General features: G+C 38.9%; 2 protein-coding genes and 1 long non-coding RNA gene across 6 annotated transcripts; all 3 read left to right on the forward strand.

Annotated features, from left to right (window-relative positions):
* The first annotated feature begins 7,386 nt into the window (after nt 1-7,386).
* On the forward strand, nt 7,387-10,884 carry LOC148645284 (myeloid-associated differentiation marker homolog). Its single transcript, XM_088612685.1, has one exon. It carries the CDS (start codon nt 7,630-7,632, stop codon nt 8,479-8,481), a length of 852 nt encoding a protein of 283 aa, XP_088468811.1. The 5' UTR covers nt 7,387-7,629; the 3' UTR covers nt 8,482-10,884.
* Nucleotides 10,885-29,620: 18,736 nt separating this feature from the next.
* On the forward strand, nt 29,621-49,346 carry LOC148645285 (somatostatin receptor type 5-like). 2 transcript variants are annotated; one of them, XM_088612269.1, is made up of 3 exons: nt 29,621-30,155; nt 40,609-41,747; nt 46,312-49,346. In XM_088612269.1, exons 2-3 carry the CDS (start codon nt 40,656-40,658, stop codon nt 46,393-46,395), a joined length of 1,176 nt encoding a protein of 391 aa, XP_088468395.1. In that variant the 5' UTR covers nt 29,621-30,155; nt 40,609-40,655; the 3' UTR covers nt 46,396-49,346. The 2 variants fall into 2 exon arrangements, with proteins under 2 accessions (XP_088468395.1, XP_088468396.1); XM_088612270.1 differs by lacking the exon at nt 29,621-30,155 and adding an exon at nt 30,381-30,511.
* Nucleotides 49,347-54,087: 4,741 nt separating this feature from the next.
* On the forward strand, nt 54,088-58,636 carry LOC148645286 (uncharacterized). 3 transcript variants are annotated; one of them, XR_015928466.1, is made up of 4 exons: nt 54,088-54,399; nt 55,158-56,565; nt 57,012-57,205; nt 58,081-58,636. It is a non-coding gene; the product is annotated as an uncharacterized LOC148645286 (long non-coding RNA). The 3 variants fall into 3 exon arrangements; XR_015928468.1 differs by having other exon boundaries at nt 57,060-57,205; XR_015928467.1 differs by having other exon boundaries at nt 54,088-54,346.
* Nucleotides 58,637-72,089: the final 13,453 nt, after the last annotated feature.

Raw genomic sequence — 72,089 nt, forward strand, 5'->3', positions numbered from 1 at the left:
AGGTATTTCAAATTTCTTCTATAAACGATCCCTTAGAATTCCAGAGGTTTTCCTTATTATTTGTTTCAGTTGCAATTTGGCTCTCCAGCTAAGGAGATGAAAGGTACAATTTACACGAAAAGCAAACATAAAAGAAAATAGATCAAAGCCAAATACAGTCTAATTTTAAATTGTTCAGAATCGGTGTTCCCTAACCAGACAGCAGCATTCAGCATCTCAGAAAGTGCAAAATACTATTATCCTAAAAGCAACCTGCTGTTCCATTATCCTTATTATACCCCAAAACAAATCAGTCTTCTTAATACCATTGATGTGTGCCAGTATCAATGAGGTACTTTCCTGTGGCTGTTTCCATTCTATAAGTACTTTTCTTTATAAAGAACAGAAGAAAGGCTGTAAATTAGAGGGTATTTGGCCCATTTGGTTCATTGGTTGAACAGTCTTCTGAATGAGCAACTACCTGACCTAGATAAGTATTGAATACAATAAAACCGTGGAAGAGAATAGCTCTACCAATGTCTTTTGTTCACCAGCCTTCTCCCTGTGATTGAGTGCATTGTTTTAGTTCTCTTCCATTGGTACTCTCTCATTCAAAAAAACATGAAGACTCGCATTTTGTCAAATCTCCTCGAAACCGTTTGCTTTCACACTCCCAAAGGTTTTATCTTTACTAATTGTTATACCTGACAAGCTGACTCCGAAAGAGGGAGGAAAAAAAACACTTCAAATTAAGCAAATCACTAAAAAAAAACTGACACTGAAAAGTACAAATAAGACAAAAGGGATTTGCTCATTGTTGTGTGAACATGGTATACTGTACAAGACAATGCAAAGCATTAATCCTCAATAAATTATTCATTTTATTTTCGCTCCTCCCCCTCAGAATTGAGGAAACTGTGCTGCCAGCTCAATTCTGGAATGACCATGTGACAGCAAGCAGGCAGCTGTAGCCGAACTGTGCTTCCTCTCATGAATGCAGCACTTAAGTTAATTTAAAAGACAAATACAAATGTACACTCTTTTGAAATACAGCCACCAAAGAAATAGTGTACTTGTGTAAGCATATGTCAATTTGTTGTTAATAGGTGTGTGACAGGCAGGGATATTTGGCTGTTGTAGAAGAACACAAGTAGCTGCACGATGGCGTGATGGTGAGCGTTGCTGTCTCCAGTGTTGGGGCCCTGGGTTCAGCTCTGGCCCCGTAGTCCTGTCTGGCTGGAGTTTGTACTGTATGTCCTCCCCTTGTCCCGCATGGCTTTCCTCCAGGCGCTCAAGATTCCCACATTCTGGACATAGTGGTAAGGTCAAGTGGCTTCTGGGGAAATCAGCCTGGGTGTGAGTGTGACCGTGTCTCTGTCTGGGCCTGTCCTGCGATGGACTGGCGTCCCGTCCAGGGTGTATCCCGCCTTGCACCAGTTGCTTATCAGGATCCCCAGCCGCCCAGTGTTGGAAAAGCAGTTAGAAAACGGACGAATGGATAAGAAAACAAAAAACGTAAAGAAGCTCTAGCTCATTTTGGCTATATGACGTACTTAATTACGTTAATTACGTATTTAATCTGAGGTAAACATTGCGCCGTTTCTTGAAAGAAGCCGGTAAATTGGCTTCAACAACAGGGCTGGGGAGTAACAAGCTTCCTCTCCCAGGTTAAACACAAAGCAAAAGCCCCCTTCGCTCTCATCCACTTGCACCCTGACGTTGGATGTTTTTAAGTAATGGAATTTGATAAGATGTAAAGCCTCCTTGTGACTTCAGCTTTAAAGGCCTTAACAGCCATTACCAGTTTGGTTTGGAGTCTTCATACACCTAGTTCATGAGTATTTGCAGACTTCCTTGCATGAATGCAAATACATTCAATAACATCGAACCAAAAACGAGTGCTTTAAGCTGCGGTTTCTACTGTGATATGTAGTGATTCATAATTATTTTTCATCTGCCGTATGTACCTCTCAAGGTTGAAGATCTTGCCTCCGTTTGATCTTTGTGTTATCATTTCTCAACCTTGAGTTGTGCTTTGAAATCAAAGAAAGGCTCATGCAGTATTAATGTGGATATGAGTAACACATAACACCAGACATTTGTTTTTGCATTTGGATGGAAGTTTTTTTACAGACGCTACATTCAAACACACACTGAACACTAGGGGGAGCATCTTCCTCAGACTGTCCAGTACAGACGATCCACACCAGGAGTAGGCAGTTCCATAGGCTGGAGTGCTGGAGGACAAGCATGTGAATAAGATCAAATAAACTGCTTTTTCATGTCTTAAACAATCGCTCGTTTTAAAGCAGCTCTAAATCCTGCAGGATTCAGGTTCTCTTAAGGCACTTGATCTACGTTTTTTTTTTTAAATGAGCATCCTGAGTCATCTGTAATTAAAAATAGGAGTTTTTTAAAGCTGGTCAGTATGGCTTTATATACAGTATATCTTAAGCAATCACATATCAATAGTAAGCAAAGTGACTACAAGACATGAAGTGCTTTGAGTATCACATCGTCTACCTACAGTACTGTATTTAAAAAACGATTTTAAATAAAAAATGTGCCCCAAGCAAGCACACTCATTAATATTTACTTGCACTCCTCAACAGTTAATACTACTGCTGCTCCTTCCTACTACAGTTTAAACCAATAATAAAATTCTGATTTATGCACGGATCCTTTCTGTGTAATTTATTGTGCATTTATTGAACACTCAGAAACACTGAGAGTGAACATTGTCTATGGAATGTGAACTGAGCCAAGTAGTTCGATATCCTTGTATTTCTGATAGTATAGCCTGTCTGTTATGTGTCAAACTTTGAAAAGCCAGGAGGCAAGTTTGTGAATCAATGATAGGACGTCTTTGTGACCTGCGCAAGTGTGTATTTTTCATAATCAACACCACCACACACTTCAGTATCTACATCTACACTGGCCACACAAGTGCCAGCCTGTAGTTTTGCTTGTGTTGGACAGTTTCCATTCCAGGATTGTGGCCACCAATTCCATACTTCACCAACTTCTGTCGTGGTTTTGATTTTTTTATTTGTACCAAAAAATAACACTCAAGCACATTTTGGGATTTCATCTGGTCTGCACAAAGAGCTCTGTGTTTGGATTATAAAGCGACGCTTTCTCTGTTTTTTGTTTATCCTCCCCTGTCTGTGTCTTTCTTTATTTTCACCAGCTTGAGGACATACAGTAGGTGCCTCACATAATTATTCAATTAACATGCTACGGAAGGGAAGTGTGACTCATGCCTACTGCAGACTATTACCAAGCTGTTGAATTTTGCTATATGTGATATTTGTCATGGTGCCTAATTGGCTACCACAGAGACGTCTATCCAGTATCCAGTTATACCGTACTTCAATCCAGCTCATTCCACTAGTGTCCTTAAGTATAACTGTCTGGATGTATAATGGGTCAGTGCACGACACTGATTCAGATTGGACCTGGACTGACATGAGTGGCTTATGCCATGCAGGGACAGTTATCACTGTGCTTAAAGATCACAAGTTATGTTGAAATGGGACTTGTAGCACTATCCTGGAATGAATAAGAACCCTAAGTATTGGATGAATAGAAAACTGGACTGGGGTTGAGCAAGGAGGGCATACTCTGGTAATGAGGTGCAGGCTAGTTGCTGACTGAGAAGATGAGTGTAGTGTACCAGAGCAGACAGGCAGACATGGTTCTGTGGCCAGCTAGGGACACAGAGAAAATCCAGTGTTCAAAGTCGAAGTTCAAATCCAAATCCAGTGCCAGATAGAAATAAGCAGAAAACAAGCCAGGAGATTGAGGAGACAGAGTTGAGAAAAACACTCTGCAGACAAACAAAGCCGAAAGGTGATCCCCAAGATACAGGGTGCTGAACCAGCACAGCTAGGGGGACAACTAGGAAAGAGGAATTGAAGGGCTCAGAGTTGAAACTCAAAGCAGAGTCTGAGCAGCCCTCAGATATCCCCCCCGTCACCTGGACAGGCGAGATGATAATTACCTCCAGGTGATTCGGGACTGTTGTCAGTCGGTGTCCATGGCAACCGGCCACAGTGACAGGTGAGTGTGCAGTTAAACGCTAGTCAGTGTGGCAGCAAAGAACACATTCCCCCGAAGAGGAAGCAAATGAAAGACTAGAAAGCAGTGACCCAAATAGTTAAATACTGTAAATCAGTTAAGAAAACCGACAATATTGAAGTACAAGCAGTGACAGAAAGGTAGCTTTGTTTAGCCAGGTAAAATAATGACAATGATTATGCATATTTGAGAATTACAAACATTGTTTTTTGTTTTTATGGTTGCACCCAAAAACATTTCCCAAAACTACTACAAAGGCTATGTTTTGCTGCTTCTTTCCCTTAGCTGAAATGATGTCCATTAAAGATTCTGTTCCATGAGCTTGTCAGGAAGAAACACACTTGTCAGCCAACACTGAAAAGACAGACATCGAATTTTGAGAAGTGCTAAATCAATACGTGGGTACTCATTGAGATAAAAGCTAGTGTTTGATAGAAAAAAAAAGGATTGTTGTGCCTTGTTGTGTCAAATAGAAGCATTCATCTCCACTATAGAAATCCAGACGACTTTCAATCGAGTGCCAAAAAGCAATTTACCTGTAAATGATTTACCTGCTATTAGACATCTGCAATATCTGTCAGTCCTGGTTAGGAAATCCCAGGATTCATTTAAAAAGTGTTTTGGAACAGCAGTAATAGTTCTCCAACAGATATGTAAGACCTCATTTATAATATTGTGCAACAATGAGGTCAACCCCTAACAAAAAAGGACATTCATAATCTAAATAAGGTTCCAAAAAGTGTAACCAGAATTTGTTTCTTACTTGAAATTTAAGACGCAGATAGAGATTTCAGGATACTTATATTGTTAGCCTAGAACAGAATATTTGTTCTAGTTAAAACAAAACAAACTTTTATGGCAACATGGGACAACTCCTATACTTATCTAGGCAGTCCCAAATATACTGGTCTTGCCATTCTGATCTTCATCTACCCCTATCAAGCTGCAGCAGTCTGTCTGTTAGATTTTTCACTCCTCTGCCTGATCTGCTGGTTTTGCATGCATATAATGGCAGTCATCCATTAACAAGGTACAGTAGGTGCTGAATTTCAGTGGTGGATGAGCTATCTTATATGTAACAAACAGTGATATGGAAATATATAATGTATTGTTTATCCTTATAGGTCAGTATATGTCTGGAACGTATGATGTTCCGCATTGTACAGTGGCTATCAACCTCATAATGCTGTGATTTAGGAACTATGCATTTGTTAAATTGCATAAGAGATTTGGGATAACGCTCAGCTAGAACTAGTTATAAAACAAACCTGCTTTCCAATAATAAGGTCTGAGTTTGAGTCATGAGTCAAGTTTGCTTTTCAAAACTAAATTAAAGATAAAATATCACTTTCTTTTACTTTCTCTGAGGAGAATGTCTATCACCTATCTCTAAAAGAAGGACACTTGATATTTGATAATTGGTATTTTGGACATGTGCAGCCTGCAATCATAAATACACAATTCCAGGGTGAAACTGGCTAATCACACACTTTGAAATGGCATAAACTGTACACTACTGTAGAGAATCCATATATTTTATAAAATGCTAAAATAAAATAATCAGTGTCACACCATGCTTACTGTGATGAGGTTCAGAAAGCAGTCATTCACTGGCAAAACTGAGCACTATTCAGCAGGGGACACACCCAAATTTTATCTTTAAGGATACGTAAAAATTCTGGGATTTACCCTATTTAATTTTAAATAATTTAAAATTATTAATATAATTTAATTTCTCCATTTAGGAACAAAAACACAATTTGTCTCGGGTCTTCACATTCTGGAGAAAAATATATATTTTTAGTAGATTTTTCTAGGTGACAGTTGTATTTAGACCTTGTAGCACTACTTTAGTACACGAGAACATAAATATTACCCGAGAGTGAAGAACGTGAAGGTCTCGTTAATCAGGTGGTTGCTAGAAGTACACAATTCTCACAACATTATCCAGTCATTTCTCAAAAGATACTAACATGCTGCCTTTAGTGTCCTCCTTTCTTCCATCTTGCGCTACGTTTCAGGATACTAACAGACCCAAACACAAAAAAAACCTAGCTCCACCTTTGGAGCCCTAGTTACATATACAAACTTTCAAGCTATCTAAGAGGGTAATCCTGTGTTTTATAGCTTTTACTAATGTCCAAAGTCTTCCACAGCTTTGCCAAGAAAACATTCCTCCCTTAATGTTCCTCTCTTTCCTCTAATACTGCAAATAATGACTCAATATCTCACAGGTCCCTCAAACAAAAGCTTAAGACCTGTCCACGGCCTTTTATATCCTGAGAGGCAAGCTGATCACTATCATCGAGCCACCTCACACAGGACACCAGCTCATAGCCTTTCCCTTTACCTGCCTGGAAAAGACTTTTCCTCCAAGAAACGACAGACTTTCACCGAATGGGTGGAGTAGAAAATACTCCCCTATAACCCTGACCCACATCCTGTCACATTGGTGGTTTGTTACTCTTTTTTTAAAAGAAGATTTGTAAAAATAATTTGTAAAAAAGTTATTTATATTTTAGGTCAAGCGTATGTGCTAATAAACTCTTGGTCATGACTGAATACGTTTCAATATGTACGGTCAATATGTTTCAATTTTTTCAGCTGTGGAATTAAATCATTCTGCTTTTGTTTTTGGTATAATAACCAAGGGAAGCAATACATTGCTGAATACTACATATATTATAGTTCAATATAATTTATTCCTCACACAATAATAAAAAGGTAGTGTACTGTACTAAAATTATCTGGTATACTTAGTGGTCCTCAAAGTAGGATCAAACATCCCATTAAAGTTCTCAGTAACAGCATTGACAGGGCCCCTAGAAGACTATAAAATGTTACCCCAATACAGAAAGATGCTAGCAGTATCATATCGGTACTTATATACAGTAGTAAAACACTGGACATCTACAGTAAATATAACCGATGACTTCATCCACCGAAGAATGGATTGCTGTTGTTCCGGTTCAAATGTTTTGTAATTAGCACTAGTATCACATTGTTGAATATTTAGTTTTTGTTTTTAGTTTCCTTCTAGGAGAGTCATTTGAATCAAATGTCCTAGTGAGAGGTATGATAGAAACTGTTCCTAATTTTCAGCACCTACAGTTTCTTCATTCTGTCTGGTGCAGGGCTGATGTTGGAAATCATGAGTTTTAATGTTTCATTCTAAACACCAAGGGGAACCTGTATGAGCTCACTTCCTCAAACTGTAACAGCTAGTTATGAGCCTGAACTGTACAGCCCAGGTGTATACTAGGGCAAACGAACAGCACTAAAAGTTAATGCTTACCTAGCCCTGTCACCAGATAGAAATGGTTTAGATAAGGACTAATGCTTCCTGACATGTCCTCACTATAGCAAAGGGCAACGCCTTTTTAACAAACATCCACACACAGGAGTGGTGTTTCACAGAATCCCTGGGGCTGGGCTTTCTAGGGCTTCAGATACGGTCGGCAGCAGCACAACGGTGCCCCTGCCCCACTTTTTCCTCACGTTCTCCCGGATTCGAGAGGCAGAGCTCTTCAGGGGCAGCCGAGAAGGGCTGAAGGCAGAGAGGACGGCAAGATGGCGATCGTAGTTGTGGATTACAGGGCAGTGACAGCACCGGTGGGGATCGTGCGCTTCTTCGAGATCTTCCTCGCCTGCGTAGCCTTCAGCCTGGTGGCCCATGTGGGCCACATCGCCGCATCCTACTGGGCCTGGTGCATGTTCACCTGGTGCTTCTGCTTCGCCGTCACGGTGCTGATCCTGCTGCTGGAGTTCACCGGCCTCCACGCCAAAATCCCCATCTCCTGGGATGACTTCACCACCGCCTTCGCCATGCTGGCCACCCTCATGGTCTTCACCGCGTCCATTATCTACCCCAGCTTCTACATCCACTCTCACAATTCCTACGCGATTGCCGCCACCATCATGTCCATCCTCTGCTTCACGGCCTATACCGCTGAGGTGGTTTTGACGAGGGCCAAGCCTGGTGAGATCAGTGGCTTTCTATCTACGGTTCCTGGACTCCTGAAAGTGCTGGAGGCCTTTGTGGCCTGCATCATCTTCATCTCCCTCTCCTTCGACAAACACAACGCAGGGCTGAACTGGTGCGTGGCCGTCTACTCCCTGTGCTTCATCTTCGCCCTGGTCATCATCGTCTTCACCATCTGCCGCCTCATCGCCCTCTTCCCCTTCTCCTTCGACAAGGTCCTGACTGGCTACAACATCCTGGCTGTGCTCATGTACGTGACCGCCGCCGTGATCTGGCCCCTCTACAGCTTCCAGAACAACCCTCGTCCCAACAAGTGCCCTTTCCCCTGCACGTGGGATAAGCTTGTGGTGGTCACCTTCATGACTTACTTCAACCTCATCGTCTATATAGTGGACACCGTGTACTCTGTGCGGCTCGTTTTCTTTGTTTCCCCAGCATAGTCGCGGGACCGTTTCAGATCTGCACCAAAGGACAGCCGGCTTTGTCTGACACCATGGTTTTGACTGCGCCTCTGTACACCTTTTCACTTTGTACAGAAAAGGGCATCCATTTTTAAACTTCAAACGAGAAAAGGGTATTTGAGCACTAATCGAGCCTTCTTTCTCAAATGTTAGACACAGGTAGTTTTCGTAGCTTATTCAATTCCAGGCATAGCTGTCATACACAACTCAAGACAGACCAATAGCACAAAGAGTTTTGTAGTTACTGTAAAACCCTCTTCATATTTTATGGTGAATTGTTTTTTTTTCCAGCACTTATTGTGAGATCATATCATACCTGAGTTGTATAAAATGTAACAGAATTTTAATTCAGCAAGCCTAGATTTACTCCACATATTTAATACCATGAAAGTAAATAATTATTACTTGGAGCAATATGCAGATGTAATTAAAAGACAGAGAGAGGCTTTTTATTTTATTATGTTTATATCCCAACTATAAAAGCTTGTAACTGGCACTGAGTAAATTATGTCAGGGATATGTTGAAACTCAAAAACTAAACAGAGATCAAGATTTTACTTATTTTAAAGAGGACAATGTTATTCTAAATGGACTTATCAAAACATTTAACCCCTGGGTGCTTGGTGGCAGATGTGCTGTATGTAATCTTTTGGAGAAATAATTGTACAAAAGATGCAGATAACTCTTTGTTTATTACTTTTATCTCAATATAATTTAACTGAAACTGAAAGGTGAAAGAGGCACGGTGGCACAGCAGTTAGCCCTGGGTTTGATTCCAGACCTGGGGTGCTGTCTGGGTGGAGTTTGTATGTTCTCCTCCTGTTGACAGGGGTTTCCTCCCATTGGCCAAAAACATGCTTGTAGGTTAATTGGCTTCTGGAAAAGTTTGGCTCTGGTGTGAGCATGTGTGCATTCTGTGGTGTGTGCCCTTAGATGGGCTGTGTCCTGTCTGGTGTTTGTCTACTTTATGCCTGTTGCTTGACAGGATAGATTCTGGCTTCCTTGGAACCCTGAAAATGTTAGAAAATGAAGTGATGAATGAACACCCCAATTAAATCAATAGTCAACTGGGACTTAAATCTTAAATGATCTTTAGCGCTACAATGTCTCTGAAATATATATAGTCTGTAATTCTCAGTATTTGAACTCCAGAAAGAAATGAAGCCAGACAAAGCTGGGTTAGGTGAAGTCAAACTGATGCAGGAATCTTACATTTCAAGCTGAAGTGTGCTGGCATTGGTTACTTAAAATTCTTTTATAAATGTAGGTTTTTTTAATCAATGGAAAAAAAATGCAAAAGCCATGAAAAGCACAGGACATTTTAAACATTAAGCCATCAGACTCTTCTGAGTAAGTAGATGGTCTGAGACAATACCAAAACCTGTTTTTTTTTGTCAATGAAAGACAAAAACCATTTTCTAGAGAAGCAGATAAATCTCAAAGTCTAATAATGCCAATAATGCATTTTGTAATACTGACCTAATCTCTAGGCTTCCAGATAAATTCCAGTTACTCATTTCAGAGGTATGTTGTGAAGATAAGAACGTTAGGACAGAAAAGGGAGTTGGTTGAAGTCCTTTGTGCTAAATTCAAAGCTTGATCTAAGTGTAACATTTGGGTAACACTTTATCATGTGTTTATAATTTAAATGTACGTATTAAGTAATACATATTGCCTATGGAGCTAATATGAAATGAGCTTTTAAGTCCCAGTGTATTTATAGACTGTTCTCTTTGAATTAATCATGTGCAGACATTTATCATAAAGTGTTACAAACATATGAATGATTCACTCTCTAGTGTTTTGAGGGCAAAAATAAGACAAACTGAATGACTTCAAATCTTTTGGCTCATACACAATTTTTTATGTACTTTTTTTTATTCCACGTGCACTCCAGTTAAATTGCCCCAAGTGTCGACAAAGTTAAAAAAGAATTTCACACCTACATCATTTTTATACTGTAAACTTTTATAGAGAACCGTAAAGTATTTTTATAAGAGGGAAGAATTTACAAAACAACCTGTAACTCTGTTAAAAAGAGATCCATGTCAAATTAAATTTGACCGAACACATTTTGTTTTGTTTTTTATAATGATCTTTTGTTAAAAAAAATAATTAACAATATGAACCTGTTCCTTGAAGCCAAATTTATTGGATAAGAGTAGGTAACATGGCGGTCAAATCTTTGTCACAGAATCTGTGTCTTTTGTACACGCCAGAGGTTGAACACTGAAGACTGACAGTTTTTGGGTCAGTTCTGTCTGAACTCAGCTGCATTAAGCCTGTTGGATCTCACATTCCAAGTGCTCAGTTTAATGTTATGTATTTGGTTCTAAGATGCTTGAACAAGTGTACTGCAATAAATTTACAACTACAATTGCACATACATGGCTCCTGTGATTATGTTCCACGTTAATCATGTTTCATTTTAGCACAGAAGGACAAAAGATGGCTTACAGAGGACAATCTGCTCCAACGTGGTCATTTGGAAGTAAATTATTGTTGCCTTCATGTTTAGACCTAATGGAAACTAAATTTAATTCCCATGATGCTCCAGATTTTCTCATTGAACCAACTAAAAAGGTACTACAAAAAACAAAAATTCATTAACTCGGACACAGTTTTACTCAAATATGAAATGGCGCAATCCAAATACTGTATGCTTAGTTTTACAGAGAATTTTGGAATAAAATAATTTTTGACCATTGAGTACCATAAAAACCATGTTTATAAGAACTTTCAGCTACAATGAAGTGTTAATCTAAAACGGTTTATCTAGATGCTATTCTGTACTCATTACAAGCATCTAGTCACAGAAAGATTTTATGATGGTCAGAAGAAAACATTACAGAGCAATTTTGACTGAATGCCAAGGTGGAGAAATACCAGATCTAAGGTATCTGAAAAACACAAAATCAAAATACTTGACGGAAATAAAAATCCCCCATTTTCATTTTTTTAAAGGGGAGAATGTCAGTGCTGGTTAATTACTCTTAATTATCCCCAGAAAATGAACCAGCTCTCAGATCCATCATCTTCCTTTTTGGCACACATGGACACTACACAAAGACAAGAGGTGGACTCTGAGAAGGGTTTGTGACTTTCCCACTTTCTGTACTATGTGTCAGGTCGACCAGATACGATTATTAGACAGTGGGATGGATCTTGGAAATGCTGCATTTCTTTAATTTAAAACCTGAGAAGTAAAACAATCACTACCCTGCAGCACACTTTTTGTGAATTGTACGAACAACACAGATCGGAATCTTCCCTCTGCTCTGCGGCTCTGCACCATTTCTTTTCCTGCAGGTCCACACTGCCACCTCCATCATGGCTGTCCTCACAACCTGCCTGCAGCATAGAGTGTCTGTAGACTCATGCTCACAACGTCTACTGGCAGTGTTGACAGCTTCTAAACTGCGACTGGTCAGCTGTACAACCCGCAAGGGAAGAATTGCATAGAGAACAGCATTTGTAAACTGCAACTTAAATGGTGAAGCTTTCCCTTCATACCACCTCAACCCAGAAGTATTGCCTACTACAGCACATTTCCTCTCTACAGGGATCGATCAAGTTTTTCAGCAATGGCTGCTGGGCTGTCTGACCGAGACTGCGGTCCATGACTCTCTAGCCTGGTGTCCATCCTGCAGAGTGGAGAAGGGACTGCTCTTCTCTGTGCTGCTGATTTGTGTTGCTTCGCTCTCCTCTGGTCCTATTTCATATTCTTTGCAGCCCCTCGCTGTACTCACGAGGGACACTCAAACAGTACTGATCCTAATTGTGACAGAGTGTGACTGATGAGGAGGACTTGTGTAGCTGGCAATGACAAGGTGACCTGCACAGAAGGTTTAGAGACCATCAGACGCCTCTTCAGCCAGTGTTCTTCAAGTGACCTGTTACCCTCATACTGTCCCACTACTATAGAAACCAATACAAAACATAATCAACATTAAGACTGGAATTTCACATTTGATGGCACATCATACAGTATTTACTGTATGTTTAATCCTTAATCCAGAAGCATTTTCTTTCAAAGGGAGAAGATTGCTATCTTGGCCAGACAAGAAAACCTTCATGTATTTCCTGTGCAAGTCAAAGTGTTTGCTTTCAGCCTTGTGTACAGGTCTGTTTAGAGGTGAATGTTGGGCAGCTAACCCCAGATCGTTACTGAGATACTTGTTGGTAATTAGCCCACAGAGGGCAGGGAGGACTGTGGAAAAGGACTGACAGTTAAAAAGCATCATTAATATTACCTAAATGACTGCTTAGGGTATGACAAAAACAATCAAACAAACAGTTGGTGATTCAATGCCAGTTTAGACAAGTGCATTAATAATATACTGTAGGCCAAACCCCAGAGGACACACTGCATCTTTTATTTTGATACTAATAAAAATGCACTTTGAGCAATGCTATGAATTATTTACAAAGCATCCCAGATTACAGAATCATAAACATAAAGGCTCTCACACTGTTGATTCATTGCTAATAGTGTTTTGCATTCCATAAAAACAACTGAATCGCGTTTTTGGTTCTGTTTTTTCCTAGTCAATTTCTGAAGTCAATCCAAGACCAATAATACTGATCAAAAACCCTTTATAAATAAAATATATAACTTTGTAATTTAATTTCTATAGGTGAAAAGTTTGATACTTTGCTACATTCTCCTTCAGTCTCAGTATACAAGACATGAAACATGTTTAGTACTTGAATGTGTGCAAAGTACCAGACACCAGTGAAGATAAAACTTTACAGTGAATTTAAAATAGGGTATTGCCTTGTCTTTTCCAAATTTAGATACACAGGAGTTGTCTTTAACCCCCTCGCTCTTTTTCAGTCTTTAGCAGACGTTGTACAATTAAAGGAGTGGAACCTTACATAACACTATTTCAAAAGTTTCCAATGATAAATGATGCAGGATAACAGTAGAACACATTGCCTGTATTTACCACTGCTATGAAAAATTCCCAAACATAATATTTACAAAGCAAAGCCATGACGTTTCTAGGTAGGCACTGAATGAATTCACTGAAAAACAATGATATAAGCAGACCGTAAACTCGGATTAAAAACCAAGTGGCTAAAATTAGTAGATAACAACCAATTCCAAAGCAACACCTCTTGATGTTGCAAATACAGTATTTAAAACTCCCTGCTGTTTTAAAGAATTAAGTGCCACTTTAAGGGATTTTCAAGAGTGCTTGTCATTACCTTACTTCAAAAGTAGACGTTACTGATTTGAAGCCAAAGCAATTTTCGGAGGGGTTTTTAAGTTCAATCAGTCCTATCTTTAATTTTCACAAGGCTTTTTTTTTAAAAGATGCCCTTTAAAAAACACATACTGTAAAAAAAAAAACAAATGCAGGAGAGCTTCCGTAAAAAGCAAAAAGAAAAAAAGTTAATTTAGAAGGCCTCTTAACTACACGAGTGATACAGTATTTCTTGTATTATTTTCAGATGAATTACCTACATCTGTACCTCTGTAATGCATCTAAGCTGAATTTATTCTACAAACCTTTTCTTCTTTCCTTATTCAGTAATTATTAATGATAAGACAACCACTGAGCTTATCATTATTATTGTTGTTGTATGTCCAGACACACTTTAATATTTCCACGAAGAAGGCCCACTCATGGGGGCCAGAGCAGAAGAACAGATTCAGGGTAAAAACAGCTCTCAGGCAGGAATTCCCACCCTTGTGTACCATGGTACATCTAATACCATTTTGCTTTCGATATCACTTTACTTTAAAGAAGCCCAAGGCTGTCAAATCGTGCTGTTGTTTGACTTCACAGCCTGCTCGATTGTATCACCTGGAAAGGTGCCTTTCCACACGGGGGAGAAACTTTCCCCATTGCCCTTTCTCTTGTATCCATTTGCTTCAGTTTTTGTTTTCATGTTGTTCCTCACAGCACACAAATTGGCTTTTTAACATGTCCCCCCGTCTTACTTTACAACAGATGTTCATTGTCACTGCACAACAGATATCCTGTGTTACTGCACAATGTGTATCCTGTGTTACTGCACAACATGTTTCCTGTGTTACTGCACAACAGATATCCTGTGTTACTGCACAACGTGTATCCTTTGTTACTGCACAACAGATATCCTGTGTTACTGTACAACAGATATCCTGTGTTACTATACAACGCATATCTAGTTACTGTCATAAGGTTACTGTAACTAAGGTTAGGAAAGTATGACCATAGTATGGATAAGCATATCCTGAGCAGCAAATCTGTTCAAAATGAGAATACAAGCCTTGAGTTAGAGTCTTTGGACATGTCAGAACCGGTGTCTACTGCATGTCTCCATTGATCTGACAGTGGATTTGTGTTATTACAAAATGATGCACACATTTTTAAAGCTGAAAGTTCAGACTGAACACTTCCTAGGGTTAGATAATGTAACAGGGCAGTTGTCGTTGTGGGGGGAGTTTGGTTGAGACATCTAGAGAACAAACTTACCATTATTTGGTTCTCTATATGCAACCGATCAACCAAACTCCGCCCACAACGACAGCTGCCCTTTTACAGGTAATTTACAGTAAATGTCAGCAAAAATTAAAGAGAAACAAAATGAAAGATGTTGATTGCATAAGTAAAATGAAATATGTTGATTGCATAAGTATTCACAGCTCCATGAACTTAATATTTGGTGAAAGCACCAATTATAGCCACAAGTGCTTCTGGGTAAGTCTCCTACTGCACTCTTGCATGATGTCAATTGTACCAGTTCTTCCTGGCTGATTTGCTTGAGCTCTATCGATTTCCTTGGGGATCACTTTCGTACAGCAGTTTTCAAGTCTTCCCAGAGATTCTCAATACGACTCAAGTCAGGACTTTGCGCCGTTCAAGGACAATCTCATTCTTATTCTGAAACCCACTCCAGTGTAGCTTTGAGCTTGGGCTTTTGTTAATTCTCCTGCTAAAAAAGTGAATTTTCAGTGCAGTTTTAGGTTGTTAGTAGACTGAAATTGGTTTTCCTTTCATTTTCTCCTAAGTCCTGACAAGCTTTCCGTTCTCTATGGCGAAGCATCCCCATAGCATGATGCTGTCTAACTAAAACATTTGATGTTTTGTATCACATAACACTTCATTTAAAAGCCGTTTTGGGTTTAAAATATAGTTACAGATACAAAGCAACCTTCAAGAATCCTGAGACAAAATAAACCGGAGAAACCAACAGGCATCGTTATTATTAGATTTTGATTTATAGGATCACAGAGCATATATTCCAACCGCAAGAATGTTTTAAATGTTTACAGATACAACACACATTACCCTTATTACAATAAGTTACTTTGTGTTTCCAAAACCATGGTCATTCCTCCATAAATATTCTTGGTCATCTGTAAGTACAGTACAAGACTATAAAAGAAAAAATGTACTGGCTTTACAGAAAAAAGGCCCCAGTTTTTTTTATGTTTAGTGCAATGCTGTAGGACAGCTTAGTAACAGTCATTTGTTTACTGTGTATCAAGCTGACAAATACATTAATCTATTTCTTCTGGACATTCTCTAACCTTTGTGACCTCTAACCACACACAACAAGTCTACTTATTCAGCTGTTTAGAAAGAATATACTGTATTCGTTTAATTCAGAAACTAAACAACAACAGAGTACTGATCGGTACACATAATTAGATGTACAGTAAAGGAAAGTATGATGTCTTTCTCCTATGTTTGGTAGCCGACTGAACAGTCACACCAAAGTGGTGTCCAATGGCCCCCATTTGTAACAGTACCTTATTGAATAGCTCTATCTTGTGCTGATCTAAGATGATTCAGCTAGGGGTCAGAGCGCAGGGTCAGCCATTGTACAGCGTTCAAGATTAACCTGCTCTACTCTAAATGATGTTTGAATTCATCTGTTCTTTTATGAGCAAATTAAGATTCATAATATTTTGAATTATCAGGTTCAGTTTGAGGTTTGAGTAATCTCTTAGAATCCCTCTGAACATTTCACAAATGAGGGAGCACCTTTGTCATTGAGAGGGAGTCTACAACAGGGGCCCTTGATTAAGCTTAACCGGCTGAAGAAGTTTGTGAATTTTCATGAAATGCATACTCTTGTGTAAATTATGCTTTTTATGCTGGATGAAAGTTATGTGATGAATGCATTGACTGAATGATTATAGAGAATTTGACGTGGCATTTCCATTAATGGCTGCAGCTGGTACAGGTAATTACATCTTGGGATAGGAAACCAATGTCAGAAGAATGGCTTTCATAAGAGAAAAGTAATGAGTTTGCCTGAGTGTGGAGAGTCACGTTCACAAAACTGATGGATCATCCAGCACTCAATCACAAGTTTCAGAGATTTTTTTTTCAGATTTTATCATCCTAAAAAGAAAAAGAAGTGTTTAAAATTCCAAACTATATTTTAGTGAAGTTTTTTCATTGTTGATATTGCTTTTCAACTTTACACTGCCAATTGAAGAAAATGCAGGAGAGCAGAAATACACTTTCATGCAGATCAGGAAGGTCTTTTTTGCATAGCAATTGAGGGGAGCTTAATTCTGTTCATTTTATTTGCATAGGGAGTGGTGGTCAAACTTTGATAAAAAAAGAAAAAAATAGCACTGATGTTTTCACAAGAAAATAGCAGTCAAGCCCGAGTTTATCAATGGAGCTTAAATCCCAATTACAGCTGGCTATTGACACGACTCAAACCCAGAAGATCAGCCCTTAAGAGTGTGCCTTTACTACAGTATATGGGGTAAGATGTATTTATTTTTGGGGGGGCTGTTAGATGAATGGCTGTAGTTTTCTCTGTTTGGCAGCTAACATAAGATTTTCAGAATTGCTAGTAACTGTGTAACATGTAAGTAACAAGTATTTCAGTTCTCACTCTTAAGTTTCCCTGCCTGCACATACTGGGTATCTTTGACTTTATGTCCCTTTTATAGTGGCCTCATTTTTTACTTAATTTAACTGTTGAGATTCTAATTCAGTGTATTAAAGCCCAAAGTGCTTCCAGGTCTATTTCTGTTCAATAAAGTGCACTTTATTGTGTAGAGAAGCACGTTGTGAGAGTCAGAACTATGTAATTAGCTGTCTCTAAAAAATACTGCTGCTATTGAAAAGCTCTGCTGCTGTGTTGGATGCGAAGATTGTGAGCACAATTGCTTTCATTTTTACTCTTGTGTTACAATAAACAGTTTTTGAGTTTTTTCTATTGTTTTTTGTGTGTAATTTCATTCCCAGCAAAATTGTATGCAACACACTATTTGAAAGATTGGGCATTGCCCTACCCATCAATCCATTTTCAATAAGAAATTAACCAATACAGGGTCATAAGAGCCTACCCCAGTGGGTGCATGGCAAAATGCACTCTGGATAAGACACTAGCCCATTACAGAGAGCATGCACACAACCACTCACACATGTATACAGTGGATAATTTATAGACAGAAATTAGCCTAGACATCAAGCCTTGTGGCAAGAATCTGTCAGTCATCTGAGAAAACCCATATGACCACAGAGCTCATGCAAAGTCATCATAGAAGGTACCCCAGTCTAAAACTTACTTAGGACTCAGGACCCAACAGCTGTGAGGCAGTTGCTGGTTAGTAGTTCATTATTTTAAGTTATAGCTAACTATAATTAATAGCTCTAAAGAAAATGAGTTCCTACAGAGCCAAAAGAATAAGATCATGTATCAATAATTACTTCACAAGGAAGGAAGGTCTGAGAGAGAAATTGGTGGTAGCGTCAATGTAATGCACAGCACCGACACAGAATAGGTCTACTCCACTCATTTGTAAATGTTCTTACATAGAAAGCAACCAAAGCAGAAGAAAACTGCAGGCAACAGGCACAAGGCAGGGCACACACACTCATATCATGGGCCAGGTTTCCCAGAAGACAATTAACCCCCCAGCATGTCTTTGGACTGTGGAAGGAAACCAGAGCACCCAGAGGAAACCCACACGAACACAGGGAGAACATATTAACTTCATGCAGATCACAACCCTGGTCCTGATTCGACCCCAGGGCCCCAGAGGCTGGATCGATCGTGTATAGGAGGATAACATTTCTGTTGTTCCATGACGTCACAATAGAGCTGCCCAATGCTAAGCTAAAACAATGCTTCTCAACACCAAATGATGTTTCCATTGATGTTTCATTTAATTTCATTTTCTTATCAGGTATACTATCCTTCTTAAAGACGAAATGTCCTATCAGATATGCTCCTCTTGGCATTATTATACTTTTAGGACCCAAGGTGTAAACAAGTAAATTTTATACATGTATACATACAGAATTTGATACATGATTTAATATAGCCCAATAAAGCAACTGGTTTCAAAAAGACATCAAAATATGCTGCCAGTGAGCATGCTGTGAGCTCTAAAAATCATATAGCGTTTTAAAAAACCTGATTCTATCAAATCAGATGTGCCTAAATTATTGCAAGCAGCATGTGCTCATCTTTCAGGGTTTTTTTTTCCAGTTTACTGGAAGCTGAACTGCAGTTGAACTTGCAGTTATGTTTGAAGCCATACCAGTACCTGCGCACCAGCCTGAATCTTTGTTTTACAAAGTCTTCACCAACGGTGCAGTTCGCTCTGTGGAAAGAAGGGTTGGGGAATTGTTCGGGTTTGCTGCGCTTGTCGATTGTTTGAAAGGATACACACACACAGGTTTACACCGAGGTCATGCAGCACTGCAGGCGACAGATTCTGAGGAGTAGAAAGAGGGCGTAGAGGAGAACAGTGCCGACTGAACGTGCCTCCCTTGGTGAGCAAGTCAACTCTCACACGTATATGTTGTGACACTTCTGTCAATCAGAGATTAAGAAGTCCATTTTCTAGCTGTGTAAGCCAACCAGCTGCTTCCCTTGGACCAGAGATTACCAATACGTTTCCCTCTTGTGGCTTCAGAATATTTTCTCTTTTGTGGAAGTCGCTGGATGCTATCCATCCTTTTTCAAAGTGGGGGGAAAATGCGGGGGAGCCGGAGGCTATCTGTCACGGACGTCCAAAGGGACTCACCGTGGGGAGCAGGAGAGCGGAAAAAGACCCATATGCGTAGCGGCGAGACGGGAAAAAGGCCCGGGCTCATTAGTGCAAAGAGTTCAGGAATGCCGTATAGAAACCTATGTCCTCAGGGAGTGGACGTGGGGCGCCCTGGTGCTAGGCGGGTCTCAGGACATCCGAACGTCAATGCTGAGCCAGGACAGAGTGCAAGACCGGGAAATATATAGCCCAAGGGAAAGAGAGGGACCGGAAGGACAGCAGACTAGGGACAGAACAGAGAAGGAGCGCCCTCTGGCTACAGAAGGCGTGACACTATCCTGGATAGCAACGGGCGCAAGGCAGGATACACCCTGGATGGAACGCCAGTCCATCGCAGGGCAGGCAGACAGACACAGACATGCACACACTCACACCAGGGCCAGTTTTCCCCAAAGCTACCAGTATGTTTTTGGACTGTGGGAGGGAACCAGAGCACCCAGAGAAAACCCACACGAATGCAGGGAGAACGTAAGACTCCACACACATACAGTAGCACCCCAGGTCTGGAACTGAACCCAGGGCCTCACTGCTGTGAGCCAGCAAAGCTAACCACTGTCCTGCCAATCCACCAAACACTGGATACTTATTTACTTATTCAGTCTTTTCTGGTACTGGAGAGTTGTATGGCAGTTGATCTAATGTAGGTCTTCAGCAGCTGGAACCACAGTTATTTTAATAAAAGCAAATGAAGATGATAATCATAATTTCTTCAAGGACATGATATCAAAATCTCAGGTAATTCACATCACTCAGGAGAACATGGTGAAAATAAAAGAAGGTATATTTCCTTTTCTAGTTTTGGAACCAGCAGCTGTCCTGGACAGTAAAGATGTAAATCTAAGACAACTTGTAAAGATGTTGGACTTTAGTAGAGACTGACTGCGTGCATGTGCCCACTAAATGATAATTGGTTATTTCACTTAAAGTTTGGGTACAAAGACGGCACCACAATTTACAGACAAATGAACCCTTTTACTAGAATGACAAGCCCATTATTGTACTGCACGGGAAACAAATGGCTTTCAGAGGAAGGCTCTCACAAACAATACTGTGGGAAAACTTTCATGGTGGCTAATTTCAGTAAACAGAACTTCTGCACAGATAAGCAAACACCTTCATGACCACACTGTTAAGGTTTCAGTTCCACTGACAGGCATGTAAGTTCTTTATTATTGAAAAGCAGCTTTTTAAAGGGTCGCCCATGAGTTATGCAGAGGGCACTGGATTGGGTATGTCTCTGGACTCATGAACTGTGGGTTTTGGGTTGCTGTTGTACGTTGAGGGTGGTGCTCGACTGTACAGTATGAAATTACTGGCGTTCTGTCTACTGAGGGGGCCCAGCATTCTCTCTGCTTAATGCCATGGAAACCATCAACAACCATTGTGGCTCAAATAAAGAAATAGCCTGCCTATGCACATGCCTGTTGTCCATGTATGTTCATTTATTACAAAAGGAAATGTGGCAACCCCTGTTTTGTGCCCGTTTTTTGTGGGGATAGGCCTCCTTTGTGACCCCGATTAGAAAGAGGTGGATGAAAACACCTACTGTATATGGCATGTTAGTTAAAAATGGCATTGTAGTTCTCCATACATTAAATACTGGCTAGGTTCCTATCACCTTTCATGTATCTCTAATAAGGCATGAGACACATGTTGGATATTTCCTGTCATTCAATACCCTGTATTTCAGTACTGAAGCAGGAATTGATGCCTTACAAGCTTCATATTCGATTAGCAAAGAGGTAAGAACTGACTGTGCTCCCCGTGATTTCTCATGTACAGTATCAGCAAGTCATTCCTTATAAGCAACGGTGTACATAATTTCTATCATTAATATCTATCACACGCGTGCCATTAGAAATGTGCCAAAAAACGTGTGCCCAGTTTAGGCCAATCTTTCATCATCTTCCACATTTTTTGTGTGTTCTTTTGCAGAAGATGAAATAACATTATAAATTATGTGTTGTATAGGACATGTAACTACGGTTTGTTGCTAAAGTGTAACTAAAGATTAGCAGCCTGGAAATAAATAAACAGTTACAGTATGAGGCTGTGATATTACCAATTCCTTTGATTTGGGAAACCTATTATTAGTGTGTGTTCTTTTAGAGAGTACAGACAAATCAAAATCTCATTGAGCAATGATATGTACAGTGTAGTGAATGTAATTCATTCCTGCATACCTTACACGAACCCCTGCTTCCAGTTAGTTTCTATAAATTGTACAATGTGTCTTTCAGTAGAGAAGTGGCCTTGCCTTATTTTTTATGTATTTTAATTACATGAGATCAAATAAGGTAATCTGTGCCATCTCAGAGAGGTTTGGGGAAGGAGTTCGGCTTCACTTCACAGTTTCTTTTTTTTCATTTCCTTGGTCTTGAGTTGTATTTTAAAAACTAGTTCTGAACAAGTTGTTTAAAACCTGGTGTTGGGTAAGTATTCTCAATTCTTTTATTTTACAAGTCTTTAAGTAAGTGTATAACACTAGAAGTTCAGAATACGCACTAAAAATAATATATATATAATATACCTGTGTACGTTGTGTAATTTATAGCAGGGTGGTACAAGTATTTTTGTTAAGACTAAGCACGTAATACTTATGGACCATTATGCATTATACAATACATGGGTTGCTGTATAAAAATTCAGAGCATGTGTAATTGAATGGCACAAAAAGTATGACAAGGTCTTAAGATTACATACAAAAATGACAACCTTCAGCTGTGAATTGGTCCTTTCCTTCATTAATTTGCTATTAAAAATAGAGGTGTTGGTAGGTTGCCCCCTCTACAAAACAAAATTCTTCAGAAGATATTTGTTCTGACCACTGTGAGGATATGGAATAAAGACAAATGTAAGTACTGTACACAAAACATAACAGCAATGCAATGGAGAGACCAGGTGAAACTGAATAACTGTGTTATTAGCTCAGACACTGAGTTCATTTTCTCTAGGAATTTATTTCTGGCATGTTATTGCTATTCATCATCATGCTTATCCTGGCATTTATTTAAGTTTTAAGTTTTGTTTTTCAAATACCATTTTATGTGTTGATAAAATCGACATGAATAAAACGGAAGACAAACCACTGGAGCACATAACACTGAAAACAAAATTCATTATCTGCCTTTGGGGTCCACTGAATTTCACCTTCAGCTTGTTATTTTTTCTATAGTTTTCTATAGTTTATTCTACAGTGAAGGCTGTTATGAGATTCAGAAATACATCAACCCCACACAGCTCAAGGGTCTCCAAGGTTGCCAATAAGAAAGAAGAGGTAAAAATAAAATCAGGTAAAATGCATTTGCGCATGATCTCTCTAAATCAGTATACTGTTCACAGTTAACTGCCTGTACCTATATACTCATTTATCACTAATAAAAGCAGTCAAAATTCCAACACTTGCTTTCTGATTTACAATGAAAATCTTTAGACCTTTCTGAGTTATTTGTACACTGCCAAGAAAAGGGATGTGCAACGGAGGTTAATAATTCAACCTGTCTGCACTAGAGGGAGCCCAAGATTTAGAGTATGGAAGCAGCAGAGGGTAATAAGACTTATCTTTCAATCTTCCGTCTTCAGGCTGGGTTGTCTGAATGATCACAATTCACATTTCACTATAGTGTACTCCTGCTTGGAAGAATAACTACTCCTCAAAGAATATACTCTGATTGAAACAGACCAGGCTGAAGTGGATTCACAACAGGGAGGTTTTCAACAGCGAGCAGCACAGGGGAGTTTCAAGTTCCATGCTGGCCCTTTACAATCTATTTGAGTTACCTGGGTACATCCATAGCTTCACAACCTACAGTACAAGCCTTGGAAAGACGACTGGACATTGGAAGGAGATTTTCTTTTAATTTAACAGTTTTCAGTCTTCACTAACAGCAATAAGCTAAGCTAGAGAGTTTGAGTCTTGTGCTCTGTGGAAAGAATCAAACTAGCTTTTTCTGTGGAGCAGGTTTTCAAGGTGCCAAAATAAATCCAGCTGACATATTGACAAATTCCATAGGTACTGGGACAAGGTAGTTCCGATACAGTGCTATAATTCTGCTTGATTTCACCAGAAGACGCTAAACTTCTGTTCAAGCCCCACGTAAGGATTTAATATCTCACTAGGGAATTTTAAATAAACCAGATTTTAGTGCACTAGCGTAGAGGTTTAGGTCTACAAAAGGAGATTCGGCCTATGTAAAAGTCTCAGTAGTGGTTAACAAAAAGGTTTTCTTCTTTTTCCAAACAGTGGTGTTTGGGAATAGTGTGGTGAAACATTTAATCTTTTTAATACAACAGTGTTTTGTGAAGGCGATGCAGCCCAAAAGTCTTTGTCTTCTGTTGAATGGGACAGTAAATGGGGCATACTTCATTGTTCTAGTAAGTCAGATGTCCTTAAAGTTGCTTTTGTGAGACTGCTGTATAATCTAAGAAAGGGCAACTTTGAAAAGATCCTTTGAGAGACATGTTTTGCTTGCTAGAGGAAGTCAACTTATATAAGCATATACAATACTTTTACAGTATATCTGCGCAATACAAATGTGCATTACTGTATATAGTGCAGAATAACAGTGTTTACTATGTTTTTTATTTTGTACGTGGTAGGTACTACTGTATGTACTAATTTGTACATAGTGATTACTACAGCATGTACAAAATTAAAAACAGTGCAGTTACAGTAAGTAAAAACAATTAGTTTTGAGAAAGAGGTGATGGTGAAACCTTTTCTTCCAATAATCAGAAGACTATTGGATAGACGTGTGTCTTTTTTCACTGTAGGAGAGATGCGGCATACTATTTCGACATAAATATATCTATATCTGGGATTTATAGAATGATATGTCTAAGGTGAGGGAATTATTAACAATAAGAGAAAATCAGAAATGGAGAATTTCAAAACTGGCACAAGAGTTTAACAGTTCAACTTTGTTTATCCCTCCACAGAGGGAGGATGAATACTCCACAGCAGGTGCTCTGATCCTGTCATGGAGAGTAAGCCCAGCAATCCTGTGAAGTACTCTCTTTTCCAGCAGCTAGGACCTGGGATTGTGTTCCTTTCATCATAACACCCGCGGCGAGGAAAATCAAGGAAGAAGGCCCTCCAAGCAATGCTAGCACATTGGTGTTTCAGTGCTGCGTGGGCAGTATCAGCTAGCGAACAGGCTGTGGGTGGGATAGTTACTGAATCAACAGCCCAGGTGTGGGACAAGATCGGTGTGGCCACATAGTGTATAAGGACAAACCACTCAGCACCTTAGGAGCGGTTGGTGGGGCGCTGCCCAGGCAGTGATCAGCAAAGAGAGTGAAAGGCTAATCTCAGGTGAAGAGACCACTCATAAGTGGACAGAGACTCGTGAGGAACTCTTCATCTTAGCAGGTGTGCCTTCTTCGTAGGAGATATTGCTTTGAACTGAAAAGAGCTGAAACTAGATCTGCTGTATCACTGTTGCTGAGACTGCTATAGAAGATAAGTGTCTAGACAGTAATAAGGCAGGTAATACCGATTGGATTAGATTCACCCAGAGATGCTAAAAGTACTGGATATTGTGGTTAACCTGCTTCTTCAATATTGTAATGAGGGCAAGTATAGTCCCTCTGGACTGGAAAACTGGGGTGATTGTCCCCATCTTTAAGAAAAGGGGCCAGAAGATATATTCCTACTGTAAGTGGGGAATAGGGTCATACTCCACAGCCTCCCTAACAATGTCTGTGCTTGAGTGTGCTTTATTTTAAAGTAACCTTTTAGGAATCCGATAGGTATCTAGTAGGGACTTTTTGTGACTACATACCTCTAAATAATCATAATCTCCATCTGCTCATTACTGTGTATTAGTCACTTACAGTAAGTAACAATGACTGAGTAAAATAAGTTAATAGCTTTTAGCCTGTTATTCTAAGCACCACTTATTTGGCCATGTACCAGTCCTTTATTTCTGGTATGTTCGATGATTAGCGCAATAAAGATGAAATAGATCACGAATTTTATAGCCATTCCACCACAAAAACTTGAAAGTACAACTAAAATTAACTACTGAAGGAGTATTTTAGTTTTCTGTTAATATCAAGGCCTTGGTTTTTGTTATAGCATAGCCACATTCTAGATATCACTGTTTAATGATTTTAAAACTTTCACAGTGCCTCAACTTTCTGCCCATGTGGGTAGACTGAGGTCACTTTTTTCCACGATAAAATGATCTGGGCATTTTTACAGTCATAATGCATTACATTTACTGTATATAGCTCCAAAGGATTTTAAAGTGCAAGACTGCATAGAAGGCACTCCATTTCCACCACTTCAGTGTAATATTCACCTGAGAAACACAGCAGCCAATATACACTATATTACTAGTAGCTCAGCTGGAGAAAGGAGAACTTCTTACAGTTGAATTAAGGGCAGAATCTACAGTAGGTATACCAGACATCTGCCTGTTTCTAAATAATTAAGGACAGATCCTCAGAAAATAACATACTGTACTGTAGTAAACAATATGGAAATGATGTTGGTATCTTAGTAATAATATTTATGCAGTATTCTTGTGGTGAAGTAGATATACAATCTGTAAGTGCTAGTCATATTAATCTCTTTTTCATGAAACAAATATCATATTGGCAAGCTGCAGAGAGAAAGAAGTCATTGATACCCATCTTTTGGGAGGGTTTTGCAGAGATTAGCAGGCGTTTTGAACACTTCCATAGCATGGTAAATACCTCATACTACTGTCTGACGTGATATGAACTGAACACTCTGTGACTGAGAAGCCTCCATGAATATTAATTTCTACCAAGGAATCTTCAATGTCTGAGGCAGAAGTTCAGTTCTTTCAAAACATTCTCTTTAATCATGTCACAAGTTCAGTAAATCATTGCAAATGCTTCATTTTGTACTATTGTGTGCAGTACTCTGGGAAATTACTTTTTCTAATACAACACAGTTTTAAGTTACTTATGCAGGATTGACTTTTCTAAACAAGTAGTTGGGGGACATTTCTTTTAAGAGGTAAAGCATTAATTGAAATAGTAACTATACACACTCTACATAGATCAGTATACCTCCTTACTTTTCAGATATTACTTCCTCCAACATGTTAATTTTTTAGATTAAATCACTTTCATAAATACTTTATAATTACAATTCATTCATTTATTTTTAAATAAGTTGGCTCAACATTGTGTGCATATAGTGAACATATATTAAATTGCAACTGAGACTGTATGTATTAGATGAGTAGGTGTGTATGCATGATTAAGCTGTAACACCTTATCATTGTTTTTGTCAAGACAATCCTAGCACATTGTGCCAGGGATGTCAAAAACTGATCTAAGCAACAGGGACTGAAAGAGGGCTGTTATTAAGTGTGTAGAATCCACTTGCTCAGCTTCAGTACAATGGATCGCATCTGGTAATGAGTTGTTCAAACTGACTAATTATAACCACCTCAACAGGCTATGAGAGCAGCTTCAAGGACAAAGCCCCCTCAGAAATATAATTACTCATTTGGCTGATACTTTAATCTATTGTAACCACTGTAATGACACTTCTAAGTAATAGAGAGGTCACGATTACTTATTTTTTACATACATTTAGTACTGAGTTATCCATCTGGGTGTTACATCAATGGGAGCATCTTGGTCCAGGAGGTGCCAAAGCTACAGGAGCAGGATCTCCGTCTGAGATTTGACTCTGATAATCCTCTGGAGTTCAGACTCCTAAATACTGTTCAGGTCAACACTGATATAAACTGAACAGTCAATATTAGTTTTGAAAAATATGAAAAGGGCAAAACTTGTGGCTAAATATTGCTTTTGGTTTTTCTGAGTGCCATGCGAGTGTGCACTTTGCTTTGGGACATTCCTCTGGGTGTCTTCCAAAAAGCAGGCGTAGCTACAGTGACGATTTGAGCAAAGCCACTGGTTACAGTAATAATTTCTCCTGAAAGAGGCAACAGGGCAGCTTTCAGGAATTTAAACTCTAACCCTTACAATATCATGAAAAAATATATGAGAATTGGTCTACAGTAACTCACATGCAAAGTGCCTTTCAAAGTTAAATCAAAATCAGACCCTTCTAGAAATCCAAGCAATTACTAACATCCAGATAGCTATGTACTATCATGAAATCTATTACACAATACGAGCTGTATTAATAATAATAGTTATGTGTGCAAATAAATACCACTTCCCGGAGGATGGGGAAGTCACTTCCAAGGACTGCATGGTGTGAGGCAGACAGTTGGTCGTTAGTTACAGTACCTACACTGTAACTAACATTGAGACCTGAAGGGTTCCTGCACCAGTTAAACTGCAGGAGGTACACAGGATGGAAATTTCTGAACTGGATCACAGTAAGGGAATGGGGACCATTACATAGGTGTCAGGGGATTAGTTAAGATTCTGGGTTGTCATCAGTTCAGTAAAATGGCATGTCCTACAGCTCAGTCCTCCAACATTCTTTCTAATTGGGCCAGCGTTTTGGTGTCTGTGATCCAGATGAGAAGTCCAATCGGCCGACAATATTGACAGCAGCTACCGTGCCTTGTTTTCTTTACATACCTTAAATCCATGTTCAGTGTTAAGGTCTACTTTGGCACAACATTGGCTGCTGACATACAGGATACCTGTATCTAAGACTGTACCCTTGAGAAACTACTTTAAGGTTCTTTTCACTCTGCTGGAGTTGTGGTCTGAATTTTTAAAATGCTAAAATAAGAGGACATATTAAATGTGTTATACAATATTTACGGTGTTTCAACAAAACATGTTCAAGAATATTCTAAAGTTTGATGGGAGGTCATGAGTTTTTGTTTATTTGAAGATTAAATATTTGTTCTGGATAAAACCTTAAGGGACGATGACATGGTTGTGAATGTGACACAAATACAGAGAAAAGCCATTAGGTAAGAAAACACCATAAATATAAAAACAAAACCTGTTTTCGTCTTCACACGTTGAATTCTGGGCGGTTTGAGTGCACACTGATGCTGATGACCTGAGAGCAGTTCCATACAATCCATTACTTTAATGTACTCAGATCCTTGAGAGCTCAGTTTCACCATTAAAATGCTATCATAGAGGTGCTGAAGAATATTGAAGAAGACGTTTAAGAAAAGTAATCTTTATCAAGGGAGTTTTAAAACTTTTAATGATGATATTTGTGTTGGGCAGCATAATGTATGTGCTGGTTGATGTGAACAAGAGAGATGAACGTGAACGCAAACATAGTTGTATTTAAAAGGAATAATATAATGTTATTTTTTGGTGGTGAGTGTAATGGGGTCTTTATTGCTTTATTAATTGCACTGCAATGATTGTACAGTTCAAACCCAATTATTAACCTTAACTTCAGGGTGCAGTACCTGGGGTGCTATCTGTATGGAGTCTGCATGTTCTCTCCATGTTCAAATTAATTCCTCCAGGTGCTCTGGTTTCCTCCCACAGTCCCAAGACATACAGGCGGGCTAATTGGCTTCTGGGGTGATTGGCCCTGGTGTGACTGTGTGTCTGTCTGTTTGTCCTGTGTTAGACTGGCATCCTGTCCAGGACATAACGCATCTTGCACATGCTGTTTGCTGGGATAGACTCCCTTGTGACCACGTATTGCTAAAAACAGTTCAAAATTGGAGGATAGATAACTTCCACACTACTGTGTAGGCCTAAAGAAATGTTGTGTGTAAAAAAAAAATACTTTTTATTACTTGTTATTGGTGTTTCTCTACTGGTTTAAAACTACATTCAGTTACGACTGTAGGGAAAATATTGTTCATGTGTTTAAAGCATCTACAGCACAGTGCATCTTAACATACTGTATTTCTTATACAGGTTTTGCAGGCAAGTGCATTTACAGTATTTATTCAGTACAGAAAAAAAAAACATTAACACTCTCAGATGAAAAGATTTTAAAGCCACAGTTGTTCACGATAAGATCAGGTTTATTCTTTAAGAACATTTGGGGAATACGAAAATGAGGATGAGGATGCACCAAGCAAGAGCAAAAGTAAGAGGTTCTAACGCGTTTCTTGAGGGCTTTGCGTTGTGATCATGTGTGCGCAGGTACCCTGCTCCTGATCGGGAAGCTGTAATGTTGCGTGTTGTGATTACAAAGGTGCGCAGCAACAACATCACGCGGGCGGCTTAAAGTCACGTCTCCACAGTGTTAAATACCAGCGCGGCGACCAGTTCCCCTCCAGAAGTGCCGATGACAGGCTAACAGCACCAATACAAGAAGTCTCCCATGGCAGAAAACTTCGCAGTTTCGGTTTGCAATCAACACATCCAGCTTGTATTTATGTTTAGAACAAATAAGCGAACAATAAGCGAAAAGATGGACGGAGAATTCCCAAGCATCAATTAACACGCAGTCAGGCGGCAGCCTCAGAGTCAAAGTTAACTGCGAGGTGAAGCGCTACAGCAGGTTTTGTCGGAAATTTGGACACCCCTTGTAAAGAGTTCTGAGTTGGGTGGATTATACTCGCAGCCTGTTATCCCCAACCTTTAACCGAGCCCCACGCTGTTTCATTTCTGTAGAGGAGCTGCTGGAGAAAAACCCCGGACAGCATCAACAGTATGAAAGTACCCACGGCAAGCGCATCCAGGGTGAAGGGACTGTCTAAAGTTATGGGCAGCATTTGAAAGCAAAAAGGTAGGCTTTTCATTGCTACTTTTCAGGCAGTAGGACCTGTAGCTTATTGGTAAATGACTTGCTATGAAGATAAGGAGAGAAAAGTTCCCACAGCTTTCGTGACCTTCGTCATTTACAGTGACGAATCCGTGTTACCAGAAACCAGAAGGGACACATGAGACTCTCTCTTCGCAGGCGGTTCTTTATACCACTTTCCTCTTTGCAAGATGCTTTTCAAGGAATTTTCAGGTGGCATTTTGGGGGGGGATGAATAAAGGTCAGAAAGTAATAAAAAACAGAAACGTACTGTCATTACATGACCTTGGCGAATCAAGGCAGAATGCAAGTCGCTGCCGGTGGAGCTTCGTCTCGAAAAGGTCCGTTTCATTTCGCGAGTGTTAAAGATGCGTTACTGTGACTGTGGTTGTGCAAAAGACCGAGAGTGAGAAAGATTAGTGCAGACTTTGCCTTACTTTGCTCACTGTTGCGTAGTTGAAAACGGGCTCTCGCTGCACAGTCGTGAATCAGTGATATACTCTGGCTTATACTGTATGTGAGAAGTCGGTATCAAACCTTGGGTTAAAGGTAAACGTTCTCATCGATAATAACAGAGAAAAAGTGTTCACATGTTCCGTCTGAGTTTTATTTCATTACTGTAACTTAATGTAAGTGTAAGTGACTTAATGATTCTATCAGTTCCGTCTTTATCGGTTTTTAAACAAACACACACATCTATATATATATACTGTATATTGCATACTACAGGGCAGGTTTTTGCGCAAAAGCACATTTCTAGAAAAGCCCTGGGGGGCTAGCTACAAACATTTCACCGTCGCAGAAAGGTTTTCGCTAAACTTTTAATGTCCTTTCCGATCAAGTAATTTAGATTTGTCACTTATTCCAATCATTTGAAATTGAGCATTTATGATGAAATTCGACTATGCTACAGTTCATTAGTATTGTTTTGAAAACGCTCGGATCGAGCAAGCCGTGTGTTGTCATAGGGCTCACGCATGTTTATTTATGTGTGTACGTTATAAAGCTGTTAACAGGTGTGATTGTGTTATCCGAACAACACAGGGGAGGATGAAATTAAACACTGCTGAAAACGACAGAAGACGCTTCTATTTATTTGTCATTGATACATTCAGAATAGTAAATAAAAGTGCTTAGCCCCAGCTCGGATCTTTCAGTTGCAAGTCTTCTTCATCTTGCCTTGAAAAAAGAAATAGCGTCTAATTTTAACTTTGAAGTGATTTTCTTTTCATTTTGTTAGCAAACGGTGATGTCTGGCACCGTCAACCATTCCCAGCGAGCTGCCGCCTTTCATCGTCTTTCAAATGAAATAGTTTTAAAAAATAACACGTAAAAAGACGACAGAAATAATGCAGCGATGGGTCAGTTTCTCAAATTCCGTCCTTGTCATGCGTTATAATCCACATAATGCACGTTTACAAACGAAATCAGTTTCACTGGTGTTAAAACAGTGCTGGGAACAAGTTGTTGCTATCGATTTATCTATTTTTTTCTGTTTGAGTTAAGGTGTCTTGTACTGTACAGTATGTGTTTGTATTTGCCCATGGGCAGCTATGAGCTACTGTGTTGCGGTCTCGCCGAACTCTGGGCTGAAGGGGAGGTTAGTTGCAGACCTTAAATTCCTCATCCTCAAGTCCTGACTCACGCACTTAAAACGAAAACCATACTTGACAGTCCGGGGCATTGGAAGACTATATAAATGGATCTATCCATGCATAAAATCCTGCAATTACCTCACTTATGGAAATTGGCCAAATGTTTAAATTGGGAGAAATTGAGAGGCTGATGCATTTTTTAGTTCCCGAGGGAAATATTGGCATGTTGGAGTACACTGTCTGGAGTGCCAGCGTACCTTGTAATATTTCTGCAGTTGATAATAACAACCAAGATCTTCATGTTTTGCACGACCCAGACATCTGAAATGTTTTCCTTTGCCATATTTCTCTGTGAATAAAAGTGATCCCCCCCAAGGTATAGCAGTTAGATCCCGTCACGTTTTCCAAGCTCCAGGGTTTTGTTAAAGCAGGAGCTGAAATCTGGGATGCTTGTTTGCTTTTGGGGAAATGCGCAGTGTACGATGAAGAAAGCGTAATATTCTATATTTTTATTCCTTTTGTTCGCCTCCATCCACCATTTGTCAGATCGGTAATCCGGAAAAGTCCGTCTTGAGATCCAATGTTAAGGCAAAGGGGCTTTCTGATGGAAGATGCACACCCCCTAGCAAGGACAACATCATGTTTCAGATCTATTTTCAGATATTCAGATATCACAAACGTTGTATGCTGAGAAGCAGATTAAAAGATCAGATAACACAAACGTATCCGAATCTGGAATCTAACGTGAGAGAATATAGGTGAATGGGTGTGTTTGCTTTCACGCTAGTTAAGCAATGAGATTCTTGGAAGCTGGCCTTGAAAAACCCATGCCAGGATGACATTTTGGGGTCAAAAAGCAGCTGGAAAACATGAATTATTAATATGAGATCAATTCACATTTCTCACATGCCAGTGAGGAGCAAGAGGCAAATGAACTACAGTATGTAGTGCTAGAGATGTACAGTATTCAAATGAAAACATTGCCTTTCAGCTCAGTCCACTCTAAAGCACAAAGCAAGCATCTCAAAAACTGCCTTCCCATTACTTGACACTAACACATCTCACACTCTCCTACAGTATTGTACGTTTCTAATCCTTAAAGCTAAAATTCACTGTCTGCAAAATATGCAGCACTACAATACAGCTGTCAGGAAAACAACAAAAATCCAGAATTCAATGTACTGTAACATCCAGTTCTCATCTCAGAAAGCCACTTTAGATGACTGAAAATCTGCAGATTTTTCAAAGTAAGTGCTTTTATTTCAGGCAATTATAGTTTATATCATAATTATAACTGGAAGCAAGTGTGTTAAATTAAGAGACCCATGTAGTCTTTTATATTGGTTGTCCATACTCGCCCATATTGTAGGAAAGAATTGCTTTATCTGATGAACCAACAGATGACAAAGCTAAGCTCAGTGCTTCGAGAACAGCTTCCACCAAGTGCAATGATTTGTAGCTGAGCGCTCTTTTGTTTTTGTTTTTCTTGCTGGAATGTTTCTATTCACAATAGACAATATACATGTGTGACAGCAGTACTTTGACTGATAACATGGCTCCACGACCACTGATATAAATCTCAATATTTTTGCAACAGAGTTGGCTGATGGATTCTTCAGCTCACCTGCATCTTCTCCCTAGAAGGTCACACCAGCTTCCCTTTGCTCTATGACAATGCTATTTTCTGTCAATAGTCTGGCCTCCTTTTTGTTGGCCTTCAGCTACTGTATCTAATCTAGATTTTCCTCTGGAGAAAGCAAATGTTTGACAGTGAGATTAGTAGATTATAGTACTCAGAAATGTATATTGAAAAACCTGAAAGGCCTTTTTACCAATATTTCCAAAAGTGTAAAACAACTGATGGTACAATAGACTCCACATTTATTCATACTGTTGATGAATTGTACCCTAAAGATGATTTAGCAAATAAATGCAGGTGAAAATAACAAGTTTTCAACATATAAAAAAATAAAATGAAATCCTCTAATGCTTTGTGATGCAGTAGTTTCTCAGAGCCTTGAAAGCTTAAAAGAGCTTTCACAAGCAACCTCGATTGGGTTATTAAAAAGGGCTGAACACAGAAGCAAAAGACTTGCTTCCAGATCATCATGGGGGATGCAGTTTTGCAAAGATCTATAATGAAACATTTATGGCCTCAACAACACAGCTGTTCAAATTCTGTAAAACACCCCATTTTTCATCTGTGGGATCTATTATCCAGACATAATGTGATGGTGGGAGGATACAGAAACCAGGTGTCCCCCTGGTCACTCCCCTCCCATGACTGGTGTGATTGTGGCAGAGTTTCATGGCAGCATTCTGGGACAGTCTCACCCCAAGTATGATTAACACAACAAGAGTGAAGCTCATGTAACAAAAAAAAAATCAACTTCCTGTGCAGAACCAAATTGGGGTTTATTTGCATCCCCTGTCTTAGTTAGAAATTGTTTTACAAAGTTATTGGGGGTGTTTTAGTCAAAAACCCGTATCGAGAAACTGAGCCTGGATTGCATATTGGCAATGTGCATCTAAGTCAATAACCAAAATGTTAAGAGAGCATCAGTGTTCTAGGTCGGCCATCAGAGTTTCTAAAGGAACATTTATGGAATGAGCTGGAGACAGCAGACCTCTAGTACAGACCACATCTGGTAGAACTGAAGAGGTTCTGCTCGGAGGAGTGGTCAAACACCCTCTTAAAGTGCTCAAGGGGGTATTAAAAGGCTCCCCCTTCTGAAGATTGTCATATTAATTACTGGTAATATGAACCGATGTTTTAAAGAAGAGCATGTATAGATTTCAACTTGCCTCAGTCAAACAACACTAAATACACACTTTTGAATGAATACATTTGGAGGCTGCTAAGAACATAAGAAATATTACAAACAGGGGGCCCATTCACCCCATCTAGCCTGTTTGATAGTTAATTGATCAAAGTCATCTCTGACTTTTTACAAGATTGTCTTCAACACTGTGGCTGGGTAAAGAAGTGCCTTCTGTTCTCAGCTTTATATGTACTTCCACACAGGTTGCATTAAATACCATTCAGATATAAAGTATATACCCATGCATACATCTCTAGAAAATAAAAAATGCCAGATGAAAGAGGATATACCACTCAAGAATAACCGATAACTAGGCTCCTCTTAAGCATTTTTAGGTGCAGTTTAACTGGCCTGAGCCTTAAACCTGATTAACAATCCCTGATATATAACATTGACAGGCTTCCATTGTGAGCATATGAAAACCACAATGCACAATAACTACCACAAACAGGAGTCTTTATTAAGCCAACTCTTCTCCATTAATAATTAAAAAAAAAAAATAGAAACCAGTTACACAAGATACTGCCTCGAGTACCTTTATATACCAAACTCATCTAAATTAACTCCATGTGAGAATGTGACTCTCTACCCCCTTGCCAATAACCTAATAAAACAATCAGTGTACCACCAGTGAGCCTATTTACAGACATAACGACCTCTAATGCCCTAATGACCTCTAGTGGCATGTCAGCTGGCCTGCCACAGTGGCACTACTGCCACCCACTTGCAGACGTGAATTAAAAAACAGTGCTACCAAGTGTTAGGTAGAAATCTGACAAACACAATTACAGTAGCTGTCAGAAATTGTGCTCTCTGTTTGGAAAACAGTGATTCCCCTTAGGCGATTGTGTTAGGATTTCTCAATCCTTCAAGGAAATACAGGATTAATTTTCCATGGAATCAATAACGTGATAACCCCACTTTGACCTTTGTGTAGGTATTGGAATTTGACTGCAGGGAAATTAAATAACTCTTCAGCAGGGAGGATGGGTGTTTAGACCCGCAATAAAATGCTGCTTACCTATTTGCAGTGGCATGACAGCTCCTTGTTTGCCGTCTCTGTTCACAGCTCAGCAATAAAGGCTAAACTATTTCCAAAAGAGTCCTCAATGAAGTGAGAAGATCTGTCCCTTTATTGGGGTACACTGTGGTTTCTGAATTTTCAAAGCCTGAGTAACCCAGACAATGACACTAAACCACACCAAATTAACAGCCCAACAATGTAAAACCAGACATGGCAATTGCCTCAGTGTCTCCAAGTTTAGAGAAGCAGCCAAGAGCCTAATCCCATTTTCTAGCTTGTAGACTCATTCCTTGATCCACTTTGAAATGCAGTTGTCTTGAGAACGTCCTCAGCAAACTGTAAATGAATTTTGTGAAAAAAAAAACTGTCAGAACTCTGAACGGATTAATTTGAGTTTTTTGTAACATTTAAAAGGAATATTGGCCTAACCCTCTCCAAATTCCATTGTACAGCAAGAAAACAGAAGTTTTCAACATACTGTAGAATAAATTGTGCATTTAATTTCTTGTCAGTTTAGCTGAATCTCTTTAACTCCGCATGTTCGTCCCTGGTATTGAAATAAATCCTGTTTTTTTAAATATTAGTGTTATCACCCTGATTATCAACCTAGGTGTCCTACTAGGCTAGTCTAATGAAATTAATATTCATTGGTAACCTTCTGAAAGAGCAGGTTTGCTGAAGGAGAAATTAAGAACAGAGAATGAAACAACATCAAGTCTGAAACTTGATGGATCAATGTGTTGTGGACAAGTAAAAAGAGCATTTCTACTCTGGGATCCTGCTTCCCGATTCAATGCAAGCTTTATGGAACAGATGTGGAGCCTGATAGAAAAGAATGAGATCATTAACTGTGAGCCGAAAAAAGTCTGAGTACTGTACATGGTCGTTGTTTCAGTGCTTTAAGATTAGAAAGCTATGATGGTAAATTAACCATCTGGATAGTTGATAAAATGACAGTATGGTACTTATGAATCTTATCAGAGCAATAATTAGTAGGCTTTCAGTAAACAAAACTGAGTTCTTTCTGTCCAGTTGCTATGACTATATGCAAAAAATAAAACTTTACAAGCTAGTTAAGCAATAAAGGTGTCTGAAACAACCTCAGTTCCATCAGGTCTCATTTTCACTGCTCCCTCACTTCTTGTCCTGGTGTAGCATAACATATTTACTAAACAAATTGCTACTTACCTATATTTTGAGAGTCAAATGATGCATGTTGCAGTATTTATTCAATTTATGAGCCATATACAGTAATATATTATAACAATACTTTAACAATGTGTTTCCAATGTGTCTCTAGGAAGTACTTATGCTCATTCTGAACAACTACTGTGCTCATAAAAAATATCCAGTACCAGTTAGGGAGTGTGGGTAATTTTGTGCTTTCAGTTCCTATTCCTCTTACACTCTTTTCTTCAAGGATAGGATAATCTTTGGAAAGTCTTCCCTCTATGCAATATCATAATCAGTTTAACCTTAAATGGTTGGTAGGCATCCAGTTGTGGATAATGGGGCTCATTTTTCTCTAAAATGTAATGGTCCCTAAAACAGGTTAAGAAAACCAAAGCAATGGCAGGAGGGGGTTAATACATAATAGGAATAAATAAAGTATCATCATCAGCAAAGAGCTTCTTCATGCACATAGTTTTTGTTTCCTAAAAACTGTTACGCAACATAAAAAAACAATTCATCTTGTTCTGAGAACCTTATATCTGCCCCATGAGATTAATTAACAAGTCTCATCATCGTGATGAATGCTAAAATGCAAGGGATATAGCAGAGACAGATTCCACTAAAGTCTAGTGCAGGTGTGTGTGTGTGCAGGGTTTTCCAATTTCTTCAGTGTTTCGTGTGCTACAATCATAATCTAGATTCTCACATCGCTCGCCATGCTCTTTGAAATAAAATGACGTTTTATCTACATCATCTTTACAGTCCTATTTCAATTCCAGTTTCATTTACATTTTAGTTAATACATTGTAATTATGAGGACAGGTGCCCCCCCCAATACCCTTTTGAGCCATCTTTTTCTACAGGTGTTCGTCTAGTATAAAGTGGCCCAGAAACAAACTGAAAACATTATTTTGATTCATCCATTTTCTAACTGCTTCTTCCAGTTCAGGGTTGCAGGGGAGCTGGAGCCTATCCCAGCAAGCAACAGGCACAAGGCAGGGTACACCCTGGGTGGGACACCAGTCAATTGCAGGGAAGATGAAACATTATACAGTACATGTAAATGTCACTATGGTGACTTTTTAACAATTAAAAACACAAAGGCCTGTGATGCTAGTGCTTTTTATTTCAAGTGCATGACATTCTAGCTATTTTTAAATGTAATTCTTTATACAGAAATGCATCTGTTCCTAAGATTTTCTGCAGTTCTGCTGCAAAAAGCTATTCAGGTACAGGGTTCAAAGTGCTTCTCTTCACACTACCTCATGCCCAGTCTTTAGAAGTTCCATCTCCTTTCGGAAATGTTTCTCCAGTTCGTTCAATTGTGTGGGCGGTACTTCACCGCTCTTTTCGAACAGAAAAAAAGATGAATTACTGCACACTACTCCTCTGTTAGATAGTTCTTTACAATTCCTACCATGTCTGTTCCTTAGCCAGTGTCCATAAAGTGGAAGCTCTGTTAATTTCTGTTTAATTTCCTCAGGATTTTGTGATACAAGCGGATTTTGAGTTGGAAATCTAAAGAAATAGTCAGTTCATACAGTACCACATGCAGTGGTTCAGGATAAACATCCTCCATAAAGGCATTTAAGTTTGCTGGCTGTTCTGTCCTGGAGTGATCTTTTCTGGTCTTTTTGAGAGACTGCTTGGAATCCTATGGTTTTCGTTTTCTAGTTATCATTTACCAATTGCTAATCAATATCAGAGTACAAAGACTTCTTTTAGTTTATGAAAGGGAAAGAGCTTAGGAAGAATTATCTATTGTTTCCCTAGGTAACCTTAAACTAAAGCAACTATTGGCAGACCTTGGGTGCATGCCAGCTGATGAATAATTCCATTCAAAATAACGAGCAGAAAAAAAAGAAATTGAAAATCTATCTTTACCGATTATCAGCTGGCATGCACCCAATGTCTGCCACTGGATGTCTGCCACAAGAGGCAAATACAAAGGTTTTGGTACAAATCCTTGGTTTTAAAATGTCTCTGTGATCACAAGAACACAAAGGCTTCATTTTCTGCATGTTTGCGTGTAGCATTAAATGTGCCCTTACTGTATCATAGCATTGCAATGTGAATATTAGAGAGAGAGTTTTCTATACCAGTTAAGTCTCGGCTCAAGTTATTGAATATTACCTTTTCCAATTAAGCATACATGTCCATGAAAAATGCATTTAATTGAAGTGTGGCTTTGCAGCAATCATGGTTAACAAGAAATAACAAATAATACATTATCCAAGCTTAGTGAGACGGGAATCCATACCAACAATTCAAAAACCTGCTTTAAAGAATACGCTAGTTTACTTTCCAGACTGCACAGGCACACAGCATGTTATCAGCTACAGGAGCCACTAATCCTTTTGGCGTGTGATAATTAAAAGCTGGAAATATCAGTCAGCAATTGTGTTAAGAGCCCTCAAATCAATACACTCTTGACTGTGAGTTTGCCCCTATTTTGCTAGTCGCTCATCATCAACTTTCTGGCTTTGCTTGTAGAAGGATCAGCAGCTCCAATGGGCCTCAGCAGCGCGTCACCGATCAGAACTCCAAAACCAAAGATCAAAGTTCAAAACACATACAGTAGGGACGCATTACAGCTAGGTGCTTTGATAAACATCCCTAAATACACAAGAAATTCTAGTCGAATCACGGTTACAAATGTTTTGTATGTAAAAGCTTTTGATGATCCTTTTGGCAATAGTGACGTATTCAGTGAGCTGGGAAATAAGTGCATTTCAAAATTTTGTTTTGTATTTAAAAGAGCGGTAATTGAAAATGACTCAATTAAAACTGAATTTGCAATCATTTACTTACTTCCTCCCCTTCGTGCACTAGTAGGTAACAGCATTTGTCTATTTACTTTAAAATCACATACTCCTCACATAAAATCCAGTGTAGGGTCACTCCTGACGATACACACATTACCACTGTAAATCTAAGGATTTCTTGAAGGGTTTTTCAGCTCCTTTGAACTGGCATTTTTCTGCAGTGAGGATCTGTGTACTGGATGAAGGTAAAAAACAGAGATATTACTGTACATTAAGCCCAGGGAAAAATAAAAGGATACATGTATAATATAATGTGAGGACAAGGCTTGAAGCAGATCAGTTACTGTATCATAATTCCTGGTCTACCTCTCTAGCACCAGAAGTCTATAATTCTGTTTTACGTTAGCATTAGCCCTGTGTTGTAACTGGTTGTTATAAGGAAGATTATACTGTAATTTTGAGCAGATTATCAAGATCATATGATAGCTAGTATCTAATTTGAGGATCTGTTCCAGCAGTTTTTGTTTAAGAAGCCTGGGTTTCAGCTTTAACAGAGAGCCTTTATTATAGCATGTGGTTCTACATACCCACAACTCTTTATGTAAAACATGAAGACATCTGTTGGACTGACTGTCAGGGATTTTGAGGATTTTGATTACTTGATTCATGTCCCCTCACAGTCCTCTCTGTTCAAGACTCTTTCAGTCTGTCAGTGTCGGACATTTCATCTCATCTTGGCAAAGCCTCTGGTTGCTCTTCTTTGGGCAGATGCCACAGCAGCAATACATATTTTGTAATGCAGTTAATAAAGTTGTACACTATTTTAAATAAAGTCTAACTCACATATATCACAGCTGTTAAGTAATATCCTTTGATGTGTATGGCTTCACCACATTGTCTAGAGGGGAGAAATGTTATGGCAACATAAACATACAAGGGTTTTGTCACAGGTTTCCATATATCTCCTTATCTGTGTGTGGATGGACTCATTTACTGTGTACTGTGAAGGCAGAGATTTGAAATATAACTAACTCTGCATTCTCTGAATTGTATTTTCAGAAATCTTGTGCTGACCGAGAAACTTTGAAACGCAACTGTGTGCCAGAATGGATCTTGCCGGAAACTCTGCTTGGGCAGTCAGCCCTGAAGCGTTCAACCAGACCCTGCTCACAAATATCTCTAAGAATGGCACAATTCAGTCTGTGCCTTTAGATGGCATTAGCACAGTCCTGATCCCTATCATCTACTTGACAGTGTTCACCATTGGACTCACCGGGAACACGTTGGCCATTTATGTGGTCCTTCGGTACACTAAGATGAAGACTGTCACCAACATTTACATTCTCAACCTGGCTGTGGCCGACGAGCTCTTCATGCTGGGGTTACCCTTCCTCACCACGCAGAATGTGCTCTCCTACTGGCCCTTCGGGTCCTTCCTGTGCAGGCTGGTCATGACGGTGGACGCGATCAACCAGTTCACCAGCATCTTCTGCCTGACCGTCATGAGCATCGACCGCTACCTGGCGGTCGTGCATCCCATCAAGTCCACCAAGTGGCGGCGGCCCAGGGTTGCCAAAGTGATCAACGCCAGCGTGTGGATCCTGTCTTTTCTCGTGGTGCTGCCGGTGATCATTTTCTCTGACGTCCAAGACGGGCTCAACACCTGCAACATCAACTGGCCCGACCCCAATGCGGTGTGGTCTACCACCTTTATCATCTACACGTCTGTTTTGGGCTTTTTTGGGCCTTTGCTAGTGATTTGTCTGTGCTACCTGCTGATCGTGGTCAAGGTGAAGTCCTCAGGCGTGCGGGCTGGTTTCACCAAGCGGAGGAAGTCCGAGAGGAAAGTCACCAGAATGGTGGTCATCATCGTCGTCGTGTTCGTCTGCTGCTGGCTCCCTTTTTACATCCTCAACATGGTCAACCTGGTCTTCATTGTGCCCGAGAACAATGTCATGGCTGGGATCTATTTCTTTGTGGTGATACTGTCCTACGCCAACAGCTGCGCCAACCCCTTACTCTATGGCTTTCTCTCCGACAACTTCAAGCAGAGTTTCCGGAAGGTCCTGTGCATTTACAAAGGCAACGGGGTCGAAGACGGTGACCCGAGCCTACCCCGGACGGAAAAGACAACCTTCCACGACTCGTTCCTCTCTCACAGAAACAACGACTTCAACGGGCACATGCAGACGAGCAAGGTATGAAAATGGGGTTGTTGTACAAGGAGAGGCTTGTGATTGGGTGCCAGAAGTGTTATACAAAACAAATGATGATCTCACTGAAATTAAGCACAAGAAAACGACTCAACGTCTAAAGAGAGAGAAATGCGCAGAAGCATCCATTCGTCCTTCCATCCATTTTCACTCCGCTTTTCCTGGTGAGGGCCATGGCTGCAGCAAGCCGAGTTGATCAGCCCAGACTTCCCTGTCCCCAGCAACTGATTCCAGCTCCTCCTGGGGGATCCCCAGATGCTCCCAAGCCAGCCGAGAGACATAATCCCTCCAGTGTGTCCTGGGTCTCCCACGGGGTCTCCACCCAGTGGGACGTGCCCAGAACAGCTCCAGTAGGAGCCGACCGAGGGGGCATCCTTATAAGATGCCCAAGCCACCTGAACTGGCAGCCCTCGACCAGGAGGAGCAGGGACACTGCTCTGAGGCTCTCCCGGATTGTTGAGCTTCTATCCCTGTCACAGAGAGTCAGCCCAGCAGCCCTGCATTTCTGCCGCTCGTATCTGCAATCTCGTTCTTTCGGTCGTTAGCCACAGCTCATGACCATAGGTGAGGACAGGGATCGACTGGTCAACCGAGAGCTTTGTCTTTAAACTCAGCACTTCGCCACCACAGACCGGTACAGTGAACGCAGAACAGCTGACTCTGTCCCGATCCGCTTGTTGCTCAGAAGAATGATAAAAATCTATATGTTGTAATGTGCATTTCTTTGGATTAAGGGATCTCCTAAATGTCTTAATGTTATTGTTATAAGATATGTGTAAAGATGTATAGTTACAGTATGTGAACAATCCAGTGCACATCCATTATATAAAAAGACATTGCATATGTACTGTATGCTGTGACTTATTTCAGAGGTTATTAATGCACAATTTATGTTCGTTATCATTTTGTCCTGAACAATATAATCATTAAGGATGTTATTATGATAATAAATGATATTATTCTTAAAGCTGTATGATCCAGAGCAAACTTTACCCCTGGTTTTCTAAAGGATTAGAAATATGCATAGTCTTAATTACTGAACATGTAGCAGGAATTCATTTAAGCGTGGAAAAGAACATTTAAGTGAATCATTTTCCACTTAAATAAAATTAATAGTTAAATTAAAATTAAGTTAATAGTTTTTCTTTTTCATTTGAGTTACATTGTATCTAGCAATAGAAAAGGTAGAGGAAAGTTTGTATTGAGAAAAGGTTTGGAAAGAATTGATCATAGAGGAACCGTTCCCATTTTCTATCTTCATTAAGAATCCCCAGTGGGGATAAAACAAATGTAATATAATAACAAATGACAATATAATGACAAATGTAATATAATTAGTCTTTCTTCTGTTCTTAATAATAATGCTCTGTGAATCACAATGCAAGTAAAATATTTAATAATTACTGTATGCAAGCAAATGAAATCTGAATCACTAACCGAAACGGTACCATAACTCCACTTTAAGAGACGGTTTCAACTTTTTTTATCGGTTTCTATTGGATTAAAAGTGATGTGTTCACAAGCCTGCTTCACCTTCCCGGCCGTTTTCTTGCCTCGTTCGCAGACAATGACGGCAATAAGACGCTGCACAGACCTGGAAATGTCATCTATTTTGTGATGTAAATCGGAGGTTTTACACGTTAGTGGGTACATTTTACTTTCATTGTGGTTGGACCTGCACTCATCAATGCCGGTTCTTTCTCACCCCAGAATATAAAAATAGTGTTGCAGTTCCCCCTCAAGCAACATTAAAAGCATGAAACAAACCCTGAGGGGCAGCAATCACATGAATGCGTTGGTCACTATGCGTGCCCAGTCTTGGCATAAAACAAATACTTCCGCTGCACTGTGAAAGCTGACTGAATGTACTTAGTGGTGTTAATCAGACTCCCATGGTGGTTACTCTTGGTAAAGCCAGAACCCACCCCAGAAAGTAAGAAGAGTAAGGCGATGGGCAGTACTTCACTCTGGATGGGATGGCAGTCCATCGAGGACACACACGCATGCACACACAAATACAGTGACAGTTCGAAAACCCCGGTCATGCCAGCTAGGTTATCTCTCGAAGGAAACTGATACACCTAAAGTAAAAATCCCCATGGACTCAGTTTTAAGTGTTTCTGCTTAAAAACAATGAATCTCCATAAAACCCTTTATGCTTTGAGGCACTAGTCACGACAAATGCTCTGTGGGTTTCTATACCCATTTCTTGCTTTTGTAAAGATTCTCTCTATATTTGCAGTAAATATAACAATTTAGCAGCAAAGTCAAAGTGTACCAAGATGAATATCTAGATATTGGTTTGTATCTTGTTGGTTGTTTTTTAGGGAGAGAAAAAATCTACTTACAGTTCTTTTTAAATTAGATTTTTTGTTTTCTGTGGTGGCATAAAAAACCTAGTACATTATTAAAAAGATGTGTAGAAGTCTGTTTCTGTACAATTATATAAAATAGTACAATACAATACTACGGTATGTAACCTCTATGTTAAGGTAATAACATGAACAACTTTTGTTTACAAAATACATTCAACAATTTTGTGCTTCAATGTTTCAGTACATGTTGGACTTGCACTTCACTACACGCAGGCTGTTGTGTATTTTTAATCAGATAAAAGACATTATGATGGGCAAAATGAAAAACTCTCAAGGTAAATATTGTGGGTTTTATATAAGCCACTTAATTCATGACCTTTCTTTGAGTCAAGGCAAGATACTAATTCAGAGAACGTTATCACCAATGCTAAACATTCTTAATTAATTAATCTTTCCTTAATTTTTATACATAAAAAGGTATTCATTTTTGTCCCTTCCCTGTCTTTATTGTTATATTCCTTTAGAGAAAACGGCCTCTAAAATGCTGAACAAAAGAATAAAAACAGGAAGTGGAGAAGGCGATGCAAAAGTAACCATGCAAACAAATAACGACAAAAAACAAATAACCATACGAAAAAGCACTGCGTATCGTTTGCAAGGTTTTAAAAGATTTAAAAATATTTTCATCTTAAGTTTAAAAAGAGCAGCCGAAGGAGCCTTCTTTAGAACTGGTAAACGATGACACATACAACCATATTTTTGTGGGGCTTTATAAGAAAATACTTGGACAGCCTTAATTTTTTCTGTGCATTTTTGGAACACTACGCCACGCTGCATTCTGTGACCTGGCTTAGAGAGTGATTGGAGGGATATGGAATCAACAGGACCTTTAGGTACTATATGTGAGCTGCAGTCAAACAGAGCTTTGTACATCCTGAGCTAGATTTAAAATCTTGAGTAAAACAAGACGCCGATAGAGGTTTGCCAATACAGGGAAAATATGTTGAAATCGCATGGCTCGTCTCCAAAGTTTGGCAGTAAAGTACTTTCCAAGTTGTAGACATTAAATCATATGACTAGATGTGTCAGAAAAGTTCATCACAAAAACCGAGCCTTGAGCTTACAAAAGTGTTAGAGAAATAATATGTTTAATCTGGTGATGTTTCTTAGATGAAGTCCCTGTTATTCAAGGGACGAATCTTGATCAAGGATAACACCTAGATTTGTAGATTTTTTACTTTAAAACCGTCCTGTAGGTATGATGGTTGCTGATTCCTTATGTGCCTGTAAGACATCATTGGACTCTATTTAATATAATTCAAAGGACAGTGGCCTGTAGGTAAAGTCAAATGTTTTCTACTGGGTACTGAGACAGTACCAACGTAGAGATTCCTCGGAAATAGGTCATGCGACCTCTCATCTTGCAATTTGTTTTGAAGGCAGAGTTGCTAAATGCTGTCCTTTGGGGTGTCTTACTCAACCTCTTCTGTGCATGTAAGCCATTTCTCCCAGACAAACAAAGTCTTGCCCAGAAACTATCCACAAAGCCATAACTCTCAGACTCACAACAATTTGCTAATCACTACTGAGGGAATGTAGACTATTGAAAATCTCACAGCCCCTTCCAATAATTTGAAGGGGTCTTGGCGCGTTTACTCTCTCACCTGATGTTTTTACTTAATTACCAAGAGGCTTGGAATCTTTGTTCTTCATATCGTTCAGGAAATGTCATGAGACAAGTCTGCGTGGTCTTGAATAACAGGAAAAGCTGGGAGGTTTTCTCATCTTTGCAGAAAGAAAATAGTATTTAGTTAAAAAAGGACCCTAGTTTCATGCAGCTGATGCAAAGCTGAGAAGTAAGCAGGGGAGTTGATATTTTGGCACGGCCAGTGAAGAAAATCATTTCAGAATTACGAGTCCAGACCCTCCCGACTGTTCAAAATAACCTTGGAGATCCATTTCCAGTCCTCTGAGCCAGGGTCTTGGGGGCAGATCTGAGGTGTAACCACAGAGCATTAATCTGTCTTGATTGAAATAAGCATTAAGTATGTATTGGACATGTTTTCTTTTCCATCTTACATCTTATGGCTTACTCGTGTTTGGCATACCTGGTGCACTGTTATTTTGTTACGTATTGAAACGTTGAACATGAAATAACATATTTTTTTGTATCGAGAGTCTAGTTCCCAGTAGTGCAATCTGGGGGGTACTGAACAGGTGTCGTTTTTTTCTAGGGTGTCCTTTTGGAGGCCTGCTGTAACTCTTTGGTCGAGGATCAGCCCACAGCACCTGGTGTGATTGGACAATCAACGTTATAAACAGGGAACCCTCTGTTACTTGATGCCCGCTGAACAGAAGTCTGCCCCTGCCCCTCCATACTCCCCCACCAGCTTCTTTCATTAGGGTATCTGGTCACCAGCCTGCCCTGGTGACCCCTGACCTCTGTCAGAGGTCACTCCCTCCCGAGTTTAAGGGCTGTTGGTGGTGGTGACGTGTGGACAATGCCTTTACCTTGGGACGCAGTGTCAGCATGCTGGAGCTCCACATTGCATCCTAATTTCTGTAGCTACTCAATGACTGAACAATGATGCTACTGTACAGTGTGGAAGACATGAGATAGAGTTTTCAGTAAGTGATGTAACAGTTACATTTGATGTTGTTGGGAAAAATACTTTTTTAAGGGTCGGCTCTTTCCTTTTGAAAAAAGGACAGTTAAGCAAAAACTCTGAGAGAAGTTAATTGCCATTCACTGATGAACTATAATGTGAAATGTAGATTTAGCAACTGTGACATTTTAAAATCCTTTGTATATGACTATTGTGCCAAAAGTCATCACATCTAGTAATCTACAGAGGATAGATGGACCATATGCTAAACTTAATCAGTGAAACCGTGCTTTTCTCTATATGGAGATATTACGCTTAGTAGTAGTAGAATTTGTTCTAAATGTTTCCAAACATAATTTTTTATAGGTAGCATTTGAGAAATATTTTTAAAAATCCTGTTAATCAGGAATTAACGGATAAGGCATATCTTTCAGGTACCAATCAAGTGTTACCTTGCATTTGTCAAACACGTCTTTAGTGATTTTTTTAAAACCTCCCACAACTCCATCTTCTGTCTCATTGTGATACTACTTTTGGAACTTTGCAGTACAATTGGTAGTGTTTTAAAAAAGACAATCTCAATAGAAATATGCTTAAAATATTTGTGTTGCATTTTGATGATCGATAAATGTAGTTATTTTTATATATGCATGTACAGTATATATGATTTTGGGGAACATCCAGTTTACCTACAAGATTGAGAAAAATGAGATTGGGATATGCTGTTCACGATAATCCTAATACATTGATTCAGTTAGCTTCCTACCTAAGGCACTGAAGTGGCTGGTGTGTTCACAACTGCTCTGGTATGAGGGGGAATTCTTTATAATAAGACCCTTGTCATGTTTTGGTTATATTTCAGAAATGTCAAAACATAAAGTCAAAGAGAGCAAAAAAAATCAAGTAATTTGGCCCTGATGGAACACTCTAAACTCCCTGCAAAGTGAAGAATATGAAACTTGTGAAGCATGTGTTATTACTATTCAGTAGTTTGGTCAAATTCTAATAACAGTGTGTAAAGGGAAAGCAAATGTACTACTTTGGGATTAACATGCCTGGCTGATGAAATGACAGGTGAGGTTGATGATTACGGCTGTCACAACAACCCACACTTACGAGGAATGAACCAGGGAGGCAGCTACATGGGTGAAGTTGGGGTGGAGGGAGTGGGGCTAGAAAAGATGTGCGCAGAGTTGTAGGCACCCAGGGAGTGCTTATATGTAGGAGAGCAGACGTGTGAGACAACAATTCGATCTCCTACGAAACATATGTTAAATAACACCGTTAACAGAAACAGTACTTTTGAAGCAAAAAGATTGCAGTTTTCTTATCCTTTATAGGGTCAAATAAAGTATTTATTTTTCTGTTTTCATTTTTTCTAGAAATATTTTTCGTTGGGTGGTACAGTGGCCAGCAGTGGTTAGCATTGCTGCCATGCGGTGTTTGGTCCTGGGCTCGATTCTGGGGTGCTATCTGCTTGGTGTGCTCTCCCCAAGTTTGTGAGGGTTTCCTCCGGGTGCTCCGGTTTCCTCCCAAAGTACAAAGACATTCTGGTAGGTTCTTTGGCTTCTGGGAAAGTTGTCCCCGGTGTGAGTGTGTGCATGTCTGTGTATATGTGGGCCTTGCAATGGACTGGTGTCCCACCCAGAGTGTACCCTACCTTGTGCCTGTTGCTTGCCATCTTAGGCTTCGGCTCCCCAGTGACCCTGTACTGAGTAAAGCATTTTAGAAAATGGATGGATGGATATTTTTGGCCTCCAACCATCTTAAAATCCTATCCATCACACCTTCCTTAAATACCTCTCATCTTTCCATTATTTGATAGGCAACCCCCTGGTTTAGACATTATTCCCAAACAGTTCCCAGACATATTGTGAAGTTGCGGAGTTGCAAAGGTCATTTTCCTTACTAAGCTGATTGTCAACTCATTTGATTCTACCATCTAAAAAAATGGCATATCTTTAACTTCTGAAAGAGAAACGTGGTTAAAAGATAATCGCCACAGTGGTCATGCCAAAGCCTAGTAGTGTCTGCAATTGTTTCAATTAAAAAACAAATTTAGTGCCAAACCACCTGTTCTGAAGGTGGCTCCTATTTGCAGAACTTAAAAGGGAATAAATGAGAATGTATTTACTTTTTTACTAAATGTGAATCAAATGAATTGTTCAAATGTAATCATGCATTTTCTCTTACCTATTAAAAATATTGTACAGTTCAATGTGTTAATAAATTAGATTTTATGAGATATTGCTCTTCTTGTATAGGTTTGCGTTATTAAATACTAGACTCTAGTATCTAGTGTCTCCTTGTGCAGTTTTTGGTGTTGTGTTGAAGCACGAATGCTATCACAGACTACATTTTATTGTGTTGTGACGGCAATGTGTCAGCTTACATAAAATTATGAGAATGACAACAAAGCTAATGACTGTACGCTTGTTAATTATCAGAGCCAGTCAGTTTCCACATGTTCATTGTTTTTGTCCCTTACTGTATGTGCCAAATGGAAAAAAAAGCTAATCTTGGATTGTACAGCTACACACTCATGCGTGTTTTATTCATTTACACTGTAAATGCTATGAACCTGAAAAGAATTCTATACTGAAAATGAATATTATGATATTTACATTTTACCTTCAATAAAAATGTGCTAAAACAAAAAACAACCTCTGACATTGTCTTATATTTTTGTCATCCATGCTTCCTTCTTTCCCAAGCCTTCCACAAGGTAAATACAAAAAAACTTTTGTACCCTGTTCTTAAAGCTATTCAGTTGTTGTCGAAGTTTTTATGGATAGTCTTTCAAGTTTGCTGATGACTAGCATTAAAAATACACAAAATAATCACATTTGTTATAGAGATACATGACCTTTGAGCTACAGCCTAATTCAAAAGGTATGCACACAATCATGCAATCATACACACACACTTGCACACATTTGTGAGGTGACTATTTGGAGATGCCAGTTTACCTGGAAAGCAAACTGTGGTACCTGGATGACACTGAAAGAAGGTGCCTGAGACCAGCATCAACTCAATATCAGCAGCAAGGCAGCAGTGCTATCACATCACGATAGAGATACATCTTATGGTAAATACTTATTTCATAGAGCCAACAAATACATAAGCATTAAATAAATGAAACACTGGTTTGAAAGAAAAAATGGCAGAGTGAAGGAGCTGAGGTGCCAGTATGCACAGGTAAGGTGTCATCATAGTTATGTTTTGCCCCTACATAGTTTCAGTGTATTTCATTGTAGACACTTTACTGTGAATGGTTAACCATGTTGTGTTTATTGCCCCCCTGAGACGATAAACTGTGGCCATCTCAAGACATGATGTTCTTGGCCACACCTCTACAATTCGGCCTTACAACACCGTACGCTTGATCATGTTTCTGGATGTTCTATCAACAGGATAAAACTTGTTGCACCTGAAGAGGGCCAGGAGGCCGGGCCTAACAATCTAAACTGTGTGGTGAAATGGGACACAAGAAGTGAGAGCGTGGTTTCAAGCCCACCAACACACATCTCTGCAATTCCTTCATCCATACTCTCCATTCCAGAACCCCATCAAGGAGTTCTCTTCAAGTCCTGGTGAAGGACATCTCCCAATGAACAAATGTCACTACTGCTTGCTCTGAATGCGCCTTGTCAAGAGATCTGTCAGAGGTGGCCGTGAGGTGGCACAGCCAAGACAGGAGGTATCCCTTGCTGCAGTGCTAGGGAAACCATTCTGTGTGATGGCACTGAAAATATGTGGCCTGACATACAGCAAAGAATGGACTAAAGGTGTGCTCCCCCTTTTCTTTTGAAAACAACATAATTTGTTTTCTTACAACTGCATGTGCTTTGTGATAGAATTTGATTTATTTTATTTCTAGGAAAATATAGTTAGAGTCATGGTGAATCTTTGGTCCCAGGTGCGTTTCATTACTAAATCAAATTCTTCTACCTCCAATTTTTCCTCACACGACTAAATTATGAGAATTTGAATACATTGGTCAACATCTAAATTTATGAAAATATTCCCAGTTTCACATGGTTATACTATCAAGTTATACTCTCTTGATTTCATTATTTGCTTTTGTGTGAAGTTTTTAACATTTTGAGCAACTTTTGTGCATTTTGCACCAAGAGTGTGTCATTTAACCAGCACATTTCTGTGCTGGAGGCTGTGTTTGCTGTTTTGATTATGTGAATAATGCTTCCAGCATTGGGCTCAAACAAAAACTCTAACTGGTGAAATGTGTGGATTTTTATCAAATCTTGCAATATATGTTTATATGTTATCAATCTGTCGATTTCATCCTGGGAATAGGAATTCTGCAAGTAATAATCTAAACCATTTGTAGGTATTGTCACAATGAATAATTATATCCAGTTTTAAAAAAATCCAATCCAATCCAAAATCCAATGTTCCTGTTGGACTTATTTCTAAGAAAACTACTGATTGGCTTTATATGAATTGAATTGTGATGTTCAGGACTTTGTTTTGTAATTTTAATATCACATTTGTTCAGCAGACAAACACACTGGGGATATTTCAAACACACATCAGGGGTTATCATGAGAGCAGAGAAAATGGTTCGTGCTTTCAGTTGATGGATTCCTCAGTTTTTCTCTACCCAGCTGTGAAGTATAGGCGTGAATGCCTAAAAAATGAGATCGTTTTCCTCATACTGCTGAAAGTGATTTTTCTTTTCACAAGAAAACATACAATGCAACTTTTCAACAAGCAGTCTTTGGGCCCATGTAAAACAGCCTGCTAAATAGACACATTTCCATCTAATATAATTTTAACTAAAGCAAAGAGAGGATCTCTCTTGACATTTGCTTGTGTAGCAGTGGGGCACTTAGACAAATTTATCTCCACTGATGGTGGAATGACAAGGTTGATGTTGCCATCCCAATAACACAATTTTCCAAGACACTGAAACAAGCAGTTTTGAAAGAACAAGGGCTCTGTTTTGCTCCGTGCAATAGACAACTGTTGGTACTTCTTTTTGTGAGTGTAATACACTGCCCTCATTGCAATACCAGTATGTGTCTTGCCAATGAAGCTAATGAGGTTGAAAGGAAATTTAGACTTTTTTTTTGTTTGGTACATGCACATCATTTTTGCTGCATGTTAACTTTAACCTTATTTCACTTTTTTTTTCTGTGTAAATGGTATGTACAAAACAACATCTGGATACGATTTAGAAAAGGGGGGGGGGAGTTCTCTCTTTGGGGAAAGGGGGTATCTTCCGGGTGGGTTAACAGGGAACAAATTGATGTTGTATGTTTTTAGAAATTGAGAAAAGCAATATGTGGGAAAACTATACATTCCAAAAACATCTGGAATGTTGAAATTATACAATCTTTGCATCAAAACAAAAGGCCAGGAGCTCAGAGGATCCTGTGATCCAGGAGCTCAGGAAATCCTGCATTCCAGGAGCTCAGGAAATCCTCGAATTTCAGCTGGACAAAAGCAAGACACATCCCAAAAGCCACTGAATCAATCCCGATTCCCGGGTTGATGCAACAGTGGTCACGTACTCAACTTAAGTTCCCACATTGGAGGGATTTTTCTCATCAGAAAGATGTTGGACTTTGTGAATGGTAAATTGATCAATCAAGGAACAAACTGTCCCTTTTCAACAAAAGAAGTTAGGATAATTTATCAGCAGTGTCTCGGGGATACAAATACTTTAGGACTTAATTGATTCTGGTTTTCTAAACAAGAAAGCTAATGAAATGTAATTGGTAGCAGACATACACCTGATTGATATCCACACAGGCTCTACGATACTGTTAAGGGAATACAATTTGTAGAAACAAACTTACTTTCCTTTGCCTCCCACATTGTGTCTACTTACACTGGTTGGTCAGCACAAAAGATAAGTACCCATTCTATTACAGAAACATTCCTTGTTATTTTCATTGCCACTATTTTGATTTTTTCAGTATTCCAGAAAGCACATAGAAACGTTAGTCCATGGCATGTTGATGTGCACAGCATTTTTAATGCCTGCTGCTGTTTTGCTGGAAACAAAATATCATATAGCATGGCATTTTGAAAAAAAAAATGGATTATGGAATGAATATGCAGCACAGGCCTCAGGAATGATGGAACAAGGCCGAAAATCAGATATTCTATTCAGCACACCCAGAATCTCAATACGCAGTGTCAGTTGTAGGTTTCAATGTCACAGAGAACATCATTTAGTTATGTTGTTTGCTCAACGTGCCTGCTGGTGCTTCGATTAAGCACCTACCTCAATGGCCATGAGACGCAGAATGTTATTACTTTCACTCACAATTCTTCCTTTTCAGACTGTGTGTCTGATGAACGTGTCATTCCAGTTTTAGACCACTGAAAAAGCAAGGACTCTACAGAGGGAAACATATACAAGAATGTAGATGTTCATGAAATAAAATTCAAACAGTTCAACAGCAGAAAATGTTCTGATGCTACACCCCCTTTGCAGGGCATTAATATGACAGAAAATAGCTGACCAGGTGGAGAACATACAGTAACAACATAGATATGTTGCAATAATGGTGAGTGCTTTTGGTTGTAATAAAGCAGAGCAATTACGTGCAATTACGCGCAGCCCTACAACTTTTAAAGGATCATTTTGAGTGTTATAAACATAGATTTAATGCATGTTCACTGAACCCATAACCTGACATTCTACATCGAGTCAACACATGCATAAAGGGAAAGAAAGTAGAAGTTAGTGACTCTGAAGCCATATGCTTTTGTAATGTTCTGGGAGAAGGGTGTGGAGAAATGTTCAATTTGAATATCATTGCAATCATTATTATAGTATTATTATAGCAATGAAGAAGAGGAACAAGAAGATGAGGAAGAGTGGTTGTTCCCATGAATGCGCTCAATGAATTTCACGAACTGTCAACCATGTTGGTCCCAATTGTTAAACACATACTGTACAGTAAGTGAAGATTTGTTTTGCATTTGTGCGCATATACAGTGTGTTTTGGGGCTGAAAAAAACGTGATTTCTGATTTTATGGACATTCGGCAATACCAGACTTCCCTTCCCCCCTTTTAGTCCATTAAACTGAGGGTTTACAGTAAGGACACAAACAAAACCCAATTTTAGCTCACAAAGGTCCAGAAAATGTTCTAAAACCATCCCAACCCCCTTAAACCCAAACACCACCACCACCTCTAACATTACTTACACAGGTAAAACCCAAATATGCCTTCCAAGTTTATATGTACAGGTATATAAAGCTTTACAAAGCACAAGATGTACTGTACATGTACCAGTCAGTTAAGGCCAGGTTTTAGGTCACTTTCAGCAATGTGCCCCCTGTTAATCAATAACCCAACCTATCTGGCAACATTTAGAACTCAGGTTAGTGTTACTAAATATTTACAATTTATTCCTATTTGGGGGTAGTTCTTTGGGATTGAATCTGCTCTACAGTGCAATTTGAATGTGGTTGTTCTTTGGTGTTAACTTCTTAGCATCACTCATACCTCCTCATTGCTCATTGGATTGTTTTTTCACTTGTAAAGGATGACAGCTGAAGCACCAGGGAAGAGGACAGAAAACAGTTTGAAGATGCTCAAAAGCTCTATAGAATGAAACAAAGAAAAATACTTATCTAATGTCAGGACAAGGAGGACCCAGGAGGAGGAATTCATAGACAGTAAAGTGAAAAATATTTTCATATTTACCAAAAACAATAGGAAACATGAATATGTAAGAAGAAATATTTGCATATAACAAAGAAAGAATTTCAAAAAGAATGATAATCCAAGGTGCATGAAACTGGATCAGGTTTCTCATTTATTTTCTGTATACAAAATGATTATAGTGTAGTCTGAAACAAATTGTAACAAACATCCCTTTGTGCGATTTTCTTTTTGCAAAGATCACATTTGTCTTCTGTGACAACAGTATGAATTCATCTGTGATGCAATACCCTTGGTAAGCCTTATGGATCTGGCATCGAGTTACACTGACCTTGCATTGTGCTTGAAGTGGACAGGGATGACAATACATTCCAGCCAGCGTGACAATTCCATAAGCTAAACATGAAATTAAATAGAAATAAGAAAACATGTCAACAAGAGCACACACTGTATTTAGAAGGAAACCTTGTCAACGCCACTTCTTGAGTTTGCAAAATGAACATTGTGTTATTTACTGTTGAAGAACAAAGGTACCCCTGAGGTGCTGATACACTGTAGAGTATGTTTATATACTTAATAACATACAGTATGTGTGAAATACATCTGTCTTTTAATACATAAGCAAGCGACTTATTATTAATCGGCTACTTGTGATTCTCATCTCTCACCCAGGGAACTTTAGCTTTAGGACTAAAACAGATTTTGACTTCAGCTATTTACTATTCCCTATTGAAGAATATCCATACTGTAGGTCATATGGGAGGCAGAAAGGGTACATCATGTGCATTGCTGTTTAATTTCCTTTGCTTTCTTCTTTTTTTACAGTTCACTAGTTTGGCCAAATCCTAAGGTGACCTGAGGGCACAATTTAAAATGGATCGATTTACTGATTTGTCACAAAACCACATAAAAACAGATTTTCACGGTATTGAAATAGTTTTGTACTATATATATGCTGGCAACATTTATGATATGAGGCAGTAACACTTTATTTTAAGGTAAGACTCCAGATAGTGCCTCTGTGATGGACTGGTGTCCCACCCAGAGCGTATCCTTCCTTGTACCTGTTGCTTGAATTGGATAACGTGGTAAGAAAATGAGTGGATGGAAGGAAGTTTTAAATATATATTTAAAACATATTTTGTAATATAATTATTTATTCATATATAGTGAAAAGAAGTGGTAACTAATACTGTTTTGCAGATGATTTTTGTGATTTCAGTACTATGCTATGCTGGTGTTTCAGTGGGTCACATAACAAACACAGAATTCTCTCTTCACTACAAAATAATATAGGGAAGCATTTTGGAGAGTGTCGTTACTTTTTGATCAGATCCTGTAAATTCCAGCAACTTGAAGAAAAGGAAATTGGGTGCAACCACATACACTGCCACCCATGATACTTAGTATGAAACTATACAATATCTGCAGAAAAACCCACGAGGGTAATGTATGATGGCTGCATTGTTTTCACACACTCAGAAAAAAGCAATTAACTACTGGTGTTTAAGGAGTGTTTGCTAGCACAATATTTGTGCTGGATTTATAGCTATATGTTCTTTAATTAAAAAATGAAGACAATAAATGAATGGAAACTGCTGCTTTAATAAAAGCTGACAGGCTGGTCATGGTATTGCTAAAAACAATAAAAGACTGTACTGTATATTCAGTCTGCACATCCAGTTCATCCTGTCTCAAAATGATACTAAACAGAGTTGAAGTTGGCACTTTAAATAAATCAATAATGTTAAAAAAGTATTAACCATGACTATGGGCTGTCAGTGCTGTTAGAAGTTCCCTGAGTTAAAAGCTCCCTGTGCTGTGCAAGAGATACAGTAAATGGTCTATTTACCTCTGTCAGCTGCAGGAGATTCCAACACAAGCCTCTGCCCCTAGCCTTTATTGATATCAGCTGGAAATGCTGTGTATGTCAACAGTGAATCTCTGGGTGGAAACAGTTCCTTGCTCATTATAGAACAAGATTAAAATTGTCCTCTGTTTTTCTGAAAACGGGTACTGCATATTGAGGCCGGGCACTTTTCTCTGTTTACTGGGCTGATCGTGATTCTCATCCCTCACCCCAGCAACTTTAACCTCTCTGAGGACTGAAACTGATTTTGAGTTCGGCTAAATGAGCAAGGAAGGATCACTAAATGTTTATTCCCCGTGACATTCCCGGCCTTTATTCTAACCTAGTTCCATCCAGAAAAAGCATATCAAGTGTGGTGAAAAAGTAAGTACTTTTATGGTTTAAGAGATGTAGACATATTTTGTCCTCCTCTAGTCCTGATCAAGTCCTTAGAGTAGATAAATCCAATCTCATTTGACAAATAACGTGCAACATTTGACAAAAAATGTGCAAGTGATTAGCTGATTATTAGGAAGTGGTTCCACCGCTATATAAAATAACACACCTTGTCAGTTTGGTCTTAAACATTCAGGTTTGTAGTAAAACATGAAAAGAAATCTGTGACAGTCTTAGGGCAAGATTTGCTGCTGCTATCAGTCTTATCAGTGTTACAAAGCCATTTCCAAACAACAGAAAGCCCAATTATTCCATGGTAAGAAAGAAGTAAAAAACTATTGTCAATTAACCAGTCCTGCCAAATTCTCCAAGATCTTACTGTATGATCCTAGAAGTCTTAATGAACCCCAAGGGTTACATCCAATGATCTACAGGCCTTCTCTCGCTATGGTATATATCAGAGCTCGTGTGTCCACCATTAGGAGAAGATTGAATAAGAATGGCTTTCATGGAAGGATATCCAGGAGGAAACCCATGTTCTTCGGGAAGAGCATTGCTGCATCGCTGAAGTGTGCAAAACATTGCTTGAATGAGGAACAAGACTTCTGGAACAATGTGCTCCGGACAGGTCAGTCAAAAGCAGAGTTATCTGGACATACAGTAGTGCAAAACGTCCCGTTTAGCAAAAATCAAACACTACCTTTCACCAGAAGAACCTCAGACCATCCATCAAGGATGGTGGTGGAGGGGTGATGGTTTGGGCCTGTTTTGCAGCCACAAAGTCGTAGAGTCTACAGTGAATTTTCTTTCATACCAGCACATTCTAGTAGAAAATATGAGACCATCCCTCTGACAGCTCAAGCTGAATCTAAAGTGAATTATGCAAAAGGATAACCATCCAAACCACACAATCACATCTACAAAATAATAGCTCACAACGTCCAGACCAAAACCCAATAGAGATGCTGTGGTGAGACCTAAAGAGAGCTGTGTGTAAAGAAAGCTCTCAATTTCCAAACGAATATTGATCCAATCTGATTGGAGTGTTTTAGCCCTTTCTGTAATTATCATTAAAATGATACATTGATCCCATTGGAATATGTTTTTTCCATTCCATCTGTGATTAATAATGGTATTAATGATGTGTTTTAAATGGGTAACATGTAGCACAAACAGAAAAGAACAGCTGCATTTTCTCAATTTCTTTTTTTCCCCACAATTACCTTGTAACTGCGGTAGGCAGAACACAAAATTCAAATCCTGGGACTGAAATTGCTTTTGTGCCCCTGAGCAAGGTACCCCAGTTGTATACAGTACATAGGCACAAATGTATGTCTCTTTGGATAAAAGTGTCAAATAAGTAATTATAACAACAATAACATGAATGAATAAACACATTTATTTACGGACAAACAGGGCAGGAGACTGAAAAGATGTACAATCAATAAAACTCTTTCAGCCTGACAGAAGATATAATAATATTTATTTTTTTCCTTTTTGCAGGCACTAACAGATATTGCAGTTACGTACACAGTGAAATAATAACCATGTTGGCACAAAGAACGGACAAAGAGAATTGGAAAATCAGTAGTTCTTCAGTGTGTGGTATTCTCTGAAGCATGGAACTGCACAAATAACCTGTACTTTACTGTATGTTTACTGCACAGAATATTGTTCTGTTGTTGTTATCAAGGTGTAGTGGCATCTGTTCTGAGCTCGATTGTGCTTTCTTTCCACCTGGGTTCCAGTCTCAGCACCTGTTTGATCAGGTACATCTGGTAGGTGTTTACCACTGAGAGTGGTAGTTTTTCCTGTTGTTGTTGTGTTGAATGTTGTTGGCATTCTATACATTACAATATGGCAAAGTCATATCAAGTAGTTTGACAAATAATTTCCCGGACCCTTTCAGAGACTTCATGGTCTTCATGATTATGTGTAACACCATCCCTAATTACATGTACTGGTACTGCTAACCTATTTAAGAGGAAAGACATTTTAGAAGGATTTCATTTTGAAATGCGTTGATGTGTCAGAAATAAAATTGACAGTATTTCCTTTCTTGACTGGTATTTTCTTGAACAAATAGTGACTTTTAAGAAAACGGGATTCGCTACAGGTACTTCCTCCATTTGTTCAATGTAGCTCAACTGTTGTGTTTTGAATCTCTTTCCAAATAGACTTCTGTGAGAATCTGGCTCATTAGAATAGGTGCAAAAGTAGAAAAAAAAAGCTTTTTAATACAGGTGTAAGAACAATTTGTAATCTAAACAACTCAGGAAAAAGAAATGTACTGTAGGTAATGATTTCACGTACTTTTTGCAACAGATATGGAAATACAACTTTATGAAAGGCGATCCTGTCATCTCCTTCTTATCTGTTTTGATAAGTATTCAAAAGTACAGATTCAGGTGTCTTTTCTGTAGTGTTAAGAGCCAAGATTTTCCCATGAGATCCCCGGTAAGGAAACTTGTTTTGTGGCTGTTAAAAGTTAAAACCAAATGCTGAACTAGTGGAAAAAGTCATTCGGTCAACTGGGCTGTTATTACCTGTGGCTGTGGATCAAAGGCATCTGACAAGGCCTGCAAGCAAATGGTTGCTTTTTACCCTTTAGGTTATTAACCTTCTGAAGTTGTATAAGGTTAAAGAACTGTTTGCTGTTCTTTATTTCTCATTTCCACTGATGGTAGCTTTTATAGCCAACTTAGGCACAGTTACAAGGATTTTAATCATGCGGGACCTCTTGGTGAAATGTGGACGACAAAGGAAATAGAATTTAAAGAGTTCCATAAAAAGCTTGTTGTTGATTTTACATTGTAATATATAATTTCACCGGTTGACATGTGTTTATTTCTTTAAACACATAAATGTAACAGGGCAGTTTCAACATTACTCACCCTGAAGAGAAATACAGATGTAGTCATAATTTCACAACATGAAGTGTTTCATATACAATCCGTTTTTCATTAACAAACATAGTCCATTTATATAGCACGGCTGAGAGGTACTGTACATTTTTACCATACCATATTAAACTCGTTTATTCAAAATCAGTTTGTTGTTAAATAGCCAAAAGGATCTGTATTAACCAATACAATTCAATGTTTACGAGACGCAGTAAAGTAAACGAAATTAAGAATCACTGTACCTCAAATCGTAAGAGAACCCTTAGTTTATGTAGCACAACTGTGTGGGCTATGAGAATGAGGTGGTTAAATGAGTAACTAATAAACAAAGACTGAGTTTGGGCAACAGTTTCCTATATAACGTATATAGTAATGTATATATAATTATAATCTAATATAATTAGAAGCTTTGTGAGTTTGTTGTCCGAACATGTCATTCCACGATTAAAAGAGATTTCAGAGGACCTCATAAATTTAATAGTTGATGCTCATCAGTGTGGAGAAGGTAACAAAACCATTTCTAAACTTTCAGGGCTCCATCTCTCCACAATCTATGAATGGAAAATATTCAGGACTATTGTGATGCACTGTGAGAATGATCTTCACTTTAGAAGCAGACAAACAACTGCAACATCATATTTTGGATTGGTATGCAGGACCTGACGTAAGCTGTTCCTACTAGGCAACCCGAAGGCATTCTCCCAAGTTTGAATTGACCAAAACACAAAGTCAAAGCAAGAGACTGATAAACAGTTACAAGAAATGGCTAGTTGAAGTCATTGCAACAGAAGGAGGTGCCACCTGTTACTGAATCAAAGGGTTCGCAAAGGATATTTACTGTTGGATCATTTAGTTAACCAAATAATCCAAATATATATAATGTGTTTGTGTTATAAGTTTAAACAAGTTTTCTTAATCTTGTATTGAGACTTCCATTAATATCTAATAAGGCTTTTTGGCTATATAGAATATAGAATATAAAGACCCAGTCTAAGGGAATCATCTGGACCCCAGTGCATTACAATATGGCAAATAAATGCAGTAGTCCTCTTTTTGACACTCATTAGGCAAAGAAAACAATTAAACCAACACATAAAGAAGCAGATTGAGATAACAAGATGAAAGAATAGGCTTTAAGCAGAACAGTGGGGTTTAACAGGTCAATTCTAAGATGACACTGGGGAAGCTTATGCTATTCGCTTTGACTACACAAATAATCCTAAAGAAAGGGGAGAAAGGAGACCTGCAACAAACAGAAAATTGCTTTTAAAACTCCCGTGATGTTTACTGCAGCCTGTCAGGCTATACAAGTTGACACAAACTCAATAGCCCCTGCAGATAACAAGGCAAATACTGATGATTCACGAAAACAGTGAAAGGACTGTAATATAATCAATATCACTTATAGAAAGCAAATTTCAAAATATTAAACGGAACAATCTGTGTACTGTAAATCACTGCAGATATACTGGCATATTGCATGTGCCAACGCCTAACATTTACACAGGAAGGACTGAGGATTCTTCTCCTGCTTATCACACACAATCACATTGGTTTTGTTAGCATTGTTGACTTCAAAAGAGCAACTTGTTATATATAATGAGAACATCGTCTGCTCTCACCATGTCCTTTATTACACACATTCATCATTCCTGCCTAATTACTGTATGTACAGTAGCTACAAAGCCAAGGCATCTAATGGTGACATCTGAGTATTATTGTAGATGTGAACAGTCCAAGGATTGTATTCAAGAGCTGGAAGTTTTTCAAAGATTTTTGTTGAGAATTGTGTTTGGAGCAGTGGTGAGCATTGCTGCCTTGCTGTACTGGGGCCCTGGGATCTATTTGTGCCGTGCTATCGGCACGGAGTTTGCATGTTCACCAATGAGTTTGCTTCAATTTCCTTCCACAGTCCAAAGACATACTGGTAGGTTCATTTCTGGGACGTTTCTGGGAAAAATGGCCCTGGTGTGAGTGCTTATGTGTTTATGTCTGTGTGTTGTTTTTGAAGTATACATGCTGAAAGAAATCTCAGATTCAGCTGCAGAAGAAATACATTCTGTGTCAATTACATTACAGTAAGAATCCAGCATTGTTGCAGACTGATGTAGGCAGTGACCCGGCTCTCTGTGTGCTAGTGTCGTCAAAAGTCTGGATCACTCCGGTACACTCCAGCATTTTAAACATTCAAATGGGATATGTGCTGTTCTACAAGTGCTGTACTGAGCAGTCTCTCAGAGAAAAGTACTGGATATGTTCATTACCATTACCTTGCAAAGTTAGAGGATCAAAGAGAGATCAGAGAGTCACAGAATAGAATCCATTTCCATTAATGTATTTTCTTTGTTCAAAAGCAATCAGTTCTGTTCAAATGGAAACACTGTACAGTTTTAGACCTGCCTTCGTCATAATTTTCAAATTGTTTATTTAGTAGGAAAGGAAAGAAAAGCACAGTCCCCTTTTCCCCCTCATATATCCATGGGATCAGTTCAACAGTGCTTTGACGATGTCTGCCCCATCAACATCAACTGCCCCAAGCAAACCCCTCCTATGGACCCTCACAATGGAGAAAGAACCACATAATGCAGAGAAAATATAGTGGTCTCTGAAACCAAAGGAAGGAGCACAGAACCTTCCATTAGAGAGCATCAATCTCTCTGCTACACAGATACATCAAATGATGAGTCAATAGAAGAATCAATGCGGTACACAGGATAGTTTTCATCTGAATAGTAGATAAAGGTGAAGACACCCCAACATGAAAACATAGGCATATTGTAAGATTCCCACATCAACTCCATGGTTGAATATCAGCTCGAAAACATCTCTGAGGGCTTAAGTACATTTTGTGCATAAAATGGAATTGAATCAACTGATGTTCAGGATGTTTAGAAAACAAATTCAAATTATTTTTGAAAATAGTGTTAATAGTGTGCCTCTGTGTCAAACAGCACTGAAAACCAGTGGTTTGTATTGGGATCTCAAGGGATTAGTACAGAGCGAGGAGAGCAGTCTGATTGTTGGAATCATTCTGTTCAGCACATTATGTTACGTAAAGGGTGAAATCGAAGCTCCCTACCCCAGGGAACGGCACAGGCATGCATTGCAGATCCAAAGTTAAATTTGTGTTTCATGAAATGTTTTCATTTCCGAGGCAAACTAAATGAAACCGAATGTTTGTTTTTTTACTGATTAGGAGTCTTTCCAAGGACGAGACAGGATAGTGAAATCTGATCAGCACAAAGCTTTTGTGAAAAGGACACACAACACTATTAAAAGCAAGAGAGGAGAGGTTATCAACAGGAAGATAGCACTTGGCCCTTATGCTCTGGAACTTAAAAGCATGAGTTATTAAAATGATTACTCAGTAAATACGAAAATGTCTCTCCCTCCAAAGCATTTCATAAACATCTACCATTCAAATTGAGTTTTCTGAAATGTCCAGTGATCTTCCTCTTATTATGTAGGAGTTTTGCAATTTTACCTTGGCTAACCATAGTGCTTTTTGCACTGATCCGTAGGAATACCTTGTGTGCATAATAGTAAACACTCATCATGGTACACTGCGGTGTGTCTTGGACACCTTAGACACAATCAGCAGTTACAATGCAGTAAACAGTATGTACTGTATGTTATGAGCATCAACAATTGATCCCAATCCTCTACTAGTAATATAATGCTGTGGAAAATATTCCAAGGTAGCGGGATGTTTACAAACACACAGTAATGTCTTCCACGAATTGAAACCCACATCCCATCAATGTCACGAAAACAAACCGACTTTCTAAACTGCTTTTAAATCTCCATGTTATTTTGCATATACAGTATATAAACTATAGTACAAATTTGCAAAATATTTGGAAACGTCCAACAAGATCATTTAAACCCATTGAAAAGGAAGATATTTAGTAGGAAGAAACAGATAAAGGGAATTGTTTTAATCTTCTGTGTGTACAATGCCTGGAAATTAAACTGTGAAGCCTAAACAGGGTTTTCTCAATACAAGCAAAAAGCCTGTAATTTATATTGATCCCACAGGAAGCTAGACCAAATTTGTTAGAGAATGTTGAAAAGCAGGCTTTTATTCTGAATGTAGGACACAGGTAAATAAACATTAATATTCTGTCTACAGGCAGATACTGTATGTTTTTTTTTAAATTGAAAATCAAATAGGTAGCAAGGATGTACACCTCATATATATTTCTGATTTAGGAGTTTTGAAACTCGATAGTTTAATTCACACTTTTAGACCCCAGGACTGAGTTATAATAGCTGCTAAGTGAAGCTCATAACACCTCCTGACCTCTCGGAAAAGAAAATGTTATAGTTTTGATCTGGGAAGTTATAGGCAGGGGGCGGGACAGGGAATGTACATTTCTCTTATATTTCAGACTCACCCATGAGATACTGTAAAAGTTCAAGGTGATGGCAAAGTTGATGGCACCATCAGGAAATTGACTGTACTGTATACCAAGTTCCACCAGAAAAAGTTTATTGTGTTTTAAAAAAAAAAAAAGAAATTCAAAAGGAAACATAAGAGCACTGTAATTGTATCCTAGCTACAGTTTTAAATGTCATCATCAATAAAATGCATCATAAGAGAAAATGCAGCACATTGGTTTGTGTGTTGCATCTTTAACATGTTTAAAGATGTTAAATCTTTACTGGATGGATGCTATATGATACTAGAAACACTAGCATCCTTAAATGAATTTGGACAAACAAAGCGTACCTATTTTTAGGGTTTTAACACAACTCTTTTTGGCAGTTATAAGTTAGGTCAGGAGAACATTGTCAGTTCAGATCACCCCGTGCTTGTAAGAGGCAGAAAAGCTTCGAAGTCTGGCTTGGGTATCATTTGACCTCCGTCACAAAATGAATGAAATCGTATAATGTATGACTGTATCCTTGTGTACCTGTAGGAGACGGAATACTAAGTTATCAAAGGTGTTTTAAGTAGTCAGATGTATCCAGCATATTATAAATCTAGATTTTATAAATAATTGAACATTATTCAGGATACAATTATAGATCAGGCTGAAGTTAGGATTAGGGTTTTCTTACTAGCACACAGTTAACATACAGTTCAGGAAATATAGTCAAACCTCATGGAGGTATGTTTTGGGGTGGTTAGAGGTTGTGAAAACATGAGGAAAAGCAGAGTAAGTAACAACAGAAAGGAACAGCGGTATTTCAGTAAGCCAAAGAGCTTTAAGACTCACATCTGCAACAGTAGGGTCAGGCAGTGGTTAGCATTGCTACCTTGCAGTTCTGGGGCCCTCTGGACCTGGGATGTTATCTGCATGGAATCTGTACGTTCTCCCTGTGTCTGCGTGGGTTTCCCACAATCCACAGAAATACCGGTAGGCTGACTGGCTTCTGGAAAAATTGTTCCATGTGTGTGTTTGTCTTTATGTGCCCTGAGATGGAGTGGTGTCGTGCCCAGGGCGTATGGCTCGCAGAGATGGCTTCCCTGAGCCCCTTTACTGGATAAAGTGGTTAGAAAAGATGAATCTGCAAAAAGTTACACATTTTAAACTTTCTGATGGGACCCATTCTCTTTCCTCTCACTATAGCTTTAGGTTAACCGGAGGGATTTAAATAGTGCTCTATTAGAACAACTGATCAAAATAATATTGACAATGCACTTAACACAAATGCAGTCTAACTGGGTTACAGTTTTGAAGTGCATCTGTTGAGCCTTTTGAGGACAAGTGTATTGCTTTTATTGAGTTAATTTGAAACTGTTCATTCTTTATTTAATACCAGATGTTCTCAATTATATTGTTCAGCTCCAATAATTACATTACCTGCAACCTCCTGCTTGGAAAGCTGGCGCGGCCTACAAGATGAGCCTACAAGATGAGTGAGCGATCCCTTCACGTTCTGTTCTAGACTATTCCTTTGTCTGTACAGGTGCCTGTTGGGGTCTTGTTTTCCCATTCCAATTCCAATAATCCACCTGGCTGGTGAAAAGGGCAAAGAAGAACTCTTTCAACATTGGCACGCATTTTTGAGGGAGCTGGAAAAACCTCTTTTTATTTCCCCCAGGGACCTGAATTCCCATAACTCCCAGTTGCTGAAAGAGGCTAAACTGTATTGTAGTGTACACTGTATTGGTCTCTAACCAACCGGCTGGGAAGCCTATTCCAGATATCCACAAATTTGTGATTACTGAAGCATGTCCAATTCCCCAGCCGTTAAGAATTCTCTTTTAGCTTCTAGTCACAACCTAGAGTCCTTGTTTCATTATAAAGTGAAGAATAGTGCCCCATGAGTGAACCATATCTATAGAACTAGTATACTTCAATCACATCTTCTCTCAGTTTCCTCTGTCCTACACTGTTCTCTCTAACATTGTGTTATCCCCACCACCTTTTTTCAAGTGTTTTGACCACATACCAGTAAATCATACAACCCATCATGCACATATGTATGTCAGGACCTTATAATCAATAGTACTTTTTTTTTCCTAAAAAACTATCAGCTCTTACACAGTGGTAATACTTTTATTTAATGGAAAGCTACATCCACCTCTCAATAAAGTAATAACCACTAACTAACTTAATGGAATAATGTTTCCAGTGGCTGCGTTCAAAACACCACTCAAATACCAGGAACTCTAAAATTAATCCCTGAAGGCAAACTAAAAAAAACATGCTGTCACACATGGTAGTTTTACATAGCTTCTTGGTGAACAATTCTCAGAGAGGACTTAATACAGTTCACTTGTCTGTTATATTTCCTTTCTTAAAAACCACACTGCTAGCCAGTACCAGTCTCAGAGATTGGGAGTCAATCGGACTGAAAGCTTTTGCCACTTATTCATATCAAAGAAAATTCCCAGAGTGTGTTCATATTAAATTATTGTAATAAAACGTACTTAAATCCGGACAAGATGAAAACCATACAATACATCTTTCCCACTGGTAATAAAAGGTAATAAAAGGCTTGTTTTCATCCTGTCATGTCTCTATAGCCTTTCACCCTGTGTCTATGAAAGAACAAAGTTAGAAAAATAGAATAAAAGATCATTTTAAACCCAAGCAGAGGAAAGTGCCACGCTGCTCAGTTGCAGTACTTTCTAACATAGATAGATGGATAAACACAGACTTTCAGAATAGAAAGGCTGGCATATGGGTCTTAAGTGTAGAATTTTGACAGTTTGGGATAAGTCCCTCAGATTCCCTCTTTTCCACAGGCGCAGTAACAATCCACAATTTAACATTTCTTCTAGGGCCGATGACAAAACAATGTGAAACTAAGTTAAACCGTATTCTTCTCTGTATCTCAAACTCATCAGAGGACCAATATACTTAGATGCTGAATTTAGAAAATACAGTATTTGCTTTGTCTCATGCTTGAGCTGGCTGTGTTGATTGTATACACAGAGACACACTCACACCAGGGCCAGTTATTCCAAAAGCCAATTAACCTACTGGTATGTCCTTGGACTGTGGGAGGGAACTAGAGCACCCTGCGGAAACCCATGCGAAGCTGTGGAGAACATGCAAACTCCACACATATACCACCCCAGTAATCGAACCCAGGTCCCCAGTGCTGGGAGACAGCTATGTTAACCACTGCACCACTGTGCCATCCTGTTATACACAATCTAACATAGAATTATGAAATTATATGTAACAAGATTTTTATTGTAATAACATTATGTGATTGTGTTTAAATTGCATAATTAAGAACACAATTACAAAGTGCCGCCGGCAGGTTAGTCATCCTTTCTGACTTCCAACAGAGAAAATAATTTAATTGAGTTTGAACTGACAAGACTTTCAACAAGGCGTCTTATTGCAGAAACATTTAAGGTGAGATCTTAATTGACAATTTGGAATTTGGAAGAAATAAACTGTGAGGCAAAAGCTTTCAACTCATATTCTTGGAATTCATGCTGTGACATTAGACGTACAGTACTGTACAGAGCAATTGACCAGGTAGGACTACCAGACTGCTCTGATAAAAATTTGCAATAAGCCCCTCATTTAGTAAGTACAAGTACAGTGTTATAAACACTTTAATTTTGCAACTTGTAACAAACATAAAGGATAAGAGAGGTAGGGCCTGACCCCCATAAAAACAGAAATGTGGAGCTATGTAAACAGATTTTTTTAGACGAAAAACATTTAACTTTGCTGTCACAGTATATATAACCAAGCTGTGTCTTTCCATTGAAACTATTTTTTAAACAAATATGGCCAAATACAATCTGATCTGTCCACCCAACATAGTAGTATTTTTAGCAGCTGTACACCTTTGTAAAAGTGAAAATAACATATAGCAAGAGAATACGGAACCAAAAACTGAAAGAAAAACAATATAACCAAAGGGAAGATGCTAAACACCCTTAGGCAATAATGGGAAAAGGCAGAAGTAATTGCTATGATGACATACTGTGCATTTTTGTTTCAGGAAATGGAACAGGCAGGAATAATTATTTAAAAGAATTACATTAACCAGGCTGGATGAGCAGAGAAAGAACAAGAGAAAAACACTAAATTAAGTAACTACAGTAACTGATGATAACAGCTGATAAGAATGTCAGGGTTATAAACTGGTAAGTATTCCTCACAAAACGTACTGTGTACCAATATTTGCTCTCTGTACAACTCCAAGCACAACATCCACATCTATACAACATTTGATTGACTGTAATAGCCATTAAACAATGTAATCCATGTTCACAGCATTACAGGTGTTAGAAGGACCCAGGACAACTTTGATTGAAAAACTCATTACTGGCATGATACCCATTACATCAAGGCAAGCAATCACACATTTTAGGTGGTTAATCAGTCAGTATTAATTTTCTGCAAGATCCCAATTTTATTAACCCTTTCCTAAATACTTAAACAATTATGAAACAAGAGTATCCCTCACCTATGCAGCAGGAAGACTATTGAATTTCAGAATATACGCAATCGTTTAGGTCTAGTAAAATGGCTCGTGTAACGAATTGCCTGTCTTGAGGGCACAGGAGATGAGAAAGCTCTGAGAAACATGCTGCACGTGGAAACACCGAATCAGCTCTGCTGATTTTGATCAATAGCATCTTGCTTCCAATGGTGATGGATTAAATATGCTGGGTTTCTACTGTATATAAGTGTTGGTGTCAAACAGAAGTTCAGAACTTCAGAAGTCAAATTATATTCTGCTTTCCTACGTGTAAATACTTGCCTGATGTCCTGAACTCTTTTCTAGCCCCCCCCCCCCCCCCTTCTTCCACTCCATCTTCACCTGTGCAGCTGCCTCTCTGGTTAATTCCTCGTAAGTAAGGGGGTTGTGACAGTACTGATCATTGGCTGGCGCTGGCATTGCCTCAGCCTGGTTGGTTCTCACTGACACTGAAGTCTTAAGTGTCCTATCCCCGTATATTCATAGTCTTGTTTAATCATAATTTGAATCTGACTGAGCTTAATTGAAGATTAATTGCCCTCCCTTGTACTTTACTTCACCAAGGGATTCTGAAAGGGGAAGTGATGGTGGGTAAGTTGTATACGGTATCTGGCTGTGCTTGAAACTATTGACAATCATGTGAGCACTTTAACAAATAATAATGCAATCAAATTTGTTCAAATCCACCCATTACTTCAAAGCCACTTATCCTGGTGAGGATCATGCGCTACCATTACCTATATGAGAAGCACAGGATGTTAGACAACAGGACCTTGAGCACAAGACTGTTTTGCCTCCTGTTCCTTTCAGGAACTGGGAGAAAGGGGCCATTTGGAACAGCCAATTAAAGTAAGCCAGCATGCCTTTCAAAATCTGGGAGATGGGCAGAAAGTCACACAACCAGCAAAAACCCACATGAATGCAAATGCAACACAGATTATGGCCTGTGGCTAGAATGAGTCCCAAGATCTCTGAGGCAGCAGTGCTGACCAGCATGCCAGTATTGAAAAATATTTCCCAGAATACAACCTGTACTAACACCAAAAGTTGTATGAAACAGACCCACTGTGCAATGCTTTAGCAGTGTTTAAGGATGCTGTTCTTTGGTCGATTCAGAAAGAAAAGGAATTGATTACTGTAATTTGAATTTGCATTTGAAGCAGTTTATTTTTTTATATTTCTAAAAACACTGTGAAATAAGATCAGGAAAAGGAAGCAAAGCTTCAAGTGTAAGAAAGAACAAAGAGATAAAATTGCACCTGATTCCTCAGGATGCAGTATGAATTAAGGTGGAATTGTGTTCCCACCGAACGGTCCCATTCTTTCCTACAGTACTGTTTTCTCTTTGTGGCCACTTGCAAACCAAATTATCTTGCAAGGGGGGATTAAAAGTTTCTGTGCAACATTTACACCTCTGGATGTTAAAAGAAACAGGTTAAAGAAATAAAAGTAATAAAAAAAGTAAAATAAAAAGAATTATGGCACCATTTCAAGATTGCACACAGACAGTGCAAACTAATTCCTATAATGTTTTGAAACAGCAACAAGATAGTGGTACGTTTTATTTATTGCAGTATGTTTAAAAAGTAAACTTGCAAAGACTATCTCACCAGCTAGTAGCAATCCTGAGCATCACCATGATTGTCACAGCTAAGAGCCAGCCCCCCCAATCTCCCAGGCCCATCAGTGTTATAGGTTTATTGTTTCTCTAAATGTCCAGATTGTACAGTTTAAGATGTTTCTGGGCCCTTCTGTCAATTTCTATATTGTTGTTAGGACCGAGTCAGTAATGCCAGAGCAGTAGTAGTTACCCCTCACACTGAGACAGCATGTGTAGTGGATGGAGAAGAAATGATTAAAAAGATATACAGTACCAAATGTCTGTGTCATTCCCACTGCCAAAGTCCACACAGTGGCAAAGGATAATTGGATACATTATATTCTAACAAGCTTCTCCTAAATACTCTTGTTAGGTATTGATTTTTTAAATGCTGCAAATGCAACAAGGCCTCCTCAACACATGCTTTACAGTACCTTCAGACAAAGTCAATGAATCAGCAAGTACATGGTCAGCCACTTTAAGCAGGTAATTGATTACAATTTTCAGCTGCCAGACCTGTCAGTGACATAGATGTAGCCAAGCACCTTTTATAGGACAAGATAATGAGTGCACACCCAAGGCGTCATTTCTTTGCAGTCAGGCTGTCGGCGTATTGTGTCACACAGACAGTAGTCTCTAAAAAAGGAACAGAATAAAGCCTTGAGAAATATGATGTAATGATAATCCGATACAGTTAATACATTAACAATAATGGAGCGTTAACTTTGTAGAATAAAGTAGTTTGAGATAATGTAAGTGCACTGTGTTGTTACTTTGATTAAAGTTCTGACTCAGCAGGACATGCTTGTCCATATGATTTTCTTAACAAGGCCTCATTTTTCTGTTAAGTATTCCCCTACTCCTCCTCTTCCTTGAATTTCAGGCTCTTGAGTGACTCAGTAACTCGGTCAGCTAATGAAACTATGATCTGGTCTATAGGGCAAAACCTGCCCTCTATTGTATATACAGTATTAAGAGCAGATGTAGGTCCAGATATTGGTGGTTTGATTCTGGGCTTTTTGCTACAGTAAAATATTAAATGTGTTTGTTCCTTATGCAATGCACAGATTTTCTGTTGTACTGAACAGTACGATGATTTCTCCCACATTGAAATTAGAATGCTTAGAAAGTCCAATCACCCAACTACCAATCTGCGAGCAGTTGTCATTTCAGACAGTAAAATCTGGCAGAACAATTACATGTGATTCCTCCAGTAGTGGTACCGCACTAATGGACTGTCTTGAGCTCTGAATCTCAAAATCTGCACTTCATTTTTCCATTTTAAATGAGTCATACTAGTAATAATAACTATAATAATACAAAAACCAAAAACTCGCACATACATTTATTGCTTATTTATGTGTAACTAAAAGTACTAAAAGGTATTAAGCTCTAACCTTGACTCATATTGGCTGACTCACAAGAGCCATTTTGAAAAGTGCCACATCAAAGAAGAATAAAGGGCTTCTTTTCTCCTGAAGGGGAAAAAAAGCCATGTTGTGGAATCAATTGTGCGTGTCACAAGTTCCTTGTGATACTGAAGTTTCACGGCTTGGTTTTAGAAAATATGGTCAGTCAAAGTAAACAGAGTCTTACAATTAGCGAAAGTCCTTTTGTAACTCCAATTACTTGGCATTTAATTAGCAGATGGTCTTGGGATTTTAAAGGGAGGCTTTACCAATTAATACCTTTGTAATACCTTTGTACCGTTTGATACATTTTTAAGAATTACACACATGTGCCTTTGAACGTTTAATTCCAGAAATAATCAAAATGACAGATGTGACCATACAGTCCTATTAAAGATCAAATGACTTTCCCAAAAAGCTGAAAAGTCAGGATGAATATTACCGAATCCATGCTTTTTTTTAAGCTCAAACGTTTGCTATTCAAAATGACATTGTGGACCTTGAAATAAGACACCAAACTAAAAAGAACATTTCAGGCCATTATTTTGCAATCTTTTTGCTAAAAGACATTTAATCGTTTTAAAGCTGAAATTGAATTGTGTGGCAGAATGAATTATGTTTTTCGCAATTTCATTAAAATGTTACCTTGTACAGATTACTGCAGTTTACCCATGTGGGCAAACAGGTTTCAGA

Source organism: Lepisosteus platostomus, chromosome 19 (assembly GCF_059453375.1).
Source record: "Lepisosteus platostomus isolate fLepPlt1 chromosome 19, fLepPlt1.hap1, whole genome shotgun sequence".
Lineage (NCBI taxonomy): Eukaryota > Metazoa > Chordata > Actinopteri > Semionotiformes > Lepisosteidae > Lepisosteus > Lepisosteus platostomus.

Excerpts from the sequence above, each read along its gene's own strand:
- LOC148645284 (XM_088612685.1), top strand. The coding sequence starts at position 7,630 with ATGGCGATCGTAGTTGTGGATTACAGGGCAGTGACAGCACCGGTGGGG.
- LOC148645285 (XM_088612269.1), top strand. The coding sequence starts at position 40,656 with ATGGATCTTGCCGGAAACTCTGCTTGGGCAGTCAGCCCTGAAGCGTTC. Across the intron at positions 41,748-46,311 it reads GGCACATGCAGACGAGCAAG|GGTGTCCTTTTGGAGGCCTG; the intron begins GTATGAAAATGG and ends GTTTTTTTCTAG.